The sequence below is a fragment of the Hibiscus syriacus genome, unplaced genomic scaffold, assembly GCF_006381635.1.
Source record: "Hibiscus syriacus cultivar Baekdansim isolate YM2019G1 unplaced genomic scaffold, ASM638163v2 tig00005856_pilon, whole genome shotgun sequence".
Classification (NCBI taxonomy): domain Eukaryota; kingdom Viridiplantae; phylum Streptophyta; class Magnoliopsida; order Malvales; family Malvaceae; genus Hibiscus; species Hibiscus syriacus.
In genome coordinates, this window is record NW_024062067.1 from 991596 (window position 1) to 1063684 (window position 72089).

At 33.9% G+C, this 72089-nt stretch overlaps 4 protein-coding genes and 3 pseudogenes across 4 annotated transcripts; 4 read left to right on the plus strand and 3 right to left on the minus strand.

Moving 5' to 3' along the window:
• Nucleotides 1-3206: 3206 nt before the first annotated feature.
• On the minus strand, nt 3207-7765 carry LOC120199984 (annotated as a pseudogene).
• Nucleotides 7766-9689: 1924 nt separating this feature from the next.
• On the plus strand, nt 9690-13031 carry LOC120199988 (outer envelope protein 39, chloroplastic-like). Its single transcript, XM_039200941.1, has 11 exons — nt 9690-9924; nt 10073-10139; nt 10228-10263; nt 10504-10648; nt 10769-10927; nt 11028-11098; nt 11173-11251; nt 11347-11462; nt 11627-11774; nt 11934-12003; nt 12682-13031. Exons 1-11 carry the CDS (start codon nt 9891-9893, stop codon nt 12837-12839), a joined length of 1083 nt encoding a protein of 360 aa, XP_039056872.1. The 5' UTR covers nt 9690-9890; the 3' UTR covers nt 12840-13031.
• Nucleotides 12140-20968, minus strand: LOC120199987 (annotated as a pseudogene).
• A 2858-nt stretch (nt 20969-23826) lies between these two features.
• Nucleotides 23827-25828, plus strand: LOC120199989 (dnaJ protein homolog). Its single transcript, XM_039200943.1, has 6 exons — nt 23827-24102; nt 24223-24388; nt 24614-24752; nt 24839-25115; nt 25207-25405; nt 25493-25828. Exons 1-6 carry the CDS (start codon nt 23953-23955, stop codon nt 25813-25815), a joined length of 1254 nt encoding a protein of 417 aa, XP_039056874.1. The 5' UTR covers nt 23827-23952; the 3' UTR covers nt 25816-25828.
• A 12635-nt stretch (nt 25829-38463) lies between these two features.
• Nucleotides 38464-42197, plus strand: LOC120199964. The gene is made up of 9 exons (XM_039200918.1): nt 38464-38574; nt 38631-38865; nt 38963-39015; nt 40713-40856; nt 40976-41041; nt 41137-41199; nt 41281-41432; nt 41879-41962; nt 42080-42197. The coding sequence occupies exons 1-9, from the start codon at nt 38464-38466 to the stop codon at nt 42195-42197; spliced, it is 1026 nt and encodes a 341-aa protein (XP_039056849.1).
• Nucleotides 42198-43670: 1473 nt separating this feature from the next.
• Nucleotides 43671-44459, minus strand: LOC120199950 (annotated as a pseudogene).
• Nucleotides 44460-49259: 4800 nt separating this feature from the next.
• LOC120199991 (putative axial regulator YABBY 2) lies at nt 49260-53157 on the plus strand. Its single transcript, XM_039200948.1, has 6 exons — nt 49260-49418; nt 51002-51121; nt 51425-51554; nt 52061-52109; nt 52366-52441; nt 53008-53157. The coding sequence occupies exons 1-6, from the start codon at nt 49350-49352 to the stop codon at nt 53107-53109; spliced, it is 546 nt and encodes a 181-aa protein (XP_039056879.1). The 5' UTR covers nt 49260-49349; the 3' UTR covers nt 53110-53157.
• Nucleotides 53158-72089: the final 18932 nt, after the last annotated feature.

Genomic DNA, 72089 nt, shown 5'->3' on the forward strand with positions numbered 1-72089 from the left:
AAGTAGATTTCCACACTGAAAATAATTTCAGGAGTATTTATTGTTTTGAATTTTAGTACTCCTATAGATTAGATTCTCAATGCTATGACTTTGCAACAAGGGTTAAGTGCATACATGGTCTATGAATACATGAGGTTATTTTATTAAATTTTGACTATTAAAATTTATAAAATGATAATTTTGATTATAAAATTTTGTTTTATTGAGTTTCAACTATTAAAAGTGATAAAATAGTCATTTAACTATTTATATGTTTCATATTTGTCTTCTTTTGTTAGAAAATTTACGATAGATTAAGTTAAACATTAATTTGCTGACTGAGATATAATAAATTCTGATTTCATAATCTTAAACGACTATCGTATCTCAATCAGCATGCTAATGTTTAACTCAGACGATCGTTATTTTTTAATGGAAAAAGACGAGTTTGAAATATAATGAATAGTCTAATCGTTTTATAATTTTTAATAATCGAGTAACTCAATAATGTAACTCCTATAATCATAAGACCATTTCATTATTTTTAATAAACAGAAGATTCAACAAAATGATAATTTATAATCTAGAGATAATTTATATACTTTAGCCTTGTTTATAAGTAATAAATAAACTAATTTTACGATATTAGAAAGGAAGTCATTCTCTTTAAATGTAGATCCCTCTAACATTTTCTCAAAAGGATTTCGTCTCACTACTTACATGCTTGACACGTGGACCTAGCCCGTTCACTTTTTGCATGAAAAGCACGTGATGCATTATCAAGTCCAATATTAACTCTACTTAGAGGACAATGCCCTCCATAATGACAACAGTTATGGGTGATTTATCCACCTCTATATATACGTCCTACATATAATTGTTTAAATTTAAAATTTTAAAGATAAATAATATTTTTAATTATTAAAATCACGATACTCATATACATACATTTTACATATATAATTGTTCGAATTCAAAACTTTAAAAATAAATAATATTTTTAAATTATTAAAATCACTCACTAGGTTAATGGTAACTCATTTTTGTATAATTTCAAATTTTATTTCCTTTCAACTTTTTTCTATAGATGACGGTCTATCTTTAATCTTTTATTTTCGAATAATTATCTTAAATTGAGATGTTTTTGTAATTAAAGATGAATTGTAATTTACAGAAAAAAGTTTGGAAGATGAGAGCTTTAGGATTACAGGGAAATGAATTGTAAAATTATTAACTAAATAAAATATTTTTTGTTTTTATTTAATAAAAATAAGTCTGAATATGAGTTATTAATTTTAAAGGATAAATGACTTCATTGATTAGCTGGAGGTAATATAATAATAAAAAAGTAATAGAGTTAAATTTTAAAGGGTATTTTTAAAGCATGCGGTGTCTAATGATTAGCTAAAAGTAATAAATCATAATTTTCAATAAAATTAAAATTTGAAATTAATATATAATAATTTCTAAATTTAAAGTATCAAATATTTCTGAAAAAAATACCTCCTACATAATTAAAACTAAATTCAAGGTAAAATATGCATTAAGTTCTTTTTTTATTAGTCTGGTTGATTACAATACAATATATGTTCATAGACTCTCGATTATTTGACATTAAATGTTCATATACCCTTATATATGTGGTGTTCTAACTTAAAACCTTAAAAAATAATAACAATTCATTAATCAATGATATCGTTTAGTTCGTGCAAATAAAGAAACTTGTTCCTAGTTTAATTTAAACTCATCCGTAAAATAATAGAGTAAAAAGACTAAGCAATCCCTGCTCGACGCTAACTCTCAAGGATCATAGAGTAATTTCCTATATGTCCAAAGTGGGGCTGACAAAAGGCGCGTGGGAAAAGCATCCGCTTGGCCTGACAGAAACATATGGAAATGCTGGCTTTCGCAAAGATATTAGTATATTTTTTTTCACAGTATTATATTATATTATATTATTTTACTAATTATTAATTTAATGTGTTCTTATTGTATTAGTACATTATATGAATTTCAAATAAAACGAAATAATTAATGAAAATTTAAAATGAAAGGATTCATGCGTTTTAATTAGGGGTATCCAAATTTCGATTTTAAGCAAAATAACTAATGAAACTGAAGTTTTTTTTTATTTAATCAGTCGATTGATTTTAAGTTTGATCAGTTAACAATTAATTTTTTTTTCAAATTTCGATTATCTGTTAATTCAATTTGAAATCGATTAACCAAAAATATTAAAACTTTTAATGTATTATATATATTATTTGTATACTACTTAGTTTTAAGAGTATTCAAACTTCGATTTTAACTGAATCAATCGATCAAATCAATCGAAAATATTAAATACATATATAATTTATAAATTTCAATTAATTAAAAAAGCAACCGAATTAATCAAACTCTGTTTGGTTTAGTTAAAAAATTTCAAAAAAAATCGATTCGATTAATTATTAAAAGAAATAAAATTTTAATTAATAAACTTTAGTTAATTTGATCCGATCGTTAATCATATCGCCTGATTGAGCAGCCCTAATTTTAATTAGATAATTATAGTTTTCTCTCTCTTTATTTATTTTAGCTATTAATATGAAAGTTGATAGTGTCCAGGCGAAGTGGAACGAAAAGTCGACAATGCCACGTGACAAATGCATGTCAACCAGATAATACTTGCTGGGATTAGGGATGGCAACTAAATCCGAATCCGACGGGTTCCGATTCGATCCGACCCGATCGGGTCGGATTTTTTTAAAAAAATTTCGAGGTCGGGTCGGTTTTTTTTTTAAATGTATTGTTCGGGTCGGGTCAGGTCGGGTTTAGGGTAAAAAAATCCGACCCGACCCGACCTAAAATATATATATAATTTTATCTTATATATTTAGGGATAATTACAATAATATCCCTCCATATATAATTTTTTTCAATTAAGTCACTGTTTTCATTGAATTAAATTTTTTTTTTATTTCGGGTCGGGTTTCTAAGTCAAATATTCGGGTCGGGTGAAACATTAATTTTGTCGGGTCGGATCGGGTCACGGGTGGAGAACCCTTTCTTCTCGGGTCGGGTCGAGTGGCCCAAAAACCCGACCCGACCCGACCCATTGCCATCCCTAGCTGGGATAAATATATACATACATATCATTGCTACTCTTTTTTTCAGAACAGAATTTTAATTATTATGCACTTAGCATTCTGAAAAGAAAATAAATAAAATATATTTTCTTTTTAGTCTGACTAAAGAAAAGAATTGAAAAACTAAAAATGTATTCGGATTTTCATAACAAGACATTAATTAACAGCCAAATGTCAAAACAAAAGGACAGCTTTATAATATCCATGGGAGAAGCAGCATACGGCTTTATATTTCTCGTACTTCATCTAATGATGCCTCATTGACCATCAAGAGGACCCGAATTCACCGGCTTCTGGAAGACCCGGACTACCGGCATTCCATCGTCATTATCATTCCCAACTCTCCATGACCGATCCTTCTTCCGTTGAGGCTTTTTGTGGTGCTTATGGGATGCATTTGATTTTTTAACCGTCGCCTTCTTGGAAGCAAGTCCATTAGCCAAGTCAAATGAGCTAAGATCATCTAGCACATGCTCCGACACAGGTGTAGTTTCGATTCCATTTTCCAATGATTCTTCAACATCAGATGGATCTGATTCGTGAACTTCAGTCGAGCTCGGCTTCCCGTCATCTTCCCCTCCATCTTCATCAGACATATCTGGTGGTGTTTCATAGTGAGGCAGTTTTCCATCAATGTAATCTTTTAAAATTTGGCGGGCCGCCCTGGTTTCATCAGGTAATCCACTAGAGGCAACATACCCACGTGAAGCACAGTAAGCTCTCAAAAACTCCGAGGCCAGAGGCGGCCGAGACTGCGATTCATATGGTTTGGGTTTTGGTAACTTAATCTTGTATACATCCTCGATAATGTGCCTTTTGACCCTATTAGCAACAACTTGCACAGCCTCCCTGTGCTGTGTCATCCTGTCAATTGGCAACACCCCTGAAGCAATCATCTCATATCTCGAGCTTGAGAAGGATGGAAAGACCAAACCAGGACAATCGCATAGAGTCAGTTCATCGGAAATTATTAATGTCTGGAAATGCTTCGTCTTCCCAGGAGTGGAGGTGACGCCTGTACGTTTCTGGCCAACCAAAGCATTTATAGTTGAACTTTTCCCAACATTAGGATACCCCACAAATCCCACCATCACACTTTTGGTGCTGAAGTTCCTTCACCATTGCCTCTAGGAGAATGAATATCAGAAGACCTAGAGGTACTAGAGCCTGATTTCCTCATCTTGACAATTCCTTCTGCCTCGGACTGCAAACGTGCCAAGAGCTTATCTCTACCATATATTTTTGTTTCGGGATCATTACTCTTTTGCATGCTATTTTGAATCTTCCATTGGTCGGTAAGCAGTTTTCCTTCTAATTCAGCAGTAGCAGCTTTAGCAGACCAGAATACAAAGAGAATCTCATGAGAGCGGAAATTTTGCCCATTTTCCCTACATAGAACAGAAGCAATAAGAACCATAAACGGTGGAAAAATTGGAATCGAACCATAGCAGATGAGAAAATGATACAGTTGAAACTAACCTAATAGAAACTGGCAGAAGATCTGCCTTGTTTACAAGAAGCAATGTTCTCTTGTGCTTGTCGATCTCTTTAGCATATTCCTACATTGAAACAAATTTGTCAGAAACCCATGTAATCATCATCCAAGTAAGTAGTAGAAAAATTGATAAATAAAAAGAAGGAAAGTATGAAAAGGGAATACAACATGATCAACATTCTACATTTTTTTTGGATAAATGATAACTTTTCACATCTACTTTCCAAGTATAGTTAAATTGAATTAGTTAGTTATCATTTCAATTGACTCTTAACTTCTTTTATCATTCAAAATTTCAAGAGAGTTCTCATTCTAGCATCAAGGAGCCGTACCATATTAATAAATTCTCTTCCACCTCCTCTTTAACAAATAATTAAATTTATTTTATAGATTATTCATTAATTTATCACCAGACCTCAAATTTGCAAAGCTCCGTCTACCTCAAGTGGCTTTAGAATGCATATTCTGCTCAAGAGAAAAATTATATTACCTCAAGATCAGGACAGCGATAAAAAAGAGGGTCCCTTGCATCAACAACCATCACAAGCTGAAAGAATATAATGAGGTCAGCATGTCAGTAAGAGAAATATCATAGCTTGAAAAGTCACAAGGATAAGTAAGAAAGAGAGCCATGAGCAAATTAGGGTAAAAGATGGGATATCACATCATTTTGATTCTTTGCTTCAAATAAGAAAGTTAAAATAGTAATTTCAAGGAAGCATACGAGCCCCCTCCTTCCTTCACTCCATGCTATGCTAGCATTTCCCCTCTCACCCCATTCCCTTTTGTGAAGGACATACACCTAATGCCAATGCACACACTTTTTCCGAGGGACCTTGGCTTGAGTATCATTTTGCTTCTTAATTTACCATTCTAGTCATTTTATGAGTTTGAGATAAGAGAATAATGTTCCAAGGTGACTTCTAGTTGGATACAAGAACTAGGACCGACGTGATGATTGATTGATAATGCATCTTATTTTAGAAATTAGTGCTTTGATTCATTAGGTAAGGTCTTTCTTATTTTTTGCATCTAGCAGCTCTGCCCTGGTGTATGCTAAGACAACACTGATTTAAGAAAATCATCCTACTCTAGGTTACTTGGACTCAAGTGTTAGTGTTGGATATAGGCAAGTATCCAACAGGCTTACTCAAGCCTTAGACAAAATGGGTAATATTAGACATTTCTATGGTTTTCCATGTATTTGGATTTTGGAGGATCCTCAGAGGTTATATCACTACATCCACGTGTCAAACACAAGTGCTAGACACAAGTATTTCAAGAAATATGAATAGTCTGGGAAACATAGATCCTACAACTTCATAATACATGCAATAACGTGTATAATTCTACATTACAAGAGAAAAAAGTCTTACCAGATCACTGCGTTCAAGAACCCGCCAAAGCTGCCTCCAGATATCCAAGTTCTTCTCAAATGGTGTGAGAACAAGCTTCTCATTCTCCTCAAGTCTACAACAAATACAAGGGCATGAGAACATAAGTATAAAGCATGAGAAGTCTATCCTATACTAAAAATGTTTGCATATGCAAACAGGCTTACTCAAGCTACACTTCTCTTCAGACATGAGTCAATCACTATCATCTACAGAAAAGTAGTGGGGCAGGGACCTTTAAGCTATTATTGAAAAATAACCATCATAGGAACACCAACTTTTCATTGACAATATTTATCACATACTTTTCATTGACCCCTTTTCAAATGATGGGAAAGAAGACTATGTTCATATTACTCACTGCCTTACCTTGCCAAGCTCCGGCGCCAAACTAAGAAAGCTTGTTTCTCATTGGCATCTAGCTCTTCAACAGACATTGCTGCATTCCATGGGGGCCTATGTGAAAGGAAATTTATTATAGATTCTAATCACACAAATGAAACTCGGTTTTAAGTTTTGATAAACAATAGGACATGCCTGCGTGGAACTCGGAGACTGCTCGCATGCAGTGCCTCCTCTTTCTTCTGCTGTTCTCTTCTTTCTTCAGGTGTCATTTCGCTGATGCTTGATCTAGCATCCCTAGTAAAAAAAAAAGATGTCAGATAAACCACTGAGAACATGTATCGAAAGCAATAGGTTTGCAAAGCTTAAAGAAAAAGGATCAGGAATCACCCATTATAAACAAAATGCTCTAAGAAAAAAAAAGTAGTGAAACTAAACACGAGGTGAAAACTAAAGATCAACACATTCAACTTAAACATGATCTAGATACTTACCTGCAACAATCTCCTTATGCCAATACATTAAATTTAATCCTTTATTCATTTATTTATTTTCAAGAAAAAAGATAGGTGTGGGATGGAGGAACTAATAGGACTAAAGAAAACTCTCAATAGACAAAGTAACATGATTACTAAATCGAATGGAAACTGTTCGAGTGATCTTAGTGCAAAAGTTATACTAGCCTATAAAATATAGGCTTTTGAAGAACAAATTAAGTCCAGTCCGAGTCTGTTAAAATCCTTGCAACAGGCATACAATTAACCATGAATCTCAATATGCTATTACAATCAAAATCCAAACCTTAGGACCATGACCAACAAAAACAAAACATAGAAATGAGAAAAGAGTGCCAACCAAAAAAAACATGTTAGAAATGGCAAAAGGGTTAAACCCCCCCCCCCAAAAAAAACACACAACCAAACAATTAATTCAAAAAGAAATAAAAAAACACTTACATAAAAATCCAAACTTTCACCAAATTAAACAAAACAAGTTCAATTCTTTACACCTACATATCAAACCAATGAAATATGAACAAAAAAGAAAGACTTGGGAAAAGCTTACAAATTGATGAGGAGGTTAGGGGTGGGGTGCTGGATAGAGAAGAGCTGGTCAGCTTCCTCGGCCTGCTCGATGACAGCATCGATGTTGCTAACTTCGGTTACAGATTCCAGTACCTTCTTGTTCTGGCTCTTATAAAACCTACCCTTCTCTTTGGTTTGTTGTATCATCGAATTGTGATGCTTCACCAGGGCTCTCCCTAACCCTGACTTCTCATTCTTCCCCATCTTTCTTTACTTTTGAATCAGATGAAATTCTACCGTGGGAAAATAGAAAGTACCCAGCTGATTTTGGTGGGAGTAGAGAGGATTGAAGAAGTCGGGTTTTTCAATTGCAGTTGTAAGCGGCGGCTTGGAGCCTCGGAGGCTGTTAGAGCCGACGGAGACTAGACAAGCTCCATAAAAGGATTGAGATTTTTAGCCCAACGAAAATCCAACCCAACCTAAAAACTCAGTTTATATATATATATAATTGTATTTACTTTTATCATAATATATATCACAAGACTTTAAATTATTTTTTGTAATTAAAAATAATTATTTAAGTTATTCTAGAAAAATTATTTTAGAGTTTAAATTTAATTTTAGATGATAATCAAATTGTTCAATAATGATAAAAATAATATTTTATTATCAGCTACTTAATAACTCATAAGTAAGATAATTTCACAATTTCAAATTTTAATAATAATCAAATTCGAGTAAGTTTGAATAACTCATGACAATTTCATTATCATAAATTTTTAAGTCAAACTCTTCTATTAAAAGCAATGATCATATTTTTTTTAATAAAAGAAAAGAATAGCTGCACTTAGATGCTTGCTTCTAAGTTATAAGCAGTGGCCTCCTCTTGTATTAGATTAAAAACCTCCAGCGGTGGACTGTGAAAAATCAATTGAGAGTAACCTCGGCCAGCAGCGATCCTCGTCAACTTGTCAGCTACCTTATTCGCCTCCCGATTTACATAACGTAAAGTAACATTCCATTCCCGATTTAATAACTCCAAAACTCGGTCAAGAAGAGATAAGAACGAACATCTCTTGGTTTTCTCCTGTAGCATCTGAATAACCTCCACGCTATCGGCTTCTACCATGACTTGTCGTTCCCCACGGTTCCATGCATGAGAAATACCTTCATAAATACCCTATAGTTCCGCCTCAACGATAGAACATATACCTATTACCTTCGAGAAGCCAACAAGTCAATCACCATTCGAGGATCGAAGAACACCCCCACAGGTCGCAAATTCGTTTCCAGCTTTACGGGACCTATCTGTATTCATCTTACACCAGTTCGGAGGCGATGGAGACCAAAGAACAGTCCTATTAACCTGCCGATAAGTTTGACTCCCCAACATAGAAGAAGCAAGTGCACAGTTAGCTTCGAAACAAACACGCTTGCCTTGTTCCAAAACAGATTCATGTTTAATATAATCCGGTTCAAAAATCCTTTTATTGCGATTCTTCCATAACAACCAAAGGATCGAACAAATAATAAGTCCCAATCCTATTCATCTCGTGCATAAAATCGCGGAGAGACAATATTAATTTGCAACCAACTCCTTATGTCCCGTAAAAGAAAATAATGTAATTTATCATCTTTAACTAGCGATGACCAGATTTTATAATTTAAAATTTAAATTAATATGAAATAAAATTGATAAAAACTTTTGATAAAAAATACTATAAATGGTAATTATTTTTTCATCATTCTAAATCAAATAAAAATATGCTTATAAAAAAATTATTTCTTCAATAATAAGATTTTACCTCATGAGCTGAAGTTGTGAAACATTATAATCTGGCAAACATTCAAAGTTACCTCATGAGCTATTTATTTATTTATTTATTGTGGTAATAATTTCACCTAAAAGACTAAGGTTTGTTTACTTCAGAATAATTAAACGCTTAATGATTTAAATATTGAATGATTCAGAGGTCCTTTATGAATTAGTTCTGAATGTGACATGTTGTTTGATAATGATGTTGAATCATTCAGAATGTACTTCTGTGCTGAATCATTCAAAATTACAAAACAAACACGCTAAATATTGAACGATTCAACATTCAATATTAAATAATTTCATTAAGAGACAAACAAACCGCTCTTAACTTAAATTGAACATATTTAAAAACAAAAACAAAGAATCCTGAGAAAAATACTGTGAAAAAGAAAGGACAAAATCCAATACACAGAGCCCACGTGCAAGTAATACCAAAGAAGAAGCAAAGGAGATAACAAACTTCAAGCTTTGGCCTTTGGGTTGAGAAAATCGGATAAAATACAAACGAATTCTTTCCCCTTAACCAAAGGAAACTTCACACACAACACAAGACTCTTGTTTTTCTTCTTCTTCTTCGTTACGTCTTTGATGTTTTCCATAAATTCGTTTCCTTTCACTCAAAATGCAATCTTTGTCTAACTGATAGTCATACCCATTTATCCAAAAAACCATTTTCCTTTGCTTAATGTTTTTTTCATCTCCAACTATATGGGGGCTCAGAAGAGCATCCATGCAGGCAAAGGTCAGTTCTTTTTCTCCTTTGATTTTTTTTTGGGATTAAAGTGGCAGTCACATTTACTTCTTCATTCTTATTAAAAATGACAACTTTTGGGTTTTTTTTTTATATATTTCTGTAAATCTTTTGTTTTTTGTTTGTTTGTAAATGACAGCCAAGATTGATGTCAATGTTGATTTCACCCACAAGATATGTGCTTCTATGATGCTTCCTTCTTTAAGGTTCTTACTTCATGCATAATTTTTTATGAGATTTTAATTAATGGGGTTTCAGTGATTGATTAAGTTATTTAGCTTTATTTTGTTACAGGAACACCGGCAGTCCTCTTTCCCTTGTAATGGGCAGGTATTGTCTTTTTTAGTTTTTGATTTCATACTTGCTTTTCTCTTGTTTCATTGCTGTTAACAAAGATAACATCTTTGGTTGGTGCTAAAATGTGGATGAAGAAGATATGGCTAGAATTTATGAGTTTCTTTATGGTGAATTTGATATTCGTTGTTTCTATCTTTACCTTATGTGGGATAGTGAATTGGGGCTCAAATTGAATCTGTACAGATAGTAACCGGTTCAATGTGTATGTTGCAGTCTTTGCATCAAACACCCAAATTTATTTGGTGGAAGCGAGAAGCTTGATGTATCCTGGGATAAGGGGTTATATGATTCAAATATCTTGGTAGCTTACCGGAGGCCTCGACCGCAATGGGTTGCTCAACAATGTTTTGTCATGCAGGTATGTGGTTGATGTTGTTTAGTTGTTTATCTCATTGATTGCTGTTGAATTCTATTTAACAAAACCGAATTGTGAGGTTGGAGTTCGGATATATTTCTTATTTATAATTATTTGTTCCAGCACTCACTTTCACCTGAGATTGGAGTCCATGGTATACCTGTGGACAATTTCTCTCGTTCCGGGAGTGGAGGCGTGAATTTGTCTCGATTGTCAGTTGGACTGGATGTAAATGAACCCGCAAGTTCTAAATGGAGCAGCACAACAAGCATAAAATTTGAGGTTTGAGCAAAGCTTGCTACAGTCATACTCATTAGTACCTCATAATGTTCAGTTCTCTTTCGAGGAAAATTTTGTTACTTATAAGATTTTCACCCTACAGAATGTTCACCTATTGAGTGATGATGGCCGCTCCATTACCAGAGATATTGACGGGTTTCCCGTCACTTGCAGGTAAAGATGACTATTTTTCCAATTCTCAACAATATGATGAAATGACTGTTGACAATAATTTAATTCTTGTGCAGTGGCAATGCTCATGACAGTATGGTAGTCTTAAAGCAAGAATCTCAATATGCGAAGGCAACCGATCACAGTTTTTCTCGTGTAATTTATTCATTTCTACTGCAACTTGATTACTGAAATGTGTCTTTCATGTATCGTGAATAAGGGCACTAACTGGAACATTTTACTTATTTCAGTTTACCATGCAAATAGAGCAAGGGATTCCAGTTCTATCCAAGTGGTTAATCTTCAACCGTTTCAAGTTTGTTGCGTCAAAGGGCATCAAACTTGGACCAGCTTTTCTCTTGACAAGGCAAGTAATGTTGCAGTTGTTTTTTTCCTTTTCCCTCAGCCATCGGTGAAGAGAAAATTGATTGGAGTTCCTGGCTTGACTTCAAACAGTGCAGGAATCGCGCCCTCTAGTGTACTTGTTACATAATTTTTAAATTTTCTTAATTCTTACCATTTCTCTGACAGCTTGACAGGTGGTTCGATTGTAGGAGATATGGCACCATATCAAGCGTTTGCAATTGGCGGTCTAGGTAGTGTGCGAGGGTATGGTGAAGGTGCTGTTGGATCTGGAAGATCGTGTTTGATTGCTAATACCGAACTTACAATTCCTTTTGTATGTAATTACTATTTACTTTATTATTATAGAGAGAGCATTGCATTCTAATGTTTATATGTAACTTATGTTGAAGTACATTCTATTCTGAAATCTGTGAGTATAAAAGTGTTGGTTATGTCATTGCATGTGTCTTGACATTTTTTTTACTGCATTCAGAACAAGATGTTGGAAGGTTCTGTTTTCCTGGATTGTGGAACTGATTTGGGCTCGGGTCGGCTTGTACCTGGTGAGTCTTATTCATCTACATACAAAGTTGTATCTTAATGATTGTCAAATCTTGTGCTTCCAACCTTTTGTTAATTCTCAACTAGTTGCATTTTGTGTAACATGTTTAAAATAGCATGATTTGGCTTTCTAAGCTCATGAAGCATCTGCTTCGTTTTTGTATTTATCATACGACTGTGACCACCCTGAAACTCCTACTGGGAAGCTGGGCCGTTGGTGCCTGCTGACCTCTTCTTATTCTTCTCTTGAATAGTTCTTTCGATGCATTGAAAGCATCCCAGTCTATTTCTCTGATCTGTTTTGCTTGCACTTCGAGACGCGCATCATGAACAATTATCATCTAGCATTGAATTGCTTATCATATGTCTTAGGTGTGTGAACTTAGCTTATATCTTCTAATTGTTACTCTTTTTAACATTCTTGCAATTCTAGGAGCAACCATACCATTGCCATTGTTTATTTTATGAGAAAAGTGGAGTGTAGATAGTCTTGAAAATGCCATGCAATGGAAAATGTCGAAGAATTGAGTTGGTTAGTTGTAATTATAGGAAATAAGAGTGTGAAAGGAATGATACCTTAATCTTTTTTGTAGTATTTTATGTTACGGAAGCTGCCATATCACTAATTCACCAGTGAAGCAGAACAGCTACTTATTTATCGTTTGATAAACGAGTTTCAGGAAATCCAGCATTGAGACAAGGGAAACCAGGATCTGGAGTTGGCGTCGGGTACGGTCTTCGCTTCAAGTCTCCACTTGGTCATTTTCAGGTTGATTATGCTATCAATGCATTTCAACAGAAGACCCTATACTTCGGCGTCACAAATCTTGCTTCTTGAATTGCTTAAAACCATACAAGCTGCCAAATTCTTGCTCTTCTTTTTACATTGTTGCGAGAAAAGATAATTTCAAGAAGAAAATGAGAAGAATGTGAAAGGGTTGGGTTACGCACTGAGGCTGGTGCTGGGGGTGTGTCCGACACCGTTGACTCTAGCATATTGATCATCTTCGATCACCGATACAGTTTGCCATTTCATAAAGAAACAACGTTTAAAGCCTTATCCTTTCACATTTTGCGAGTACTGTACTTGCAATACCATAGAGGAGAGCCATGTCTTGCAATTTCGCAGGGAGAAGATTATATAACGCCATTGATTGTTAAAGTAGAGGATTTACACGTAGGAACTAAAGGATGTAGAGGTAGAAATTCTTTGCACAAAAAGAAACTGGTCATATATCCTTATCTGATACTATTTTACTCAGTAATTTATTTTTAATCGTTTATGTTTGAAATTATCTTTTCCAAATCTGAATTTTACCATATACATTTCTGTTAAATTCCATTTATCACAATATGCAATCAGCTCATGACAAGGCAGACAGAGTGCCATGCAATTCTTGTAAAACTGGAAAATTTTTCAACCCAAACTTAAACTCGGTTTTAGTTGATTCAAGCAAATTAAAAATGCCCTTAGACCTGACCTGAACGTTATGCTCAAATCTAGCTGGTTACATATCTTTTTCAGAAATTTTTTTCATATTTAAAATAACGTTTAAATCCATATACAATATAATATGAAATTAGTCATAAGAAAAGTTCATACGATAAACATACATATATCAATATATACATGTATCAGAAAAACCATATAAAACATATACATAGCAAAATACCGGTAATATAGATATATCGAGACGGAAGCAAAAACAAGTGTCACCAAAGTATAACAAAATGGTATATAGAGATATACAGTGGTACAAAAACAGGAGTAGTCGGACCTCCTAATGTCAAGTCTGCTAGCCTACAGACTGCTACTATCTGAAAAGGTTAAAATTTACAGAATGAGTTAAAAAGCTCAGTGTGCTCCTTACGGTATATAAAAACATACAGATAAAATACTTCAGTCAAAACAGTTTATCAAACATGTTTTAAAAATATGAACACTACCCCTATCTTATCACCAGAATGTGTAGGTTCCCCAAAAGCATACATCCACATATACTTCAGTAAAATCAATTTATTAAACATATTTTAAAAATATGAACACTACTCCAATAATACCTAAGCACTAAGCTGATGAGTTTGCAGTACGGACTTACCCTAAACACAAAATCGAGGAGTCTGCGGTAAGGACTTATCTTGAGCACAAAGCTGAGGAGCTTGCGGTAAGGACTTACAAGTCATAGACTAGGGATAAAACAAAGTGGACACTGATGACTCGGGATAACACAAGGAACACAATGATACAAAAGGTGTCGAAAATAAAACAACGGTAGGTGATAAAACAACTTGAAGTTTCTTGTTAAAAAAAGAAAGTTTGAAGATAGAGAAAATAAGATTTTCAAATGAGGAAACTTTTTAGATTTGGGTTCATATATTCCTAAAAAATAAATGATAGAATTACACTCTAAGTCCTCCAATATTTAATATTTTCTAAATTTAGATATGAATTTAATTAAAATTTCACTTTGACCTCCGAATTTAATTAAAATTTCAATTTAATCTTCGGAAGAATTTTAAGAAATTTTTAGACCTAAGTTGGGGTGTGACAACAAATGATTTTGTTACCTTTAATCATAGCTCATTACAACACTAACAAATAAAATCTACAGATCATTTTGCTTATTCCCGTAATAGACCAAGCAAACCCAAGGCATGACAAACCAGTCTCAACTCGGCACCTCGCCACAGCGGAGCCACTCAATTTTATGACAGGAAAATAAAGCCATTGCATCTCGTGCTGTAATTTGATACACATATACATGCTAACACCTGGGTGGATGACAACCCAACAGGTTTGTATTCACAGATGCTTCCTTAAATATCAAAAGCCTGTGCCGTATTTTACGCAGGATTCAAGTCCCCTTGTCCGTTGGACTTGAACCTGTCCTTTATCGGCTTGTGAGAGCCTGGCGTCGTTTTTGCAGCAGTTCTGCTAGGCTTGTTGGTTTCAGTTCCAGTGCCTCCCCCTGCTCAAATCAAACCATTGAAACAAGAAATTAGCAAAATGAACAAGTGCAAGAAGGATAGTATAATTGTGCATTATAGAACCTGGTCAAACCGAACATTAGCAGTAAACATACAACTGTGAACAACAATGATAACCATTGGGATTCATGGAATAATGTTCCAGAGCAACATTCTAACATCATACACTTCTTTTGACAACAATCGGCATAAACCAGAAAAACCAGAGAGCAGACCGTTGAAAATTATCATGCATTCACCATAGGCAACAGAATAGCATGACTAATTACCAACTCCACTATATTCTCCGGTAGAGGGTTACATCAAGGAGAATATACCTATTTCTTTTGGAACTTACCACTGTTAGGTAGAGACAATCTCTTCTTTGGCTGTCTATCTGATTTTATAGACCTCTCTTTAGGATTGCTGCGTGATCTTGAAGTAGTAACAGGTTTTGTGCCAGCTTCTTCAACCAAATCTTCAAGGACTGGTTTGGATTTTGGCTTGGAAGACAATGCATTGACTGCTTCTAGCACATTTGCTGACTTACCAGATGGAGAATCACTCCCTCCAGAATACGATGGACCTGTCTTTAGACTTGACAGGTTAGCATGAAGATTTGATGCAGCTGGCTTCTTGATAGCAGGTTTTATCTGAGAATTGGCGCCATTGTTTCCCTCTGCAGAATCATCCTTGCATATCATCACTCCATCTCGAAGATTAATGTCAAGAAAGCTATTCTCCCATGAACGTACAGCCATCCACCTTTCCAGCCAGTTCCAACCCCAGCTGCTTTTATCTGGTTCAAACCCAGCAGGCATAGACTGCTGTCTTGATCCTGCTTGCCACTGCACAAACAGGTCTCAACTCTTAACACTAGCTAAAATGAGATTAGTCATTGGCATGATTCTAAGAGAACAATACAATCTTACAATCAAAGAATCAGGTGATTAGTAGGAGTTGAGCGGTTTTATACAAGGTTTTGGCATCCAACATAAATTTATCTGAGGTTGATGCTAATAACAAAGGCTTGAGAGATGACATATCGACCAGGTAACAAATTTAACCTAGAGCAAAACTTAATTTTTGAACAGCAGATGTTCAACCCTCAAGAACATTAACAAAAACAGAAAATCCAGGATAACTTAAACATGAAAATGATGCTCAGATAGAACAAGTTTTCCCACTTTAGCATGGGACTGGGGAGCAAGAATCAAATGTGATTATAAAGAAGAATCAAACAATAATGTTGATGAAGTAAATATATATTTAATATTTATAGGTAAAAATGCGTGATTTTACAACATATGGATTCTTTTCAATTGCAAATTGCTTTTTTAGTCATCTGTGCATATTGAATTAAATAGAATGTTCCTATTTATTATTTGCTTTTACTTTATAGCAAATTATCAAGTTTCTGTCAGTAAACAACAAAACCGAAGTTGCAAAAGTAGCAAAAAAAATAAGACAGCCCAAGTGTCCCCAACCTTTACCTCTTTCTCTCTCTTTCTATATCTTCTCCTTCGGTAAAAAGAACAGTAATTACACTGAGCTCTCTCTTATCATTCCAATGAACCTATTCTTAGGGACGAGTTCTTGAATAAATACACAAAATTGAAGAGAATCATAAGCAAATATTGAATAAAAAACCATAGTTATATCAGATATGGTGGTAATAGGGGACAATAAATTTTTTAGCATAAAAATATATTGATATCAATTTTTTACAACGTGGTCACATAAAAAAAGTAGAAAAGATAGTTGAGAATTTTTTTGAAGGGTTCCAAGATTAATCGAAAGCTCCAACTACAATAAAAGCATGCTTGAGCACGTTATACCTACCCATTTTACCATTTCCAACTCATCTGCTATGGTAAAATTCAATTTAATAGAGATGTATTGTAAAATTGAAAACTCTTTCTGCCTGGTGCAATCTAAGCACTGCTTTGAGGGGTAAGCCATTCATTCCAAAAATAATAAAAGTGTCATTGGAATGCAAAATTTGCTGCTTAATGAATAACAGTATTGTTACAATATCTTACCTGATGAGCCAGAGCATATGCCATGGCTCTCTCACGTTTAGCTGCAGCCTCCTGCCTCTTTAGTAACTTGGCTTGGATTTCTTCAACAGATCCTATACTATCGCACCACCCTTCCTGCATTTAATCAGAAGTCATATGAAGCATTCAGCAAACTACCAACATCTATGCCTCAATTTATGAGAAGGATGGATAACCTCATTGTAAAGTCTCAACTAGGTATGAATTTTAGAATTGAAATTTTATCATCAATCTTGTACCAATTTACAAGCTGCAAATTGTTGTCTGTAGTCACTTGCATTCTAAAGGAGATTTGACTCACACAAGTGAAGTAATTCATCAGGTTGACACACTAGAAGAATATGATGCCACATCAAGATCCTAAAATTTAAATCTCGAAGATAATGAATGAATACAGACACATGTACACACCACAACAAGAAGAAGCAAGCCTGCATGCATGCATGAATTCAACTCTATTTCTTGTGAGCCAGTCAATAAATAGTTGTAGTTTGAGATGAATAATGAACTAAGATTCAATGTTCCTCACCTCTACTTCTTTAACACGAGCTCCATTTGCAAGTTGTTGCTGAAATTTCTGTTGGGCAGTTTCACTTTCTAATGCCAGTCGAACACGCCTTGCTCTTACACGAGCCTGAACTCTTACCAAAGCTTGCATGCAGCGAAGAGTCGTTGCAGCTTGTTTCTTACAGTGTGACCCCTAACAAGGGCCTGCAGCCTTACTAATCCTTTTAAAGCTCGCAAAGCTCTTCTAGCCTGACATTCAAGTAAAATACATTTCAATTCCATCAGCCAGAAGAATAATGAAGTTAAATTACTTATTTAATTACAGTTTAGGTAACGGGTAAATCATTACAAGCTGGGCCTTTCTTGTTAATAATAAACTTTTATTCTACGCAGTTAGAAGAAATGCAATAAATTTTATTTTTATTAAAAAAATAGCCTTCAAACTATATAAGAATTTATGGTTTGATCAAAATGAAGTATAACACGAACAGCATTAGACTATGCATCAGTGATTAGATTTACTGTACCACCTTATTCATATAAGCATAAACAAACTCCTATCAAAAAAATATAAGCATAAACAAACCACATCCACAAACATATGCACATACATGATGCATAATACATGTGTAAAAATGAGTGCTTGCTAAAATGCACTCACTATAGATCCCGAAGAAAGCAACACCATCCAGCTCATTGTTTTTGTCCCTAACTTCATTTTTGAAAGTCCTATGTTACCCATTACTGAAAACAAAAGATATTTTCAACATTTTAAGGACATTCTTTTAATGTATAACCAAGAAATAGTGCAGCCATTTGTTTAAAATAAAGGTTAAATCAAAATTACAACTATCATCTTGAACTTTACGAAAGTTAAACCATCCCAAACAACATGGGACATAAAGAGTATTTTAATTCTCATTCGACATGGCTAAGAGATGAAAAGTGGAATCAATACCAGAAACCCACGAAAAGCTGTTTGTATCCTTGTGGCAGCCCATTCTTCCAAAGCAAGTCCATTAACAGCTGCATCAACCACTTGAAGTGAACCAGAGGGGGAGCCAGCAGCATCAGCAGTTGCATGAGTATTAACATCTCTGGCTATTGGCACAGCATTCTGATCCAACTCTTCTTGAAGTTTATCTGTGTCAAACTCGACAGAATGCTTTCTTCGGTGAGAAAATTTGCTAGTAGCTGACCCCTGTAACAACCAAAGACCAAAAATATTAGCTAAAAACATGCTTAAAATGCTGTTATATTTTAGATCAATCTCGTTTAAGTGCTAACTTCTTAATGTGCCCGAATAACATATATGTATACGTATACAAACACACAAAAGGCATAAAGAATATTCTAAAACGCGCAACTTTGATGACTTCACTACCATGGACAAATGAGAACTGCTATTTTCATGAGACCAAAATCACAAATAGCAACCTTTATTATGCAATGGCCCAGGTAATTTTTTCTCAATTGTCGATAAACATTTTGGCAGTTGATCTTTGATATTGAATTTGTACAATCAAAGAAAAGTAAACTCACACTTCTGTCCCTAACAATGAAACTCTGAAGCTTTACAGTAAGATTTTAAGGAAGAAGTCCTGCTATAAGTCGGGTATCAATTATCAAATCATGTTTACTTACTACAAGCCACAATAAGACCAGATAAATGGAAATAAGCAGCATCAAATGCTCAATCATTCTGATAATGACATATAGCATCATAAACCAGGATGGATGAAGAGAACAGAAATCACGTATCGATGTTAGCTAACGAGGATAACTGTTGCATGTAAGTTACCACAAAACACCCTTTTTCCTTTATACCAGATTAGTCAAATGTGCCCACGTCCAGGAAAAAGGAATTCATCCACAGCATGGACTCTTACTTAATGTGCACAGGATATGTAGAAATTTCGCGAAAACATATCATCACTTCATCATTTTGAAGATGTGCACATGAGATGACACATAAACATACCCAAATCTAAATTTGCAAATGGAGATTTTTTTAATAATAAAAAAAAGAGCATCCAAACTAACATTTTCTTCCTTCTCCGAAGATTGTGACTTCTCTGTTTTTTCAAGCCAACCAATGCTTTGATCCATTTTCCTGAGACACCCATGGTACCAACTATGACAGCTCAACTAGACAAGGAAGACCTGCGAGAAAAATTGCTTGAAAAATAAATCCTTTAGTTGCAATCAATGAAACGATACATCACAAACTATAGAGGAAAAGAAACCATAAAGAAATCTGAGCATTAAGACAAACAATTCTCCAGATAGTAATTCCTATCTATCTGATCAAAGGTGTAAGCATCTGGCATATATAATGCACATCCAAGAATCAATGTAACAATTGTTGAGATATTACAAAAAAAAAACCCATTTCATTATATGATCAATGTGACCTATAAGAGACAGACTGATCAAAATTGGTATTAATTTCAAGGAAACTTCCTTATTACCACAAAAGAAAGGATATCACAGAACAAAATTAGACCATAAGCAGAAGTAGAAGAAAGGGGCAATCCTTTTTCATGAGCTACTAAAGGTGAAATTCCACACACAATGAAAGAACCAGACTGTCAATAAACAACAAATTATTGAATAAATAAATCACAAAAGCATCAAAGCCAACACCGGTAATCCCATGTTTTCAGGGCGTTAGGTACAGTTGAATTGTCAATTTGACTTATTAGATAACTAAAACTCCATAATGCACTGAAATAAGAAAGGGAGAAACAGCCATTTTCAGCTCATTAAAAATATCCAAGGACACTGTCAACCAAGATCTGAAGTTTCGATCTTGGGTTACAAAAAAAAAAAAAAAAGACATCGGCTAATTCAAAAGGCTCGTCACTTAGTTAATGTCAAGTGAAGCAACCATAAACTGCCCATCAACCTTCCCACTTCTCACACTCCCTTGCAACTCATCGATAAGATAGATAAAAAAAAAAAAACAGAATCCATACTTTCCATGTAAAAATTAAATAAAAAGGGGAAACCTATAATTTATTTCCATTTCTGTTCTTAACGGATAACCCTTTTCAAGTCCTTCCATTAAGAACAATCCACATTAAAGTCAAAATTGTTGTAATTTACAATAATTACTCTCAACTTAGCTCGAAAAGCAATAGATCTCTCAGATTTGCACCGCCGAGCTAGAAACTCAAAAGCCGGTAAACTTTTTCAGCATTTTTCCACTGTAAAAGTAAAAAAACTGAAAAAGAAGTGACATTACCTTTTTAAGGCGTTGAATTGACGGTGATCTACCACTCAATCAATCAGTCAACAGAGTAAAACTCCTAGTTAATTTTTTTCTTCTCTCCACCAATTTCTCTTTTTCAATTTCAACGAAGGAATCAGCATACAGAAGAAATGGGATTCTCAGATTTTATTTTTTTTAGTTTTTCGTCGATTGAATTTGTGAGGACTATAATCGGCTAAAGCAATCCGAGGAAGGGGGCGTGGGAGTGAGGGAGTGCGTGTTTGGGGCAAAAGTTAAAAACAATTAAAACTGTCGGAGGACGGCGCCGTTTACAATTATTGCTTTTCTGTGTCGTTGTCAAGCGTGGCAACGAAGAGAGGTCATCACGTGAGGGGATCACTTCTCTGAAATTCTAAAATTAACAACGGTAAAGGATATTATTTTATTAAGTTTTTTAATTATTAAAAATTATAAAATAATCTTTTAGTTATAGGATATTATTTTGTGAGTCTTCTATTATTAAAAATTACATAATAATCACCAAACTATTCATATATTCTAAAATTATTCATTTTCGTTAAAAAATTGATGACTGTCTGAGTTAAACGTTAAATTGTTGGTTGAGATATGATAAAATCTTATATCAAAACTGTTTGAGTTATATTTTGTTACCAAATCTCCGTTTATATTATGTCATCGAGCTAGTACTTGAGACATTATGTCATCGAGCCAGTGCTTGAAAGCAACGACGGTGCTAATAGACATCATTAAAATTTAATTCTATCATATCTCAGTCAGCAAGTTAACATTCAGCTCAGACGATCGTCAATTGTTTAACAGAAAATGATGAGTTTGAAACATAAGAATAGTAGGGTGATCACTTTTTCACTTTTAAGAATCGGTGACTCAACAAAACAAAGACATATAGTTGATAGATCATTTTGTAAGTTTTAATAATTTGAGGCCTCAACAAAATAATACCATAAAGTTAGAGGACTATTTGTATACTTTACCCTTTACATTAATTAAGTGATCTCATTGGTTAAAGAAATTATTGTTATTTCTTAAAGTTTCGAGTTTGAGTACGTTGTCTAGTATTTGAGAATTTATTATTAAATGGTTGAAAAGCTTTTGAACACGTAATACATTATAATCACTCCAAATTAATAAAAAAATCTAAAATTTATAACGATGTTACTACCCTACATCGTACCATTATATTAATTCTTTTGTTCGTCGGTTTAGATAAACAATTAAAATTGAATTTGTATAAATCAAGTGACATCAGTGGTTAAAGGATTTATTGTTATCTTTTGAGGTCCCGAATTTGAGAACCGCGTACGCCATGAATATTAAAGTTTATTGTCAAATGATTAAAAATAATTTTCGAATAAATATTATATTGTATTCACGCCATATTAATATATAAAAAAAACTAAATTGAGTGTAATTGGACAGTTTCATTCATTTCTAAGAAAGGAGGTCGAAATTGAGGTAATATGTATGGTTGATTATATAATTTAATTTTATAATTGATGTTATTTTAAAGTTTTTACTTATATAATTGAATAATTACAATTTGTACCACTAAACGTGGTATATAAGTTACGATATAATTACACTCACTCAATCAAACATGTCTAAAAAATTAGATACTGTAATATAATCACTAGGATATTTTTATACAATTACATTGTGATATACATACACACTTGAATGAATGTTAAAAATAACTTCTTCTCTCAAGAATCACCTTGATCCATGGAATCATGATCGCTCTTTATGGTTTAAGTTTAGGAATTTTGTGAGCAAGTATATTTAGTCGATTGTCCAAACTATTTATCTTTGTTTCTTCATATTCATTTATGTTATGTGTTTTAGACATATTAGGGGCACTCTCCTTTATTATCTTAAAATCTCTTTTTTCTTTCTTCTCTAGATAAGTTACGATTAAATTTAGAATTTATCAAAAAAATTTAAGGAAATACGTTAAAAATGACAAATTCCAAAGAAATTACGAAAGAAAATTAAAAACGTTGTAATCAAATGTAATCTTGTGAAGTCGGGTTTTTGGAATGTTTGGGAGAGAATTTTAGAGAACAAAAATGAAAATGTTTGGTGGAAATTTGATGAACCAAATAAAGGCTAAATTAGGGGAAAAGGATGAAAAATTAATTAAAATTAATATTATTTATTGAAATAGGGTGATTTGTAAAGTATTCGACAAAGTTATCAGAAATTACGGACTTTTTTATTTGGTTATTTCAATTTTAGGACAAAATCAAATGAAAATGAAAGTATAAGGATCAAAAAAGAAATTTACAAAAACTGACCCATTTAGGTGAAGCAATGCGTACAAGGAAGCAAGTTAAATTATGTTGCTATTTGAAACAAAACTTTGAAAATAAAATAAAAATTATGTGGAAAGAATTCAGAAAGTTAAAAAATTAAAACCATGTCTTTAATTCTGAATATTTGAAACAAGAGAAAGCTTAACTTAAACCTGGGTGAAATTGCTTCATAAAACGTTCCTACTTAATCTCTTGTTTAATCCATTCCTTTCCTTCTATCTCTAATTTTGAAATTAATTTAATTTTAATATTTTAAAAACATAATTAAGGAGGTACTTATTTCTCAACTATTTTTATACTTGCTTTTGTTGTATTCTGTATTTATTTTGTATATTTTGAGGAACAAGTTAAATGATAGAAATAATTATTGAGCTTCATTTTATAGCAGAAAAAGTCGAAACTAAGCTTTAATTTTATGGATTTTTAACTTAATTTCATTTTTTTTTCAAAAACGGTTTTTATTTATCGAGGGAAAAAATTCAATCACTTAATTTTTATATTTTATAATAAAACATTTGTGAAAATTTTAATGAAATAAAAATGGGAAAAAAGTGAAAGTGTCGCAGTTGGAGGGAAAAAAGAACCATCTAGAATTAATTAATTATTTTATTTTTCTCCCCCTTCTTCGCAAAGGCAGAGAAAGAAAGACGGAGAAAGAATCAGAGAGGGTAGATAATTCTAGAGCCTTCTTTACCAATTATCAATCCCTCTCTTATAAATTGTCCCCAAGCCCCTGGACCTTTCTTTCAAGCCATTTCGTCGATTCTTTTCTCTTCTTGCTGTTTCCGGACCTTCCCTCTCTCCCAAGAAAAAGAAATTCCGAATTAGAGGCTAAAACTAGAAAGATCAAAGATGTTTGGAAGAGCACCTAAGAAGAGTAATAATACCAGGTACTATGAGATTCTGGGTGTTTCGAAGGACGCATCCCAGGACGATTTGAAGAAGGCATATAAGAAAGCCGCCATCAAAAACCATCCAGACAAAGGCGGTGATCCTGAAAAAGTATAGTATTTGTTTTCTTTTTGAGGATTTTCTGGGTTTCTTTTGATTGATTATGGGTGAAATGATTTTATTGCTGATCTTTCTTTTTTGTTTTCTGGGTTTTTTTGTTTGATTTGTTAGTTTAAAGAGTTGGCTCAAGCTTATGAGGTACTGAGCGATCCTGAGAAACGTGAGATTTATGATCAGTACGGCGAGGATGCACTTAAGGAAGGAATGGGCGGTGGAGCCGGGGTCCATGACCCGTTTGACATCTTCTCCTCCTTCTTTGGTGGTAGCCCGTTTGGTGGTAAGCGATTTAGTTGAATTCAAAATCATTGTTAACTTGTTTAATGATTTTCGATTCATTATCCCTTGCAATCAAAATTTGGTATGTGATCATGTTGAGTGCTTAATGGAACCGGATGAGGGAGGATTTTGCCGTTACTGGTTAAGGAATTTGAGAATCGTTGTTGAAACTAATTTTAGGGGAATTGGCATAAGGTTGAATTATGGTGTTATTGTTGATGATTAGGTGCTAGCAGTCGAGGAAGAAGACAGAGAAGGGGAGAGGATGTAGTTCATCCTCTTAAGGTGTCTCTCGAGGACCTTTACCTTGGGACTTCAAAGAAACTTTCTCTTTCCCGCAATGTGATATGCTCGAAATGCAATGGGTGAGTTCGTGTTTTGGTTGTTTATATCGTGTTCCGAATTTCTTGTTGTATTTGCTTACATGTAATGTGTTATTTATTAATGGCAGAAAGGGCTCGAAATCGGGTGCTTCGATGCAATGCCCTGGTTGTCAGGGTTCTGGTATGAAGGTTTCGATTAAGCACCTTGGTCCTTCCATGATTCAGCAAATGCAACATCCTTGCAACGAGTGTAAGGGTACCGGTGAAACTATCAATGAGAAGGACCGCTGCCCTCAGTGCAAGGGTGATAAGGTTGTCCAGGAGAAGAAAGTTTTGGAAGTCATTGTAGAGAAGGGTATGCAGAATGGACAAAAGATTACATTCCCAGGCGAAGCTGACGAGGCTGTATGTATTGTGATGTATAATTTTAGAAATGCAATCTAGTGTATGCACTCTGTTTCTCGATTAATGTGTTTGTGTTTGGTGTGTTTTGCAGCCTGATACCGTTACTGGGGACATAGTCTTTGTTCTTCAGCAGAAAGACCATCCAAAGTTCAAGAGAAAGGGCGAAGACCTTTTTGTGGAGCACACATTATCTCTTACCGAGGCTTTGTGTGGCTTCCAGTTTGTGATCACCCATCTCGATGGACGACAGCTTCTAATCAAGTCAAACCCTGGAGAAGTTGTGAAACCTGGTAAGTGCTATGGAATGTGTAGATTCATTGTCAACTCTTTCTTCTACCTATTGCTTGATTAGTAACTTGTGAAACTTGTTGTTCCAGATTCCTTCAAGGCAATCAATGATGAGGGAATGCCATTATACCAGAGGCCATTCATGAAGGGCAAAATGTACATTCACTTCGCAGTCGAATTCCCCGATTCTCTAAGTCCTGATCATGTTAAGGCACTTGAGGCTATTCTGCCACCGAAACCAACATGTCAGCTGACTGATATGGAGTTAGATGAGTGTGAGGAGACCACACTGTATGATGTGAACTTTGAAGAGGAGATGAGGAGGAAGCAGCAGCAGCATGCGCAGGAAGCTTATGATGAAGATGAGGAAATGCCTGGTGGTGCCCAGAGGGTGCAATGTGCTCAGCAGTGATGATGGAGAAAAAGTTGGAAGATTTCATTAGTATTCTTGTTGCAAAGAATATTGAAAGCCGGTTTCTATAGTATTGTAGAAAGTAGATTTTGAGTACTGTATGAACTACGTTTTCGATGTCTTCTTGGCACAAGATGCTTTTCATGCAGTGTTCCTTGCTGTTAGCTTGCTTTCTCTAATAAGCACCCCTTTTTTTATTAAGAGTAAAATATGCAAATAATCTCTTGATATCTCATCATATGATTTATCAGCGGGTTGATTGATCAAGAATATGCAAATACTCCGTTACAACCAAGGATAAAGCTGTGAGGTAGGAAGCCCAATGTCGCTGAACTCTCTTAACTTCCCTGCAATCAAGGAATATGCCTGAGCTCCACTCTAACGGAGAATTCATAGGAAATTTTGATAAACTTTGTAGTTTGGATATAAAATTCATTTACATAAAAATAAAAAGCTTAATTTAAATATATAAGTAAGTGTTTAAATTATATTACTTTTTATAAATATGTGTTCAAAATCTTTTTGTTAATTTAAGTGTTTAACATTATAAATATTATTAATTTAGGTGTCTGATTTATAATTATTGTTAAAAATTTTATTAAGTGTTATGCGTTATGTCTCGATAATTTTGAATTTTTTAAAAATTAGGATACATTTTCTATTAGAAAAATGTCCAAATTTTAAGAAATATTAGAAAAATTTAAAATTCTAATTTCAGTTCTATACTCACTTTGGTTACCGTTTTAGTCGTCATCGTTGATTGAGTTTATTTTTGAACACGCCTTGATCCAATAATCATTTATCTCCGAATAATCATTTGAAAACGATGATATCAACGGTGAACCTAATAAAACAACAAACTTGATTCAGCTCTCATTGACTTTAGGTGTGGTGATTCTTTGTTGGAAAAATAGTCGTCGGTGGAGGCACGATCAGTAACGATGGCAAGACCAATGACCCGTGTAAATATAAAGAACAGATTTAGGATTTTTCAAAGTGTGGGTTTTTAAAAAAAAGATTTTCAAGAAAAAAATTTTAAAAGAATTTTTGAGTTTTTTTTTTTAATTTCAAAATTATCAGAATATGATAACGGTGAAATTTAGACACCTAAAATAATAAGATTTATAATTTTAGACATTTGAATTAATCAAAAAATTTAGACATCACTTTAAGAACAAAAGAAATAATTTTAGTAATTTTTTTATATTAAGCCAAATTAAAATGAATATAAATAAATCCAAACAATAAACAAAGAATTCCGGCTAGAATGACAAGTTATATAAGACGAGTTCAACAATCGTGGCAAACTTATACCCCAAAATTATGATTACATAGGTGCATGCCAACCCTACTTAAATGCTCGACTACACATACGTGGCTTCTTTGCGACGTAGTCGTGGGAGGACAGTTCGGATGATATTGATTTTTTGGTCGTCTCTTATTTTCACTCCTTATTCCAATCCAACGGCTATGTTCCATATTGAATACGGTCACTCCAGTTATCACACCGTTTAGATAAATTCACCCACACAAGGTCCTCGATATTAGTAGTTTACACTGTCGTTTTTCTGGTGTTTTCTGGCGACTGTTAGGATGATGTTATGTCTCTGTCTCAATCTCCTTGTTGGCTGTGTACCCATGTGTCGTAATCGTCTTTCGGTTGGTTTTCGGAATTGAGTTTCGACTTGAAAAATGTGATTGGAGTCGCCACCGATTATTTATTTAAAAAAATAAATAGGTTAATCGGATACCTTATATCTTACCTGATCTGTGTCTTACCAAAGATATGTCGGATTCGGGAGTCGGTTACGGTCAAGGAAGGATTAACACCCTTGAAACGCCCTTTCGATACTACATAATTTCCAGTTGTTTTTAATTAAGAAAATCGAAAGTTAAAATTTAAAGGTAACATATGATCCAAAATTACTTACCTCCGATTAATTTGAAAGAGTACCCTTAAAAAGTCGAGAAACGCGTTAAAGGAAAAAGGAAATAAGAGTAAATGAAATAAAGAAAATAGAAGGAAAAAAATAAAAAAATAAAAAAATGATGAAAAACTAAACGAGGAATAAAAACATATAATTATTAAGTACAAAATAATAATAATGATAATAAGTAGTAAAATAAAAAACGCAATCACACCAAAAAAAGTAAAAAAAAAAAAAGTCAAGGTTTGGTGAAGTATAACTGTCGGGAAGGAAAAAGACGATAAGGGGTGGAACTGTAGTTAATAAATGAGTGTGATGTATCCCTATAATATAGTAAGAATGAATAAACAAAAAACATAATGATATAATATATATATATATATATATATATATAATAAATATAATAACGAAAAAATAATAATTTAATAAAGTAAAATAATAATGTAATATAATAAATACATGAAAACAAAAAAAAATAAAGTATAAAATATAAAAATATAATTAAATGTATATATGCATATGTTTAAAAAAAGTAAAAATAAAAATAAAAAACAATAAAAATATACATATAATGATAATAATAGTAGCAAAAGAGAAAAATATATTTATATACGTTAATAGTAAAATAATAATAAATATAATAGTTATAAATAAATATATATATATATATATATAATAACTTTAAAAAACATTAAAATAATATTAGAATAAAAATAATTAATATATATATATATACTTAATAATACGATTTATCAAAAAGAAATAAATAAAAATATGAAAATAATACATAAGGGACCGTTCATCGGCGACAAACATTTCATTCGTTTTAAATATCCTAGTATTTTTCCAAAGCGGCCTCGGGGTTGTGTAGATCTAAAAGAAAAAGTTTCGAACGACAACCCATTTTCCTCGGCTAAAACTGTTTTTTTTCCAAGCACAAAGACGAATAACAACACATGCAAGTGAAGAAAAGAATGCGAAAGGTAAAAGCTTTCACCTTTTATTGCTCCTGAATTGTTTACAATAGCTTCAAAACAATCTATTTGCTCATATTTTTTCTGGTAATTTCGTATGCCAATCGTGTGTTACAATAGTGAGCTACAATGGCTATTTATAGTGCTTGTGGATCCTATCTTTAGGAGTTTAAAACATAGCAAAATTCTATCCTATTTTAGGAGTTGAATCCTAGCAGAATTCTATCCTATTTTTGAGAGTTTGAATCCTAGTAGGACGAAAAATGTGTGTTGACAGCTGTCCCTCTTTGCCCATAGTCGTGTAACGGGGATAGGGCAAAGATTGAAAAATACACTTTTCGTTCGGTGGAGTTGAAAATTTACTCTGATGTTTCAATAACTCCCTGTCGAGTTGAGTTACGGATGACTCCTCCGTCCTGAAGTCGAGTTCATCTGGAAGCTTCTGAGCACTATATCCTTCGTCGTGAAGTTGGAATCGAACTCAAAGCTTTTGGCGAGTGGCCTTTGAATCGTCTTCTGGATCAAGATACTTCGTCGTGAAGGTGAAACTTGACCTGAAGACTTCGGTGTTGATGCGTTACAGATGACTCATTCGTCGTGAAGTTGGGTCAATCTGTTTGTGAAATTGGAATCGTACAGGGCCCCTTCGTCGTGAAGTTGAGCCTGAGAATTAGATATCCTTCGCCATGAAGTTGAAATCCAAATATTGTTCCGAGTCCAATATCCTCCGCTGTGAAGTTGAAATTGGTTCTGGAACCGGGAAATTGTTTGTTGACAGTCAGCCGCCCCTTCGCTGTGAAGTTGAGCTTGTGCTGTCTCGAGTCTAATATCCTTCGTTGTGAAGTTGAAATTGACTCTGAACGAAATCTTGTTGACAATCAGCCGTCCATTCGTTATGAAGTTGAACTTGTGTTGTCTCGAGTCCAATATCCTTCGCTGCGAAGTTGAAATTGGCTCTGAAATTTGAAAAATGTTTGTTGACAACCAGCCATCCCTTCGTTGTGAAGTTGAACTTGTGTTGTCTCGAGTGGCACGATATCCTCCGTCGTGGAGTTGAAATCGCGGATGAAACTGAAAAGTTGTTCGTTGACAACCAGCCGTCCCTTCGTTGTGAAGTTGAACTTGTGTTGTCTCAGGTAGCACGATATCCTCCGTCGTGGAGTTGAAATCGGCTCTGGAATTGGGAAATTGTTTGTTGACAACCAGCCGTCCCTTCGTTGTGAAGTTGAACTTGTGTTGTCTCGAATCCAATATCCTTCGCTGTGAAGTTGAGATTGGCTCCGAAATTGCTTGTCGACAGTCAGCCGCCCCTTCGCTGTGAAGTTGAGCTTGTGATGTCTTGGGTCCAATATCCTTCGCTGTGAAGTTGAGATTGGCTCCGAAATTGTTTGTCGACAGTCAGCCGCCCCTTCGCTGTGAAGTTGAGCTTGTGATGTCTTGGGTCCAATATCCTTCGCCGTGAAGTTGAAATTGGCCCTAAAACTGGGAAATTATTGTTGACAACCAGCCGTCCCTTCGTTGTGAAGTTGAACTTGTGTTGTCTCGAGTGCAATATCCTTCGCTGTGAAGTCGAAATTGACTCTAGCTAAAACCTGAAAAAGTTATGCATATATGTGATGAGATGGATGCAATGCTCTTAGGTATGCCTAAAATGCATATGCAACATATGTTATTTTGGGACTCAGGAGAGAAATCTCGATCTCTGGTTGTTTTTCTGGAATCTTGGTTCTGGAATCTTCAAGTTCTGATCCATGGTCTCAAATTCTTCAAATGTTCAAATCTGATGTGCACATTCTATTTTTTGATTTGAGAAATGCTATCCCAAGTATGTGCCTGAGCTGAGTGTAACGGCTCAGATGATGCTTCAAGAGAAATTGTCTCAAAAGAGACAGAACTCGTTTCAAGGGAAACGATCTCAAAGATATTTGTTGTTTCAAGGGAAACGGTCTTAAGGGAGACAAAATTTTGTTTTAAGAAAAACTGTCTCAAGAGAGACAAAACTTAGTTCCAAAAGAAATTGTCTCATGGGGAGATGAAATTAGTTCAAAGGAAAACATATTCAAAGATGATGCTTCAAGAGAAAACTGTCTCAAGGGAGACAAAATTTTGTTTCAAGAGAAACTGTCTCAAGAGAGACGAAATTCATTTCAAGGGAAATGTTTTCAATGTTTATGTTTCAAGAGAAACTATCTTAAGAGAGACGAAATTCATTTCAAGGGAAATGTTTTCAATGTTTATGTTTCAAGAGAAATTGTCTCAATGGAGACAAAATTTTGTTTCGAGGGAAACTATCTCAAGAGAGACAAAATTCATTTCAAGGGAAATGTTTTCAATGTTTATGTTTCAAGAGAAACTGTCTCAAGGGAGACAAAATTTTGTTTCAAGGGAAACTATCTCAAGAGAGACAAAATTCATTTCAAGGGAAATATTTCCAATGTTTATGTTTCAAGAGAAACTGTCTCAATGGAGACGGAATTTTGTTTCAAGGGAAACTATCTCAAGAGAGACAAAACTCATTTCAAGGGAAATGTTTTCAATGTTTATGTTTCATGAGAAACTGTCTCAAGGGAGAAATTTTTTTTTAAAGGGAAACTGTCTCAAGAGAGACAAAGTTTGTTTCAAGGAAAACTGTCTCAAGAGAGACAATGGTGAGCACGATTCCCTTCGTCGTGAAGTTGAAATCGTGGGTAGCCCCTTCGTCGTGAAGTTGAGCCAGGAATTGGATATCCTTCGTCGTGAAGTTGAAATCCAACTTGAAAATGCGAACTGGATCGGTTCTGAATTATCTCTCGAACTCGTCTGAAGTTGATTCTAAGATCTGTCGATCTTTCAATATGTCAAATTGGTTGAAGTGTAGCTTCTTGCTACTGAGTTAAGCAACCAACATCAATCTTTAAAGGTGCTTTTGAATCGAGTATCCTTCGTTTTGAAGTCAAAACTTGACTCTAAAAGCTGCAAAAATTATGTATGTGGGAAAAAAATGATGCTCTAAAATGTATGCATAAGATGCATATAACATGAATTGGTTATATTTTATCTCTTGAAAAGGCCTGATAATTCGCATTAGGATGTTGAATCCCCAAAGATGCCCAAAAAATGCCCCAATATTTCATGTTGAATCTTCAAAGATGCCCCAAATGTTCCTCATTTCTTGCTTCAGTATTGATTCTGAGCATGAGTTTTGTGTCTAAGAGTCACATGTCATTTACCAAGATTCACTCTAGAGAGACTGTCTTGTTTGAAAAAAATGTTTTTCTTTCTCTTTTAATATCAATTAAAAGAGTTTCAAAAAATGTTTAATCCCAAGTTTTAAAAATATTGCCCCTTTCACGGTTTTACAATTGAGACGAATCATAAAACTAGAGTTCATTGGATATCAAAGAATTAATTACAATGTTAATCCTTCAATAAATTATAGCTATTTGACAAGTGTCAAGATCAAAGCTATCTTTGAGAGATGGTCAAGTAAGGAAAGGATAAAAAGTCTCAGGTCATTGTGTTTGGTCAAAGGTTTGGCATTTGATGCTCAAAGGTTTGGTATTTGATGCTCAAAGGATTGATGGGGTAGCTTGCATGCTTCTTTACTGGAAGTGTTCTCTGACTCCCAACCTTCGTTGTCACACTCGGATTGTGCGATGCCTTATCAAGGAATTTGTGTGATCGCCTCAGTTGCACAATTTTTATATTCGAGCCGCCTTTTCAGGTTTTCAACTCGAATCCTCCTTTGGTTTCAAGACGTTATTCAGGATTTACGTCTTGAATTCTCTACCATACATTAATTACATTGTTTTTTTGCAAACAAAGATTAATCCTGATGGGCGGGATGAAATCTGAAGATAGTCTCTTCTGTTTAGAAATCCATTTATGATTAGAAGGGACTTTTAAGGCACGTAATGTAGGCCAAGGTTCGTGGTTATGAAAGAAAATGATAAATAGGCCCAAACAAGTGTTTCAGGGTATTGAACCAAGGATCAATTCATTCTGATGCCATCAATCTTGTCTTGCTCAAAATGTCTCTTTCTCTTGATGCTCTATGATCTTTGAGTGAAGGGATTCAGTGATTCGGGAATGATTATGCTTGATCAATCTCATTGAAGCTTGATGCACCATTTGTCTTTAGGGAATTTTGCATGTGTTTTTTGTCCCATTTTTTTATTTTTGTTCTTTCTTTTTTGTTCTTGTTTTTTCCTTTTTGCTTCTTTTCTTTTTTCTTTTTGCCCTTTTTGTTCTGATTGAATCATCGCACTTGGCATTTGGTTCACCTTTCGGTATCTCATCTGAATCAATGTCTTTACTCATGTGAGCAGATTTTCTCCACCTTGCCCCCCAGTGTGGAGGGTGATCATTGGTTAGGGTTGAATCAGAAGAAAAAAATACTATAGGTTCAAAAGGGGACGCAAGGGATATATATTTTCTCCTGTTGTGAAGAGATAAAGAAAGAAAGTCGTTCATCATTTCATACATGTAAGTCTTCACAGAAGAGGTATCCCCAGGGGGATATATTTTCAGGATTAATTCTATTCACATGAAAATAGTGCAATTAATGCATGATAGAATTATTTCAAATGAATTGTTTTTTCTGCTCCTTGCTCCCATTATGTCTCAATGTTCAGGCTCCCGGTGAGATGCCCCAAATTGTATCTTCGAAGAATACTCATGTTCAAATGAACAACTCAATGCCTTGGGTTTTAATGGTAAAAAAGGTTAATTTTGAGTCTAAAAAGACAGTTGTGTGATCTTATTGACTCAAAGAAAGGTATGGGTGTATCAAAAAGATAAAGGTAATGTTCAAGAATTTTAAATAGAGGTAATGTCAAATTTTTGTTTTTTGGTAATGACCATGAGTTATTTTGGGTAAAGAATCAAGTTATTTTATTCTAGGGTTTGAGACAGGGTAAGAAAGGTCTAATCTTGTCATATGTCAAAAATCTATAATTCTTGAAGAATTAAAAGAATCCTTAATTCATTTAATATTCAAAGAACTAACGATTAAAATTTGTTCAATTGCTCCACCTTAGAAAGTAACATGAATTCAATCGTTTAAAAGATGTGTTCAAACAAAACAATCCTATAAGTACAAATGGTATATGCCATGCCCCCTTCTTCTGCAAGCGCCTTACAGTTTTCAGAAGAATTTTTGGGAATCCTTATGTGGCAATAACTTCAACATCGTAGCCCTTAGGAGATGGGTACTCTTTTCTAAGATCATCCTGGCAGGCTTAGTCCTACAATCAGCTGATCCAGCTCCCCCTGTACTGATTTCAGTTTTTCTTTAATTGTTAAAATCTTACTTTCATGTGGTGTAATGTGGTTAAGACCACTTCATCGAATCCTCCGTGACTTAATTTCATGTTTATGAAAATGCTTAAAAATGTAGATGAAGATGCAAAAATGCAAGAATGCATGAAATGTTCGAGGCATTGATCCAAGAAATGTGCCTGTTATTATGAATAATCTTTATTTAGACAAAAATGTTTTATCTTGTAAGAGACATAAAAACAATCAAAGGTACACTCGGACTAAATCCTCTAGACCTCGAACAACCTCTATTAGGTTGACAAGTCTTCTGCCTTCATCTGTCACCGGTTGTATACCTTATCGGACCACTCCCGCTTCCCTTGCCAGGCCGTGTAGATGGCGAGCTGCCTTCTGTACTTGATCCAGGAAATCTCGGATGACTGCGTCTCTGGCTTTCACCCTTTGTTGTGCTTGCTCCCATCGGAAACGCCACTACAAACCCCTGTCAAAGGGCACTATCTGAAGCTCGCTTGCTTGTTTTTTGAATCCTTCTACAATGGCTTCTAACTCAGCTATTGTTTTACCATCTTTCTCATGTTGTTTCTCCAGATCAGCCATCTGGACTCTCAAGCGTTGGTTTTGATATTGACAGTCTGCTAAGCGCCTCTGGGCAGTCTTTATCTGTTCCTTCCAGGCTCTCTCATCATGTCCCTCGAACTTTCTCTTCAAGCTGTGAGCTTCATCTTTCCAGTACTCATAAGATACCTTCAACTTGGAGTTATCCTTGACCGTATCCTGATACCCCTTTCTCAAGTCTTCGAGCTCAAAACGGACTCTTTTCTGTTCTTTTTCAAGTTTGTCTGCTCGATCTTTCTGAGAGTCGGCATCTAGCTTCCACTGATAGCGCTCAGCTTCAAGCTCCTTTATCCTCTGCTTCAGCTTATTATTCACAGCTTCAAACTCTGTCTTGGCTATCTCGGCTTCAGAAGGGGCAGGCCTGAGATGTTCTTCCAAGGTACGGGTGTCCTCACAGTCTGGTACCGGAATATTGTCATTTTTCCTCACTCTTCGCCACTCCACATAATCCAGAGTAAGCATGTCCCTGGCTGCTACAACATCTATGCGGGATACTTTCTTCCATGACTCGGCTACTTCCTTAATCATCTTCTTATAACTGTCATCCTGATACATAAATTCTGATGTAGATAATCCATATGTTGCTGGGACAAACTGACGTGCTCCATACTGTCTAAGTGCCAACAACGGAGCATACCCAACTGTACCCCAAAGTCCAAGTAGGGTCATAGTGTCAGAATCCCTACACTTGAAAAGAACATCACTGTGGAACAACCAGGGGTCTCTCCAGGTAATATCATGATCCTGAAGATGCATGAAGACCTTTATCCATTTTTCCTTCGAAGCTCCTTCATGCCATTTCATAGTGATGAACTCTCCTAATGGTGAATAGGTAGTGCTGAATCGGCGGTAGGTAACCCCGCTAGTCTTTCAGAAGTGGTTGTGAATCCAGACTTGAAGGAGTTGAACACACCCAATGAACCTTCCTCCACCAGTTCTTCTGTAATGATTAAGGGACCGAAAGGTCTCGGCTAAGATGGTCGGTGCTGGGTTGACTCGCCTTGGAAGTTGTTCAAATAATTCTACTACGGCTGCGTCAATGCATCCCAAAACCTTCGGAAAGATGATCAAGCCATACAGACCTAGTGCAAAAAGGTCTATAGTCTTTCATTCATCAGGGTGGTCCTTCATTAGTTGCCTTATGTGGATCCACTTAATTCCTTGCCCGTTACCTTTGTGCCGGAGTCGATCAGTCACCCACTTTTCATCAACCCCTGCAATCTTGGCCAGTCCGTTCTTGAAAGGCTGACTCTTGATATGTTTAATATATGCCCTCTCTAGTTTGATGCTTTCGTAGTGCAGTAGAGTAGTATACTCTTCGATAGTAGGCACCATGTCTTCCCGGTTAAAGGTGAAGCAACTATATCCCGGGTTCCAGAATTGAATTAATGCTCGGAGTAAGGGCTCATCAGTCTTGACATGGAGGAAGAGGGCGATATCACCATATCGTTGGCTGAACTTCTGCTTTCTGTCATTCTTCCAACTGTCCCAAATGTTTCGCAGCTCTTGGAGATTATTCTGTTTCAGGCTGACAGCGGCGTAACTAACCAGTTCTGACACATAGTTCCCCTGAAGACTGTCTCCCTTCTCTTTTTGAGCCTTCTCGGACCATAGTCGTGCCTCAGCGTTTTCAATCTCTTGTATTACAACATCTTTGTCCATTAATTCGAATTATTTTGTGTATAACAAATGCTTTTTAGGGATCAATAACCTCTTGTAATGATGCAAATGCTAGAAAAAAAACACAAAGGCAAAAACGTTAGTAAAAAATAAAAACAAACGAAAAAAATGACGGAAGAAAAAAAACACAAAAAGACATGGTTAAGGTAAAAAAACAATCCTAGGTTTTGGAACGTGGTTTCGGGGTAGGCTCTATTTCTCCATGGTCTCCCGGTTTAGGTTTTAAAAAACGGTACCCGAGTTCTCCTTGCCGGTGCCCCCTTGGGCTTGCCAGACCCTTAGTCCTAAACCCATCACAGGTTTGTGTGGACTAAGTTAAACTCGAGAGGAAACATTCTCTTATGCCCACACGGAGAATAAATTCACACGAAGGCATAAGGTATATGTATCCCGAAGGCTACTTGCTAGGCCCACACGGTGAATAAATTCACACGAAGGCGTCGCTTTCACCCCCACTTAAAAGGAATTGGAGCTCGGGTATAGAGCCTTAGATGAAAAAAAAACTTTGAAGGCTGAAATCATGAGAAAACGATTAGTCCAACTATTTACTCGAAAATATAATCAAAAGTAAGTAAAAAGGATCGAAATATTACCTTAAAATTTAAACTTACCCTTTTCGTTAAAAAGACAACTGGAAATTACCTTAGCCTGACTCACTTACCTGTGTCCCCAGCGGAGTCGCTAAGCTGTCGTAACCGTCTTTCGGTTGGTTCCCGGAATTGGGCTTCGACTTGAAAAATGTGATTGGAGTCGCCACCGATTATTTATTTAAAAAAAATAAATAGGTTAATCGGATACCTTATATCTTACCTGATCTGCGTCTTACCAAAGATATGTCGGATTCGGGAGTCGGTTACGGTCAAGGAAGGATTAGCACCCTTGAACCGTCCTTTCGGTACTACGTAATTTCCAGTTGTTTTTAATTAAGAAAATCGAAAGTTAAAATTTAAAGGTAACATATGATCCAAAATTACTTACCTCCGATCAATTTGAAAGAGTACCCTTAAAAAGTAGAGAAACGCGTTAAAAGAAAAAAGGAAATAAGAGTAAATGAAATAAAGAAAATAGAAGGAAAAAAATAAAAAAAAATGATGAAAAACTAAAAGAGGAATAAAAACATATAATTATTAAGTGCAAAATAATAATAATGATAATAAGTAGTAAAATAAAAAACGCAATCACACCAAAAAAAGTAAAAAAAGAAAGTCAATGTTTGGTGAAGTATAATTGTCGAGAAGGAAAAAGACGATAAGGGGTGGAACTGTAGTTAATAAATGAGTGTGATGTATCCCTATAATATAGTAAGAATGAATAAACAAAAAACATTATGATATAATATATATATATATAATAAATATAATAACGAAAAAAAATAATTTAATAAAGTAAAATAATAATAATGTAATATAATATAAATACATGAAAACAAAAAAAAATAAATAAGTATAAAATATAAAAATATAATTAAATGTATATATATGCATATGTTTAAAAAAAGTAAAAATAAAAATAAAATACAATAAAAAATATACATATAATGATAATAATAGTAGCAAAAGAGAAAAATATATTTATATACGTTAATAGTAAAATAATAATAAATATAATAGTTATAAATATATATATATATAATAACTTTAAAAAAATATTAAAATAATATTAGAATAAAAATTAATATATATATATATACTTAATAATAAGATTTATCAAAAAGAAATAAATAAAAATATGAAAATAATACATAAGGGACCGTTTATCGGCGACAAACCTTTCTTTCGTTTTAAATATCCTAGTATTTTTCCAAAGCGGCCTCGGGGTTGTGTAGATCTAAAAGAAAAAGTTTCGAACGACAACCCCTTTTCCTCGGCCAAAATTGTTTTTTTTTTCAAGCACAAAGACGAATAACAACACATGCAAGTGAAGAAAAGAATGAGAAAGGTAAAAGCTTTCACCTTTTATTGCTCCTGAATTGTTTACAATAGCTTCAAAACAATCTATTTGCTCGTATTTTTTCTGGTAATTTCGTATGCCAATCGTGTGTTACAATAGTGAGCTACAATGGCTATTTATAGTGTTTGTGGATCCTATCTTTAGGAGTTTAAAACATATCAAAATTCTATCTTATTTTAGGAGTTGAATCCTAGCAGAATTCTATCTTATTTTTAAGAGTTTGAATCCTAGTAGGACGAAAAATGTGTGTTGACACCATCGAGAGTGTAAATCTGACTGTTCTTGTCATGATTCTTGAGGTTGCCGATCCGAAGTCGATGCAGCACTTTCAGCCAATTGCTCTTCGTACGATTGTTTATAAAATTGTTTCCAAAGTGCACTCATGGAGCGATGTATTGACGATGCTTAGACAGTCTCTGTTTTGCGCCGTCAAATTTTCGACATCATCTTGGTAGCACATGAACTTCTTCATTACTTGTATTCCGTCAATCCTGGATCTTCCTACGATGCAGCATTGAAGTTAGATATGGAGAAAGCTTACGACCATGTCGAGTGGCCTTTTCTTCGATCAATGATGCTCTGCCTTGATTTTGATTCTTCATGGGTTGCTCTCATCATGCCCTGCATGACTTCTGTCTCCTTTTGTATTCAAATCAATTGCCCACTTTTCAAAGAACTCAGCCATGAATGTGGTTTTTGACAGGGTGATCTGCTGTAACCTCCCTGCTTGTTGTGATGTAGCGCTTGGAGTTGCTCATGCCCTCACGTACGAAATTCGGTTAGCATCCGAATTGGTTTGTGATATTGTTATCGTCGAGAGTAATGCCCCTAACATGGTCGCGTAATTGCTCTCACATTCCGCTGGTAAACACCCACCTCGACGAGGCTTGTCGACTGCTAGAGAGAGTTCGAGGGGAAGCAACTAGGGACATCCGACCCTCTCTAAAAATTTAAAATTATAATATATTTTAGATCTTTTATTTATAATTTATTTCTCCTAATATAAATTTTTGCATATACCCTTTTATTGCTTCAAGCACATCATGTTCTAGTTCGAAGTTATATTTAAAAGATAAAGATATTATTTGTAATAAGATTCGAGATTAATTTGTCCATATTAATTGATCTAGATTCAAAATTTGTATTCAAGAACAAAGAAAACAAGATGAAGAGGATAATCGCACTAAACAAGAAGGTTTTTGAATTGTAGAAATTATTTTATTGAGACAAAATAAAGCTGATGAAACGAGTACATGTGGTTAAAAGAAAGAGCATTAGAATGATTGGCAAACAATATAACACTGGCATATATGTTGGTTAGACGGTAATGGTTGACAAGAACACCTCTGTGTCATTGCCCTTGCCCCGTACTTTCCATTAATGGCTTCAAAACAGTCAAACTTTGCAGTAGGACCACATGGCCCTGCTAATGTCATTGTGGTAGGACAAAACTTGATCTCCCCTATTTCATCAACAATACAATAGATTTCTTCGTGCTTTTATTTTGTGTATTTCTACTTCTTTGAATGTGTGCAAATTTCTAAGAGTTCGATATCAAATTTATAGTTGATTTGTGAATGAAGAGAGTAACGTAAAATTTACAGAAACGGACAGTATTAATTGTTTTATCGTTTAAGTCCATATTTATTTGGAATATGTATTTGGCCAGTTGTTTCCTAAAATAAATTTATAATAAAAGGTTTAGAATTTTTAATTTTTTTTTTATTTTTTTAATTTTCTAAATGATGAATTTAACATTTTTATTTGAAAAAAAAATAAAAGGTTTAGAATTTAATTTTGTAATTTAGATTTCGATGAAATGATTTTTGTTCTTCTTATACCTAATTTTACTATATTTTAAGTTGAATATTTATTAATTAAATTATTAAAAACCAAGAAAAGTAATACGTTCATAACATGAATAAGTAAATAAGGAAAGTGAGGTAAATTTTTCAAAAATGATTAATATTAATTACTTATCATAAAGTACGTTATTAATCCATATTAAGCAGTCAAACCTCTAAAACTTATCCTTAACCTATCGCATAAACAAATGGTACATTTATTTGTATTTATTATATAAGTAATCTAATATGATACACATAATGTTATTGAGTCATTAATCATCATTGAGATAATATATAAAAAAACATATCATATATTATTTTTATCATGTGAAACAAATTTAAAAATAAATTTAGATGTTTATTGTTCACTTAAAATTGGATTAATCGATCAAATTGAATTAATCCGGTTAAATGATTAGTAATCACATAAAACAAATTTAGATACAAATCATAATCGTATTTTTCAGTCATGTCAAAGTTATAATACAGTCTTGTTACACAACATAGATACATTTATTATTAAGAATTCCTAGGATGAGGCTATGCATGGTGATCTTATGCAGGTGTTGTTTTGCAAGCTAAGGAGGTTGAAACCTGTTCTAAGGGCTCTTAATAGGGATTGCTATTATGATATTTCTTAGAAGGTTGTTGATAAGAGGGTGCAATTGGAGAGGCAGCAGATCTTGAATTTGTGTAGCACTGGCCAAAATAACACGGAGGCTGAGAAAATGTTGATGCTGCAGTTGGCTGAGTTGGAGAAAGCTGAAAGCTTATTCTATCAGCAGAAGGTGTTAAGGGTTGTGATGTAGGGGTCTTGAGGGAGCTGTTCAACTATTCTTTGCTTGTTGAGACTGATTTGACTAGAGAAGTTGCAAGTTATGAAATAAAGGATGCCTTTTTTAGTCAGGGGAAGGATAAGGCTCATGGGCTTGATGGATTCACAGCTGATTTTTTTAAGGTTGTTTGGGATCTTGTGAGGATAATGATGTTGCAGGAGTGTAGTACTTCTTCACCTCTTCCACTATACATCCTGCTTCTAATTCTACTATTGTCATTCTTGTTTCTAAGGTGCCTAATCCAAGTATGGCCAAGGACTATATGCCAATTTCCTGTTGTTCTGTGATCTATAAGGTCATTACAAAAATTTCGGTTGCAAGGCTTGCCCATCTTTTCCCTGGAATGGTCTCTATGTACTAGTCTGCCTTTGTGAAGGGCAGAAGTATTGTGGACATCACACTCTTTTCCCAGGAGCTTGTAAAAGGGTACAAGAAAAGAACTCTCTCCCCTAGGTGTTCCATTAAGGCTGACTTGCAGAAAGCTTTTGACTCCTTAAGTTGGGATTTTACTCTTGGAGTTTTGGAAGGGTTGGGGTTGATTGCTTAGGTTAAGAGGTGGATTGAAGTATGTATTACTAGATTCATATTTTCAATTTCCTTCGATGAGAGTTTGGTTGGTTATTTCAAGGGCAAAAGAGGCATAAGGCAGGGGGTCCATTATCTCCTTATTTGTTTGTTTTGTCAATGACTGTGTTATCTAGATTACTGAATGAGGCTACTACCAAAAAAGTTTTTCTTACCACTCTAAGTGTAAGAAGCTAGGGCTTATTCATCTATGTTTTGTAGATGATTTGCAAATTTTTTGCAAAGGAAACATTAACTCCATTGTGGGGATTAAGTATGTATTGGATAAGTTCTATGAGCTTTCAGGGTTAAGGCTTAATGCAGCCAAGTCTGAGCTATTTTCTTCTGGCATGACCAAAACGCAATTGGCTCTTCTATATGATTTTAAAGATTGGTTCCTTACCTGTTAGGTACCTTGGGATTCTATTAGTTCCTAGGAAATTGGCAGAGAGGGATTATGCGTGTTTGGTGGAAAAAATCAAAGCTAAATTAGGGTAATGGTCAAGTAAATAGCTTAGTTACGCTTGAAGGGTGCAATTGATTGGTGTTGTATTTTCTAGTAATGCTAACTACTGGTGCAGGTAGTTGGTATTGCCTTCTGTCGTCATCAGGCGTGTGGATAAACTTTGTGCACGTTTCTTTTGGAAGGGGGATGATGTACCTGCTAAGGGAGCTAGGGTCAAGTCGGAGTGCATCTGTGTTCCCAAGTCAGAAGGGGATTATGGGTAAAGAATTTGAAAAGCTGTTATAAAGCTTGTGTGCTTTTGCTGATGAAGAATATCCTTGCTACTGAAGGGTCCTTATGGGTGGCCTAAATTCGTGCTTATGTCTTAAAGGGTAGGAATTTTTTACAGGTGGATTATAAGCCACATTTTAGTTGGATTATATGTTTTAAAAGGCGCGAGGCGCTCCAAGGCGATTAGCTACCCGAGAGCCTCAATTTTTGAGACGCTTTGAGGCGAGGAATTCACGTACGCGATGCGCTTCTTTTGAGTTCCACAGAACCTTTCCCCCTCTCTTGGATTCCAGAAATAATTATATTGACACCATGATCCCCTTCACCCCTACTCGACCCTACAGATTGCCACTGGATCAAAACATCATCCGTTTCAGTTTGCAACTCACCATTCTGCCCCCAATAGAATTCTAACCAACCCACTTAACAGGCCCAGTATGGTTGGATTTCCTAATTGAAGTAGGTGTAACACCATAGTCAACCGAATGTGCAGAATCATCCGAGAATTTTTATTTCTCAATTCCATACTCACGTGCTTCCCACTTATTTTTGTCCTATTATCACTGCCAACTGGCAGCCCACTAACTTCTAACATACTTGTTTTAACATTGCGCCCATCTTCTTGATCTGCCTTATCTTGGCCCAAGGTGACAACCCCCATGCTTAAACTCTTTTCTCTCCCATCAATATAAACCCCCGACACAATCTGCTGCCCTATAACTCCACCTAATAATGTCTCCTCAGAATATAAATGGGTCATTGTACGTGAATCGCTAAAAGCATCGCCTCGTCGCCTCTCGCCGCCTCTGAAGACTGAATCGCCGCCTCATGTACTCGACGTCGCCTTGGTGGTCGGAGGCTTTCTTCTAAACGCCTCAAGCGCGCTTTTTAAAACACTGGTTGGATTTTGAGGAAGTTGTTAAGGCTAAGAGAGGAGGCCAGACCTTTGTTTACTGGAAGCCCAAATTGGGGAAGTATAACAACGAGATGGTTGTGTGGTGAGACTAGGGACTAGAAGGACATGATTGAATGGCAGGGACTTGTGTGGTTTTCTATGAATGTTCCTAAGCATTTTATTATAGCGTGAATAGAAGTTCTTAATAGGTTGCCTACTACTGATCGGTTGATAAAAAAGAGAATTAATGTGGAGGAGGGCTGCATGATCTATAATGTAGAGGACTCTCGAGATCATATATTTTTTGAGCGTGTGGAGTCTTTCCTGAGGCTTTGCAGTATTCGTAGGCTTGGAAGAAACTGAAGTGAAGAGCTTGGTTGGGCTATCTCTCAGTTCAAGGGTAAGTCACTCTTGGTGTACATTCTACATGTGGCTTGGTGTGCTTACATATACTGTATATGGGATAAAATGAGTTATAGACAATTTAAGGGAGTTAAGAGGAGTGTAAGTGAGATTGTAGATATCATTGAAGGCATTGCTCGAATCAAAGTGTATATGAAACGGTTGATATCGCTGGGAACTGGGATTTTGATCTTCATTGTTTCATAGCTTAATAATATGACCATGGAGAATAAGGATTAGAGTATCATGTAAACTCCTTGAGTATTTCCAGGCAAGACCTGCAGTTGATATCGCTCCGAGAGCACCGCCTGCTAAGGCACTGTTTGCTGCTTTCCTAGTAGTTCTCAACTGTAGAGAAGAAAGGAAACAATGAAATTCAAGCAATTTGAGGCGAAAAATATGTTCTAGTATTGCTTCTACTGCAGCAAAATGACAACAACTCTATCTGCATAATACATTATAGCTTACAAATTAGGCAAAACCCCATCAATTAATTCTAGCATATGAAACTACAAGCAGTCCAAACAAAACCGTTTCATTGATAAGATACTGTTTCGAGAACCAAAATCAAAAAGGAAAAAAAATGAAAGGGTGTCAGTAGAAATGATCAAATTTGCTAAAATTTGAACTAAATCAAAGGAACCCAATATCGAAAAACACCCAAAATTGAAAAAGGAAGGAGGGAGATTACTAACGGTGGGGCCATGAAGAGGGTCAGAAGCGATGAAATCCTTAACGTCGGATTCAGAACAGGAGGAAGAGACTGTTCACGGCTGTTAAATCTTGAATAGGCATCGGTGAATGGAAATCTTTCGGCCCAGAATTCTTTGTAAGCTTCCCAGTGCTTCTTCAAGAATGATTCGGATGATGACTCGCCCATTTCTTCGCTTGCTCTGAGTAAGTGTCCTCGGCCTTCTTTCTTCTATATGGGTTTGCAGGTTCCGATCTTGTACAATGATACGGATTGGGAGATGATAACGTGAGGCAGATTTAATATAATGTTATTATATTATCGGTTTTGTTATTATTTAAATAAAAAAATTAATAAAAAAATATTAGAAATATTATTATTTTTATCGATTTTGTTATTGATTTTGTTATTGTTGAGTATTTTATCGAAAATGTTAAAAATAATGATATTTTATATAGAAATAATAATATTTTAATTAATTTTTTACTAATTTTATTATTTAATTAATAAAAAAATCGATAATATTTTTTTTAGTTATACATTAGAGGTGTCACAACTTCTTTTTATTGTCTTTGTAATTATTTTCATTACTTTTACTTTTTATACGATTCTGTCATTGAAATTTATGAAGGCTTAGAACTAGGGTAGCGGAGTAGTGTTGCCTTAGTTTAGGTTTTAAACCATTTGACTTTATACCTTCTCGTAGCTAGCTATCGCTAATTACTGTGCATCATTCTCTTTATGTTTCTTCTTTTTAAATTTAGGTGGGACTTACGTTTCTGTTTATATGCAAAGATTTTTACGAAGGGATTTATTTACAGGGATTACTTCCCATTACAGATGCTCATATGAAAACTGCATATGAAGTCTGTTCAACTATGTATTTATTTATACATGCACGTATTTTTATCTATATTTTTAATTTTTTGACTGTCGAATGTATTCCACGGAAGCTGCTCCCTACTTAGCGTTGGGGACAACCTACTATCCTACCTCCCCCTTACCCCAATACATATGAGAATATGTTTTATCGTTGTTGTTATTGTTGTTGTATTAAAAGTGTCACACTGTAAAATTTTCTGTGAGGATTTTTAGGTCATTTTGGGGCACTTACCAATCAATTGTCACATGTCAAACAATATTTATTGTTTTTTAATAAAAAAAAATGGTTTTCATCAAATAAAAAAAATAAGATACAACAAATATAACACAACTCTAACATAAAAATTTAAAGACCATAAATAAAAAATAAAACCAAAATTTTCTTTAAATACATATTTTATCGTCCAAAAAAAATCTAATAAGTATTAATAATTTTTTCTTCTCTATTTGAACTTGGATCCAATATTGATATAAGTAAGAAGAACAAGAGAACCAATCTAACATATTACTCCGTAAACGATTCTAAATATATCAACAAACTACTGCAAAAAAATTAACTAAATGTAAATTAATCGATCAATAGATTATATATAATTACTTAATATTACCCTAAAAATATTAACATATGTATAACTAAGTGTGAATATCTTAAAATATTAGATGTAACAATTTTCTATACGGACAGATTCTAAAATGGGCAACAATATATGATCCAGTAATAAAGATATGCTTGGGCCTTGTCTGTTGTATCTTTGCATTTACTTGAACAGGTTGTGTGGGCTATTATGGACTCTGAAAATTAAACATCAAAACAATATTTAGGTAAGCTTAGGTCAGCGTCTACCCTCAAATATAAGTAAATAAAGAGTGATTATAAAATAATATTTGTTTAGAATTTCTTTAGATTACTGATAATGTATATAGACCTTATATATATAATTGTATAAATTCGGTCATCAAGAAACAACAACATTATCTTTTACCGTTAAGATCATTTAATAAGTTCAAATGAAGAATGTTTTCGAATATATCACAATTTTAGAATTTATGGTCAACATTGGTTTCCATTCGAAGTTATAACGTATGAATGATTATTCATTATTTTGAAATTATATGGTGAAATTATAATTTTGATTACTTTCCCGTGCTAGTTTTTATAAAAAAAAAAGTATAGTTTTGTGAGAATAAATAGATGATCAAATAGGTAGTTTATAGTTAGAATTATTATAATATTTTGGTAAACTACAAATAGTTTGTAAAACACTCAAATATTCAATTTTTTTTTTTATTTTTTTTTCAAATTGCTTTCATTAAAGCTAATGATAATATCAACTTGTGCTTGAAGTTATATGGCATCTAGGTCTTGATGGATATATATAATTTATATCTTAAGCAAAAAAAAATTATTATGTTTTCAACGAAATGAATTATTTGTAAAAAAAAAGTATTTCCTGATGAAGAAGTAGCCTAGTACAAACAATAATTAATTCTTTAAAACCTTGTGGTTGAGGGTATTTGGACCATTCAATCTTAGGGTTAAAGTTTAAATTAGGTGTGGAACCATCATTTTCTCAATCTTTGGACCACTGGGAGGTCCAAGAATTAACCATAACTATCTCCAATATGTTTAAACAATTTCACATGCCAATATTTAAAAATTACTCGATATCATTGTTAATCAATTGATTTAAAATAGTCAAAATAAATTCGGATTTTTAAATAATCCGAAATAATTATAAAATACTATTTATTCAAAAAAAATTCTTAATTATTGATAATGCACACATATCTTGTAAACACGGTTGTTTGAACTCAAAACCTCTAAAGAGAATAATATTCTCTTTAACTATTGAGATATCTCAATGGGTTCAAAATAAATTCGAAATTTTAAAGGTATATAACTTTGCTTTCGAATATAATGTCTAAATTATTTGAATCTCATATTATCAATGAATCGAATAATAATATATTTTAAACGCATTCAAACTCTTATTCACTTGAATATCATAATAATATTTATATCACTTGAATTAATACTCAATCAATGAATATATAATTAAAAGTTTATAATTACATGTTCGATCCTTAAAATTTAATTAACTGGTGACATTGACACAATCAGACACAATATATATAGTGTATAGATATCAAGTAATATATACTAAATGTTTCCTGTGCATGCACTCTCGTTTGGCACATGCATAACATATTTTCTAATGATCGCTGCAATTAATTGATAAATTTGTTTTCTTTAATTCAAACATCCTGAGTGTTCGTAATTAATTTGTTGCCGACACTGCCAACAACTTGCATGAAATTAATGCAAAATAAGTGCATAAATGGGAACTGATCATATCGATTGAGATGCATTTAGGATGAGTAAACTATGTTCCTATGCTTATTTTTAACACGCATGCATATATTGAATTGCATGTATACTAATATAGTAGATATGTATCTCTAAGTTTGTAAAATTCGATATTCGAATTGATTTTTGCGCATGAATTATTAGATCTATGTGATTATGCCTGTGTCAATGGAGCACTGTCAAAGTGAGACATATAACACCCCAATTCAAAGTACAATACTTGATTTATTTTTGTGGACACATATATTCATAGGATCTTACTTTACATATTTTAATTTGTACACTCTATTATTATTTTGATTTATATTTTTTTTGGTAATCCGGGCTTCGATTTTATAAAAAACGTTTTAAATTATATTTTTGATATTCTGAAATGAAACATGACTCATGATAATTTGCAAATGAATTATATACTTGGTAGTCGTCTTCGTGATCCAATGTAGCACCAAATTTCGGTACTTAAACTATTGTTTTTGTTCTATTTTGGTATCTAATTTTTTCATTCAAAATTATATCTAACGTTTAGTTTAAATTTCAATTTGGTACTCTATCGTTAAAAGATTAACAGAACTACTGATGTGACATTTTTTTTTATTTTTTTCAATAATAATTTGATATTACCTTATGGTTACACGTCAACATTACCATTAAATTTTTAACGGTGGGGTAAGAAAATAAAACTTAAACTATTATTTTGAAAAATAATAAAACTTAAGTATTAAAATAAAGAAAAATAATAATTTAGATACTAAGTGTGTAGTTTATCTTATAAAAAATATTTTTAATATCTTATAAAGAAGTTGACGGTGGAGTTTAAGGATTAGAGGCGCGCGTGAGGTCTCACATCCCAAAAACATTCCAAAGCATAAATATCTCGCCCCTCTCTTCCGCTACAGAAACCAAGGATCGGTTACTCCCACCTCTCATATCATTCCCTTAATCATAATCCACGTAAGATTGTAAGTTGAATTCGTCTAATAATTTTCTTTAAATGGAATCTTTAATATTTAATATTTTAAATTCCAAATTCTTATTACTATATTATTCACCATTCTTTTCGATTAAAATCTTTTAATTCGTCATTTATATATTATCAATATTTCATAAAAATATAACATTAAAAAAAAGAATGAAGATCCACGTCTAATAATAATTACATGAAGAAAAAAATGAGTTGGATGGTTTTAATTGGTGGAATCATGAATTAAGTGTCGAAACTAATTTCTAAAATAATGTTTTATATGTTTGAGTTTTTATCTAAACGTTTCTGATTTATGTTTAGGTCTATTCTGATTTGATTTCTAATTCAGTTATATAATACTATTTATGTTTTAATTATGTATTGACCAAATTACTATATAATTGGATTTTATTATAATTTTAGTTATATTTATGTTAATCTCCTTCGTAGAGAGATATATTATTAATATAAAAAATTAAATCCAAATATTCGCATAATTTTTTTATTATTTGGGTATAAAAAATATTTTATTATTTTATTTGTGATTTATTCGACAAAAAGATATATTATTAATATAAAAAAATTAAATCCAAATATTCGCATAATTTTTTTTAAAATACTAGTAATAATGATAATAATGAGGAAAACAATACCCACTTTCCATCCCCACACTCTCTTCCTCCACTACAGTGTTTATCTCTCCCTCACCCGACCAGACTAGTCCTATCAGATTTTTTTTATACATTTGTCTCTCACAATTCATCATAATTCCATATATATATATATATATATATATCCAAAAAAGAAGAAAATAAATCCAACTATTTTTCTCTCTCTTCATCCCTTTGATCCTCGCTACTTTTTCCATTTCCTTAGCCTTTTGTTCTAGCCTTATAGTGGGGTATATAGTGTTTAAAAAGGAGAGAGAGAACAAGTCGGAACAAAAATGTCACTGGATTCGGCATCTGAACGTGTTTGTTATGTTCACTGCAACTTCTGCAACACCATTTTAGCGGTACAACCCTCAATTCTCTCCTTATCTTCTTCCTTCCTTCTTCTTCTTCTTTTGTTGCAAAAAAAGAGCTGATTTGGCCATGTCTGGTTTGCTGAAATCCATTTGGCTTCTTTCTCTTGAAGAACAAAGTGGGAATTCTCATGGTCTTTCACCAGAATTAAAAAGATGCCTACCATAGTTCATGGATCATGAGATTTTCTTGATTTAACTTGTAAAGTAGCTCAAAGTTCTCATTCTTATGTCATATTTTATGATAATTTTTAGCCTGGTTTTGTCTAAAACAAGCACGAAATACTATACACATACATACACACACACACACACACACATATATATAAAACTGGGGATTTTCTGATTTAGAATTCCTTCAAAAGATTGATCCCTCATAAACAAGCAAGAAGAAGCTTGGCCAAGTGAGTTTCAACACCCAAAGCTTTTTTTTTCAGATGTAGCTATGAGTGACTAGGCTACAGTTAAGTTTTATTTAGGGTTCTTCCAGGTCAAGCTCCAAGTCAACAATGGCGGAGATTCTTTCCTTTTCCCTACCTTTCAAAGTCATATAGTCATGGTATTCCAAAGGCAAGCCTGCCACTCGTTTTAGTTTCTTCCAATGGAAAAATATCGATTGTTATACTACCAGTAAGTCAGTAACCTGATCTTCTTCTACTAGAGCTATAGCATCAAGAAACCCTTACTTAACAGCTTAATTCCTCCACTGAAATTTTGGTTTTAAGATATTTGCGTTCGGTGATCGGTATGTATTCGATGTAATATCAAAAAGTTGTGAGGAGAGGAATCATGGGTAATAAAACCCAAGTGCTGCTTTTCGTCTCTTTCTTTTCTAACCCTCCTTTCATAACAACATTCTCCCTGGAAAAAACAAAATCACATTCACAGGAACACTGCACACAAAGATCAGTAAATCAATCCACCATTCATGATAATTTTTTTCCTCTTTTCTTCTTCCTTTAATCAATGGCCATCTTTGATAGCTCATGACTTTTATGGTTTCCGTTCCGGTCACGTCGTTTTCATCTCTCTCTTACTCTCTTCCACTCTGGGTTTTCTTTTCTTTTTCCTGTTATCATCTAGCTTGAAGTGTCAGGCAGAAAAAGCCAGGCGCACCGAAAGGAAAATACATAATATTTGGGGTTGAGAAAAGTAACAACTAACAAGTCCTTTGTACCTATAGTTATTGCCCCATGTGCGCTGAACAAATGATTGAGTACTTGGAACCTAAATTTCTGGTCTTATTATATATTTTGGCATCTGATGCTATCACTTCTTTATCTTCCCCATCTACAATTAGTGTTGCAGGCAATGGGGATTACTTTATCATGTTCCTTGAGTTTGGATATTTTTCTAAGGTTTTGATATTATGAAATCTCGAAGGATATTAATCTTGGGGCCTTGATTTCTTCTTAGTGTTTGATCATATTGTACTATGAAGTAAAACATTCTCCAATGTTTATCTATACATATATACATATTCATAGCTGCCTCTGATCAGTTCTCAGTCTCTCTACTTTATTAAGCTTGCAGGTGATTTATTATAACATTTCCAGAATGGTAACATTTTGCAGGTTAGTGTTCCATACATAAGTTTGTTCAATATTGTGACTGTTCGATGTGGGCATTGTGCCAATCTGCTGTCTGTAAATATGGGAACTTCACTTCAAACAGTTCCCATTCAAGATACTCAGGCATTCAAAGACAAAGAGTGATCAAAGTTTGAAAAAAAAAAACATTGTTTTTGTGGATACCTAGCCCTTTTCAGCTGATATTATACACTGCTGTGCTAAAAAACAATTACAATGAAACAATAATGTTGTTTCAGTTGATTTGACATCTTTCCTCTTCTTGTTTCTCCCCAAAGTCAAGTTTCAATGCTATTGCAGTGTTTTTTTTTAAATGGTATCAACAAAAGCTTTGTGGGCCAAATTAAATTAGACAGGGATTGTTTGGATGATTTACTTGTTTTTGCTTTGTTTTGAGTGGAGTTGAAGAAACAGCAGACCATAAACATTGATCAAGATCATCCAAATAAGGACTGTGGATCGTCTTCAAAATGCAGCAAGCAGTTTTCTGCATTTGAGTCTGCAGAACAAGAAGCACCAAGAATGTCTCCTATTCGCCGTCAGTCTCCCTCTCTCCCTCTCTCTCTTATACATACATACAAGAACAACACACATGCATACATACATATATATATGTATATTATATGTATGTATATCTCAACAGCTTAAGCAACTTATATGATATCTCCTTTCCAATCATGGCCCCTACAAGATGGTGACATTACATGGCAAGTTTTAACTCCTCATTAAGTAGTAACAGTTTCCTACACCGCACCCTAAAAGCATATCAAAAGTTGCCCCTACAGCATACGTTAAATTATATCTTTATCACGAAGACTTCATATGCTTACATTTGCATGAAAATGGACCACTATTGAGAAACCAGGGCTACTACTAGCCTTTACTGTCAAGTTTCACATGCCACAAATGCTGATGTTGCCTATTATTTTGGATTATAAACAATCCCTGGAGTTTGATAAAAGAACCCTGAACCCAGAGTTCTGTTTAATTAAGCTTTAATTATGATTATATTTGATGATCTCTATATGTGATGAAATAATGCAGCCCCTGAGAAGAGGCAACGTGTTCCTTCTGCGTATAACAGGTTCATTAAGTAAGTTAAACCAAACTTTCATGGCTACTTGATTATATAGGAATAACCAGTGACGATGGAATCTTAAAATTTCAAATTCACATATATTTTAAATATATATTTTTTAATATTTTTTATTGATAATATGTTTTTATTATCTAAAATTTTATAATTTCTCCCTCTAACATAAAATTTTGTCTCTGTCCATGAGGATAATGGATCACAGACCATCTTTCTCACACTCATTTTCTTTTGTTGGATCATATATTATATTTAGGGAGGAAATCCAAAGGATTAAAGCTAATAATCCAGATATCAGCCATAGGGAAGCTTTCAGCACTGCAGCAAAAAATGTAAGTTATTCTTTCGCTTCTGCATATTATATTTTATTCTTCTTCGTATAATTTTTCACTTTCTAATTTTACTCTAGGTCTATATTCTATGTTAATATTTACATATTCACAATTCACTATTTTTGCTCAAAATTAATTCTCATTTCTGTTATTTTTTCTTCACATTTTATATTTACTATTATTATTGGCTATTAATATATGAGTTTCGCTCAAAATTATATAATACTTTTAAAAGTTAATATATTATTATTATTTTTAAAAAAATAATATATATTATTTATAGCAATAATATTATATTAAAAGCAATAGTTGATAATTTCCTTGTTCAGCTTTGTGCTTCATTTCCTATGCATTGATGACATTATCAGTATTGATAGTTAAGACCAAGAGAAGAAAAACTTCAATCTTCGAATTATTTGGATTTGGTTGAGTTTCGCATATGGATAATGGTTATGTTCATGGTTTGGCTATATATATATATATATATATATAAGGAAAACTTGCAGTAATGGTTTTGACAGTCATAATGGTAAATGGTGTAACTAAGAAGACGAATGCATTTGCAGTGGGCACATTTTCCACACATTCACTATGGGCTAAACAAGCAAGCAAAACTGGAGCAGTCATTTGTAGATCAGGCTGCTCAAAAGTCTAACCGCTACTACTGAACACACAATGACAACTTTACCAGCAGAAGCTGGTCCTCTTCTTCATCAATATATATATATATATATTACAAAAGGAAGTGAAGTTTGGATGAAACTCTCCTAAACTATATTGCTAGGAAAGGCCTCACCTTGCTATTGTGTGTTTAGCAGTTTTCATTTTTCCTGTGATTGCATTTATATATGTTGAACTCAGATACCATGACATTATTTGTAGTGAATAATATGTTGCAATTTCTTTAGGTGACAAATTCTGGCGAAAATTTTTGATCATCTTTTGCCATGAGTGTCTTTCCCCTTATAATTATGGTAGAAGGTAAAGTAAAGATAGTGATCTTGTTAAGAGAGAAATTCTTGAAGCTTTTAGAATATATTATGAATTGAATGTACTTTCACATGGTGCAATCCCTACTGCATATGCATATGATATGATTTTATAAGTGTAAAAATAATTAAAGTGATATCAACGTAAAATATGTCATACACAAGAGACAAGATTTAACATGGTTTAACATTGTCTATCTCCCAAGATGGGAGAAACAAAAATCTAGTATGAACACACAGATCAAGAAGAGTATAGATATATGATATTTCATGTATCTTAAAACCTCGATATATATATATATATATATATATATACAAAATTCGATATATCTCAAACTACTCTCTCAACTTTCCCACTTAACTCATTTTTGTAATGTAAACCCTAAAAATTTACAGATACTACAAAATGATTAAATCCATCTAAAATAATTTTCTCTCATAATTTTGAAAGCTAAAATATATTCGCTATTTATATAGCTAAATACTTGATCACCAAGAATCCTTATTTCATAAGAATTATTAACTAAATAAATTTAATCATCAAATCATCTTCAATAAGTAGAATTACGATAAAATTAAACTTAATTTTTAATTTATTTGAGTCAATATCTAACCAGATACACGAGTATAGTTTTATTTGAAACATTAATCTCTCTCATCCCATTCACCAAATGCATTACAAAATGGGGTTATTCAAATAATTAAATTATAGTTTCCAACACGTAATTTAAAGGTAAAATGATAAAATTAGCCCCTAACGTTTATACAAATAACCATTAATCAACTAATGATTTTCATCCAACATGAGTTATTTTGACAAAATAAATTAAAACGTTTGGAGCTAAAATACTTCAATAAAAAAATTAAAAACCAAAATGATCATTTATGTAAACGCTGAATGTTAATTTTGTCATCATACCTAAATTAAAAACATGGAATAAACATTATGAGGATTAATTTGGCAAATGGTATGTGAATGTTGTACACTAGAATTGTGCTACTGCAACTTCATATAGTTTGGCAAAAGGGAAAACAAAAGATTGGTCTGTCTGTACAGAATCTGTAATGTCAAATCACCCACCTTGGAAGTATATGTTGGCTTTTCTTTATATATTTTAAGTTTTATAAAAGGTATAATTCACAAATTGCTCCATAAATTATATCCCTTTTTCCATTTTGACACTTAATTTTTATTATTATAGATTCTCCGTTACAGTTTATCTAAACTTTTAAATCAAAGATAAATTTAAGTGTACTTAAACTTATGACCTTCAAGAGATATCAACGAAATTTAGAAAATACAATTATACAATATTTATATTCAAAGATAAATATATAATTTTATGCCATTAATACATAAAATTAAATAATAAAAAAAATTGAAAATAAGATCGTCTTCTTTTTCCTTCCTATCCGTATCTGATTTTACTAATGATGGTATTATTATATGAAGTATAAAATATAAGGGAAAAGTATGTGGATTGGGTTGTCATGTACATGTAAATGAGAGCTAATGAGGTTTGGGAATTAGGAACACGAAAATCAAATGGAAAAAGAAAAGGGTTTGTTGCTGCTGCTTTCCATGCAAAGCATGAAGAATGAGAAAAGAGAATCTGATGATGAGTCTGTCAGTTTTCATTTACTTTTCTTTTTCATTTTCTTGGTTGCCAAACACAATCCATATATATTGGTTCAATCCAAACCTCATAAATTATTATGCATGCATCGTCTCCATTTCTCATATCATTTCATAAACCCTCCCCTCCTGTCAACCCATACTAAACCAGTATATATAAATACTCTCCCTAAAATTTTACATAATTTATTTTAATGATTATTAAGTTTTATAAAAGCTTTTATAATTGATCCTAATAAAATTTTGGATAAATTACATGTTTAGTACTTAAACTATCACTTTTAATTCGTTTTAGTACTTAAATTTTATTTATTTTTTTAAAACCATATCTAACGTTTAATTTAAGTTTCAATTTGATACACCAATGTTAAAAAATTAGTGGCAGCGATGACACGAAATTATTTTTCCTTTTTCAATATTACACGTGTCTTGTAATGTAAATTTCACGTTATTAGTGCAGGTAATTTTTTATCGATTGGTATTGTAGACATTGATTTTTTCATTTTATTTTTAAAATTATTATTATTATTATTATTATTATTATTAAATATATTATTACAAGCCCAAGACCCAGAGGCCCGTTTTACAAATCTTGGAGGCCCAGACCAATCCAGGCCCAAACAGATAACCCAAACCCTTTAGGGTTTGTATCATTCATGCTAGGGTTTCAAACCCTAGCCCCCAGCCGCCTCCAACATTCCAGAATGCCAACCGCCGCCTCTGCTCAGCCACCACCTCCACGTTGACGCTTCAGCTGATGCCACGCCGCCGTCAGTGCCACGCCACCCCATCGAAGCCTCCAGAAACGCCTCGTCATCACCCCACGTCGAGCTCTATGGTGAGTCACCACCATAGCTATGGTGACTCACTGAGAAATCCTTCTGTGACCGGTCCGAGGAGCATTTCGTCGAGGCTATAAAAGCCTCGACTCACCTGCAAAATAAAAGACAACGAACAGAGAGGAAGAATCGGAGACAGCCACGGAGACCAACAGCAAACCCAAAACAGAGCACGAACCAGAAACGACAGGGAACAAAAAGAAAAGAGAAGAGAGTGGAGTGGATTACCTTCAACGGAACTTCAAAACCGCCGTCGAAACATCGAAAACTTGAAGGTATAAAACCTAGATCTAAGAAATTCTTGGGGTTTTTAGGAGAAGAGAAAGCCAGATTCGACTTTGGGGTTGTTAGATCTTGAAAGTGAGGTAATTTTGTACATTCCGGCCACCATGGGTGGTGGCCAGCGCCAGAGCAAGGCGGCCGGCCGACGATCGATCTCTCTCCGGCGACAGAAGCCTAGAGAGAGGGCAGAGAGTTTCTAATCTCTCTCAGTTAGAGAGAAAAGAGAAAAGAGAGAAATGAGAAGATGGCCCTTCGGGCCAGCCATAATAGGGTATTTATGCCCTTTCTTAAACGGCGTCGTTTAAGGGAGGACCTGTGTGTAATTTGACAAGGGTAAAACCCTTTCCGCATCCATTATAATTTTATAACTTTATATTTTAGTCACTGAATCCAATTTTAGATCTTTATAATTTAATTCTTTAATTTTAATTTTATTTATTTTAGTCCTTTATATTAAATAATATATTTAGGATAAATATCACATTTAGTCCCTCATAATTTTATAAATTTTATTTTAGCCCTGAATAAATAATTAAGGTTAAATTAAACTATTAGGATATATATTTCTTAATATTTCGAATTTGATCTTTTATTTTCAATACTTTATATTTGATCATATAATTTTAATTTTATTTGTTTTTTTACATTGCAATTTTATTTTATTGTTATATTTAAATTAGTAATTATTATCATTATTTTAATCATATTAATATATATTATTTGATTAATTTTATAAAAAAATTTATAATAGTATTTTTTTTAATATCAAAGAAAGGGGCAGTCTTAAAGCAACTAGATGTCCGTTTTCTGATATTTTTAAATAAATAAATATTTTACTTTTATAAAATTGTATATATTAATCTATTTTTTATAATTATTATAAAAATGTTTTAATTATTTATTTATTTTTAATATCGAAGAAAAGAGCTGTCTTAAGGTACCTAGAAGTCCTTTTCTGATATTTCTAAATAAATAAATATAAATTAATAAATTTTATTAAAATTATAGTATTATTTTTGAAATAACAAGATTATAAATTAAATATATCTTTGAATTTTTAAATTTCTAATAATAGAGACAATTTATAATTAAAAAGAATGAATTTTTGGTTAAAACGCAGATCAGTTTATCTTTTAATCGATGTTTTCTTAAAAACTCTTTTAAAGGATGATTTTTAGGTATTCGACGTACCTGGCCCAAAAGGCCGATGGCGACTCCCAAAATATTTTTAAATCAAAAATCATTTTTATTCACATTATTTTCCTGCCGAGTAAAAAAAATTCGTGCCCGGACGAAAACCGGTTACGACAGCTTGGCGACTCTGCTGGGGAACGGTCAAACTTTAAAACCAATTATTAATTGTCTCTATCAATTAGAAAATTAAAAATTATATATTAATTTTTAATTCTTTTTTTCAAAATTTATATATATATATATATTTTCATAATATTTATATATTTATTAATGTTTATTTTATTTTTCAGGTATTAAATTTATTATTTATTGTCTGTCAGAGGTTTGAATATTTCTCCTCGCACACAACACTTGCATTGCATAAACATAATCTCTATAACTGAGATTTATCCCTTTTAAGTGGGAGTGAAAGCGACGTCTTCGTGAGAATTTATTCTCCGTGTCAGACCTAGCAAGTAGCTTTCGGGGTTCATATGCTCTATATCTTCGTGAGAATTTATTCTCCGTGTCAGGCATAGAGAAATATGTCCCCTCGAATTGAACTCGATCCGCTTAAGTCTGTAATGGACTAGGATTGAGGGTTTGACAACCCAAGGGGGGCATCAACAAGGACAATTCGAGTACCTTTACTCCTAGAACTGAAACTCCGCATATAATAAACCCTAGAAATTCACCTGATCTAAGACAGTACTGAATCTCTGTTCATAGGTGTACACAAAGGAGAAATAAGTTCTAACTTTTTGTCTTTTAATTTATTTAATTTTTTACTTTTTCTGAATAAATGCCTGCGAACTAGAAATCATGTTGTTAGGTTAATTTTTTCCAAACAAAGCATGGAACTAGAAAGCATGAGGTTAGGATATATTATATACCATGATAGGTAGAATATTTTCTTTTCATTAATTGGTACTTACCAATTTATTTCCTTTCTCATTTTTATTTTTCATACATTTTGTTTTGTTTTAACTTGTTTATATTGATTTCTTTTGTTTTGTGCCTGCATTACATGATCATGGCATAACCAAAAGGTGTTGACTTGAAAGACTGTTCATCAAATTGGAAAGAAATCGTAAATGGACAAAAAGTTTTATGATCAAACAAAATATAATGCGGCCAAGGAAAGACATCCTGAGGAAACTCCGAGGATAGAAGCAAGCAATGCACACAGAGATCCTGTTATATTAATACCAAAAGTACTCCACAAAGATCCTGCCAGATTGATACCAAAAGCAGTCTATGGTAAGAGCATCAGTCAGGGCATTCAGAGTAGTGGAGGTTTTTATGAAGCTCAAGCATGTTATTTGAAGGACTTGAACGACCAAAACAAGAAATTGAGCACAAAAATGAAAACCATGCATGAAGATTTTCAGAAGATCAGTCAAGCCTTTCAAAATGCTGGCCTAGGAAGTACCCCAAAAGAGTGGATCACAAGGGTCACCAAGCTGAAAAAGAACTGTAACATATATGAAGATCTTGTTCAAGAACTTCTTGGACAGAAAGGATCTCTTACAAGGGAAAATGAGCAACTCCGAGAAGTGATACAGAAGATGAAAGAGAATGTCATAGAAGAAGTTGCAGTCCAGACAAGCAATATGGTTCTTAAATGATAGATTTAGCTGACTTTACAAGGAGATGAAGCAGACTGAAGACTCAACTTTTGAGCATGAATGGAAACTAACTGGGCTTTGGAGAAGTTAGAAGTGAAAGATATCCCTATATGTAAAAGTTTTGTTTGATGTACCGGAACTTTTGTGTTCAATGAAATCTGTTCTAAGATGATTACTCTTGAGTAAACACCTTTTCATACATACATTTGCATTTTGCATCATTGCATTTTTCATTTTTCATTTTTCATTTATACTTTTATGTTTCCTTTTGTATTGCACAATTTACATTTTTATGGTTACATTCACATTTTTATATTTGCATTTTTACGTTCGTATTCATATTTTCATTTTTTACGTTTGCCTCTTTACATATTTACATTTTGTTTAAAAATATTTTGCATATATTTAAACATGTGGAATAATTCGTGGAAGATTCCATGACAGAATTTCTGAAATCAAAGTGGAGCTAACTTGGTCTTCCTAAACAAGGATAAGAACCATGAATGAGATTTTAGCAAGGGTTGGTAGAATTGAGAAACTACAAGAGCAATTTATCAAGACTCAACAAAAGATGACTGATCAAGTAAGAAAGTTCCAGGAGGATTCAAAGGAACAACTGGCCAAATTGATGGACCTGGTGAATATTATAATCCATGGAGAGAAACCCTTAGAGGATCCTGTTGTGAAAGATTTGAATGGGATTATGAATAATGTAGATGATACAATGGAAACAAATGACCAGAACTTTGCCAGGGAATGTGGAAATTCGATAAATCTCCAAAAATCGGGTATGACCCCAGAAGATGAGACAAAGATCAAGTTGAAGAGAAACATAGAAGAAATTTCAGTACCATTGAAGAAAGCTAAACAAGGCAAACATCTAGATCGTAAGTCACAAGGTCTTCAAGAAAGCAAAGAAAATAATTGTAATGTTACAGTGATGTCAGGGGAAATTCTACCCAAGTTTCCTTCAGTTTTATGCAGCAAGTTATATCATGAGTTACTCAAAGCCCATCTTATTGGCCCATGTCAGGCTAAGCCTTTGTTGCCTCCTTACCCGAGATGGTATAATGAGAAAGTCTTTTGTGAATATCATGCTGGAATCCGATGACACTCCATCGAAAATTGCGGTAACTTTAAAAGACAAGTTCAAGACCTTTTGGTTCATAAAATCATAAGAGTGGATGTTAACAGTCAATCCATTTTGATCAAACAACCGGGATTCAAACCCCAAAATGAAATTAACACGGTCAAGGCAAATGAAGATCATACAGCAGAAGATATTGAAAAGAAAAAAGGCAAAATTGAAGAATATGAAGTATGTATTTCAACTCCTGATACTTCTCTGATACTAAAGAATGAGAAAGAAATGAAAAGAGAGGTAATTCGAGATTGTCCCACCAGTTTAAGAATGAATGGGAAAAATGTAACTCTGAAGAAACCTCAAACATCTGTATCAGATGTTCTGAGAACAAGTGAAGCAATGGGAAATATAAAGAGTATAGTGAATACTACTCCAATCACAGCTGCAAGATGCATTCAGAATCAGAATAAAACTTTCATCACCAAAGGAAGCTGTTCTGAATATAAAATTGAGCCCAATTTCCACTCGGGGAAGAAGAAGATGATGATAGAGACTGATCAGGAAGAAGTAAAGATTTGTGCATTTGAGGGTTTATCCAAAGAATTTGACACAAAATATGATCAAGAAATGGGGGGCAAATGAGGACAAAAACCTTAGTCCTATTACACACCTAACATTATAATGAGGCATGATAGATAAACAAGTGGAAGTTGATATCTACCACTGTAGTACCTTTCTGCTTTCAGCATATTGTTTGAACTTGTTTTTTGTTCCTTTCTCCGCTTTTTGTACAATAAATAAACATGTGTTGCTTTTATGGTTATGAGCAAGTAATTAAGTTTTAATCTTGAAATTTTTGAGTATCATGTAGATTAAATATTCTTTTAATTTTTCAAGAGTTATAGATCTTTGGCATGTGGTAAAATTATATCTTCCATATCCCATCCAATGCCAATTACTTGATCCTTACAAAACCAAATCCTGACACTACAATTATCTGAGACTCTGAAGTAATGTCTCCACCTGTTTTTGAGACACCAACTCTAGATGTTTACTTTTTCGGGTAGAGTTGATCGATTCATTATGTTACCTTCCACCATATATACGACTTCAAAAGTCACACATTTGTCCTTCCAAATACAAAACCATCATAAACCAAAACACCTCAAAAGAACAAAACTTTCAATTATCCGTGAATCTTACTACAAGAAGAGACGATATGAGGCATCATGAATCAACTTATTGAAGATGATTTCGAGTGATTAGAGCATACTCAAGAAGAAGGAAAAAGTGATTAATTGAAATAAATATATCATGCATTAATTACATTTTTTCATGTAAGTAAAGTTAATCTTGAATATTCATCCCCCTAGAGATACCTCTTTTTACAAGGACTTCTATGTATGAGATGACTAAACTTCGCGCTCAGTTTAAGCATGCAAACTCAGTAACATATCGCCCAAAGATAAATGGGGAATTTGCAGGAGCAAATAAGAACCTTAAGAGGATCATCACAAAGACCACTGAAGTTTACAAAGATTGGCACGAGAAGCTACCTTTTGCCTTATATGCATATTGAATTACTGTGCGAACATTTACTGGGGCAACACCTTATTGTTTAGTCTATGGGATGGAAGCAGTATTACCAATTGAAGTTGAGATCCCATTATTTTGTATCCTAAAGGAAAGAAAAATTGGAGAAGACTGAATGTATCCAATTTCGATTTGATCAATTAAACCTTATTGATGAGAACCAATTGAAAGCTATTTGCCATGGGCAGATGTATCAGAAATGGATGATGAAAGGTCACGAACAGAAAGTACATCCGAGAGAGTTCTGAGAGTGTGATTTAATATTGCCTATACATAAAGATTTCTGTAGGAAACGAATGCCTAATTAAGAAGGGACCTATGTTGTAAAAAAGGCCTTTTCCCGAGAAGCGTTGATCTTGGCAAAAACGGATGGGAAAGTTCTGAGAAATCAAATAAACTCAGATTCTGTCAAGAAATATTATACTTGAAGAAGAAAAAAGGACAAAAAGGAAAATGAGGTGTTCAAAGCAATTGAAGTCTTATACTCATCCAGCAAAGAAAGAAGAAGGAAAAAGAAAAAAAGAAAGAAAAGAAAAGAAAAGAAAAAGAAAGAAAAATGAAAAAAAAATGAGAAATTGAATCAAGATAGGTGACTCATGGAGCCTCAAGTTACAAAGTTGATCAAGTACAATGAGTTCAAATATTCATATTCAGCAAGAAGAGCAAGAAATGATGAAGATATGAGAAAATGGAAATGAACCCAAAATTTGGCAGTTTAGAGGGATCCAGATGATAGAAAAATCCCCAGCAAGGTAGATCCAAGTCAAGCAAAGCAAGATTGAAGGCATCTAAAGAGAATATCTTCATAATTCATTCCGCCTCTCAAGATTGATTTTTATTTGGAAAAATTGGTTTTTAAAATCTTTAATGCATGATATGAAAAATGATAAATGGGGGTTCAAGATGTAAATTTTTAAATAATATCTTGAAACCAAAGGAGGATTCGAGTTGAAAACCTAAAAACACGGCTCGAATATTGAATGGTGCAACAAACGACATAAGAGATGATCTTAAGCTCTTAAATGAAGCACCGCACATCCCAAAAGACGTTCCTGAGATTCTGGAATCAAGAAGTATTTATACAAAGATGAGCATAAGAACCATTTCTTCAAGTTAATGGAAGCCCAAAGCAACATATTGAACCAACTTGAAAGAACCTACTTTCCCAAAACTAACCTACACCTTAAATCAGTTAATATTTTTGACACTTGCTATAGGACTATGATTTTTGAATGATTTAAAAGTGTAGTTGATTTATTTGATATTCATTAAACTCATTATTTATGATTTGATTCTATTGTGAACTTGAGAAGTGCATTACTTTGCAAAATTCTTTCATTCTTCGATAAAGAAAGGAAAAAAACATTTTAAAACAGGACAGTCTCAAATGAGGAAGGTCCTTGAAGCAATTGTTGCTTATTCTACCTCTGTTGTAGAAAAAGAATGAACGAGGCCAAAATGATGAAGCACTTCACATTTTTGAAGGCAAGTGGTCCAATAAGCCAGAAAGTCTGGAGAATTGAACTTGTGACACTCTCCTATGACATTATTAGCAGCTCATCAAGAAAGATTATCGTTTATCTCATGCTGAGGTCGATAAGCACCACCAGACAAATTATTTTCCCCAACCATCAATCCATGTTCTCTAGAAGATTACATCATAGAGCCATGAACAAGTCACTACCTGCACTCTGGTTATACTGTGATGCTAGCTCAAGTCTTGATACATCATTGCTTCCTCTTCCATGCTGATCAATTTCATTGACAAGATTATATCCATTATGTCTTTTAGAAGATTGTTGAACTTGAAATTGAGAATATATGGCACAGAATAGGACATTGGAATAGAATCTACCCTTATAGGCCTTTTATATAGGGTAACATTGGTTACAGTATTCCAAAAGTTGAAGATAATCAATTTTACCGTCAATTAAACCGTTCCATGATTCGAAAAGAGTGGGATATATTGGAGCAGCAGAAGAGACAGTTGTCATAGCAATCATTGCAAGAAAATGCACCTACAAAAATCTTCTAATTCATCCTGATGATGTTTATTTCTTCTAGTAAGGTTGTTACGTTGGATGCCACCGACAACAAGGTCGAATTCGCCAAATATACTCATCAATTGCTCCAACCGATCATCATTCAGTTCTTGCACATCTGTTTTCAAAGATATGCCAAGACAGTAGAAGGCGACCTCTGCATCACTGATCCAAAAAAATAAAAAGACAGGACATTGATATCACCGGAGAACTTATCTCTAGCAGCTCCTCATGTATGGTTTTTAGGGAAACCTAGAAGCATTTCTACCTCATCAGGTTCAAGTGGAGTAACTTTATTCCTTCCAACCCATACCAGATTCCATTTTCAGCACTCATCAAGAACATACTTCTGGACACTCGAAGGTGGCTCATCGTCATAAGCTTCAAGAGCCTTACAGATCATTTCTGTCAATTTGGCACTTCTTGTACATGTTTGTAAACAGTTCAACTTTGTTCTTGGATCCCAGGAAGGTCACCAGTTTGTTGTTAATGGAAAAAGCATCATGTATGGTGCAATCAGTAAGCAGAATAAGAGGAAATTTATTCTAGATTGGCAGATTATGAATATAACCCCATTTTCGGAAAGTAGCACAAAAATGCTTCGAATCTACAAATTTTGGCTCTACATCGAATAAGTACTGTGATATTCCAGTCCAAACATTAACTGGAGCAAGTGACACGTTCTCGTAGTAGAAATAAGGAGACCTTGTAGCATCTTCTGGAAGTGTTCTTTGAGTTATCTGATCTGGTTTGGTATAAACCCCAAAACCAAACATTAGATTTGAAAGATGAATTTGCTCATAGTAGAAAGAAGGAGACCAAATAGCATCTTCTGGAAATGTTCTTTGAGTTATCTGATCTGGTTCGGTAAGAACCCCAGAACCAATCATTGGAATTGAAAGATGAACTGCATGATCGTTTTCATTAAGAAGCTTCTCCTGCTTCTTCCTTTTCAAAAATCATAGCCCAAGTTTCGCCTTTGCTTGTAATTAGGGTCATTGCATAATGAATTCATATCTTCTACTGAAAGAAGTGCGTCAGATGCCTTAGCCATTTGAGCAACACATATAAAATCTGTCAACTTTGCAATTAATGAATCCGGACCACATCTCTCCATGGCTATTGAAGCCTCAGCATATGAGTATCCCATTTTCGTCAAGTATAACAGTTTATTCTCCTCATCAGAATCAGAATTCAGGATTTCCTCGGTATCAGAAGAACTATCAATATTTATGAAATCATCCTGAAAGATCACTTCATAATCAGATGAGTAGTTATCAGAATCAACATGTTGCATGGGTGTGGATTTTCAAGAGCCTATATATGTAGTCTTGCTATTGCATCAGATTACTGTTCGCATAAATTGGTTTCTCTCCCACAGAAAAGTATATTTCAGAGATGGCCTTCACTGAAAGATGATAAGCCACTCTGTCAGTCTAGAACGGATTACCAAGCTATTTATACTGCTCTGTCTGACTAAATCCCTCCAGATACAGAAAATGGTTACCTCATTCAGAAGACACATATCTCAGACGTTTCTGTCAGAATGATTGAGTACTTCTTAAGTTTGTGACAACATGAAGAGAATTCTTCCAGTTACCTGAAAACACTGCTGTTTAGTGACACCAGAATAAGAGTATTCAAGATAAACAGATTTGGAGCACGAATAAAGCCACAAGTATCCACCACAATGCATTGTCAAAATTGAACCTTGTAGGGATCATGATATTCAAGTCAAACAGACGTCAAGAGTAAACCAGAAATAGAAAATTGAGGCATCTCGAAAGCCCAATTCAGACAGATCTAGAGGGACATCTTGAGGGCCCATTTCAACCAGAAATAGAATATTGGGGCATTTTGAAGGCTCACAGCAATATGAATATTTGGGCATTCTTGGAGGTTCATCTCAACAAGAAATAATGTGAACACACTTTTAACATCTGTATCAACAAATGTTAGGGCATTTTGAAAGCTCAGATCAGTAAGAAGCAAATGATAGGGCAGGCTGAAAGCCCATTTCAATCAAAATTAGGATTTTTGATGCATTTTTGAATATTTGTATTAGAAAATGCTGGGGCATGCTGAAGGCCCACATCATCATGTGTTAAAAATCATTACCTTGAACAAATATTTCCAATAAGACAGAAATAATGAAGAATGAAAATGTTGAAACAGTGACAGTGGAGCTGACTATACATTATTGTTTCGTTCATCAGATAGTTACATCAGGATCATATTGTTAAACAAATATCTACTCAGCAAGTATGGTTTCAAATACCCAATCTTCTTAATCATGTGTCACATGACAGCATGCTCTTTAAATTTGGTCCTCATGCAGACCGTTCGATCCAGGGTTCAGTTCCTCAATATCTCGACTTTGAATTTTTTATTATGTATGATGATTGAACATATTTCTTTGAGATTCCTAGCAGTTAGTTTTAATTATGTTGTTGAGGCTACAAAATTGTTTTTCACATCAGTTTTGCCTACTTGATGACATTGAAGAAAGAGGCTTGACTTATGTATGTTACCCTTATTCTCGTTGTTACTGGAGTTATCATTGACAGCTAGGGTGAATTGAGTTTTCATCTATTTTGGGTTTTATCATGTGCGTTTCATCCCCAGCGGCAAGAATTCCACAGATATCTTTCTGTACATGGATCCTATAGCCGAAGTGTTTCTACTCTCTACAAGGCTCATTATAGAAGAAAACGTGATCAGTATTACACTTGCCCTTGCCCGAGATGATATCGAGATCAATTAGTGTCTCCTATTCAATTCGACACCAGCACATTTTGTGAATTTGACCAACTTTTTGGTCATACCAGTATTTCACTTGTATTCCCATTGAGTTTTGTTCTCAAGTGGTCTTGTGACATCATACAAAGACTTTGAACACCATGCAAAGAGCTTCATTGACCAGTAATTCGAGCAGAAGCCACAGAGATGAAGAATGTGTTGTCAAATGTTTTATGAACCAGTGATTATGGTGTTGAACCAATGTTGTTATCATATGGTTTTCCTTTATTGATCCAAGATAAATTCTGTCTTCTTCAACCCCAAGATTAAAAGTGAGATATAATGAAGATTTCTTTCCACAGAAGGAGAGCTGAAATTTTAACAACAAGAAACTAGTGGCGCCAACTAAGGTTGAACGACAGGTTGTTGTTAAGCATCTCGACATGATATGGTCTAAGTTGCCTTATTCAAGATCTGATTATATGTGGAGACATGAAAGGAATTGAAATAAATCTTCCTTGTGATGTGCTTCAAGAGTTAAATTAGAACAGACTCTACTCCCCTAATTAATCCCCGCTGAGTCAGACATATCTACATCTACACTCTTCAAAGATGATAGATTCTCTTTTTAAGATGATAGATTCTCTTTTCAAAGATGAAAGCTTTATGGGATTTATACACAAGTCCAAGCAAATAAAGTTGGTTTTATCCAAGACAAAATGGGGCATCAGGGTCATAGTTCTGACTACGGCAAGAGTTCCACAAATGAAACACTTCTTCTGAGACTTAAATGAAGCAAAGAAGACATCAAAATACAGATTGATCAGATGATTCTGCAGAAATGCAAGCTTGATAGCATGAGTTTTTACACTGATATCCAGAGGTGACCCTGGAAATAAATGATGAAGTGAAGGAAGACCTAGTTCACCACTTTGAAGTCAAATGAAGATTGCATCAACATTCATGCATTCATAAGAATATCATTTACACAATAGACAATACATTACATTGATACATATGATTGCATTCAAACATAAGGTTTTGCAGATCTTCATATGAAAAAGAAGATTCGTGATGAATAATACCTTGCAAGAAGAAGGTAGAATTCAGAACCTCGAATACAGGAATCATGCCAACATCTGAAGAATAGATGGACGCAATCCACAAGAATGAACATTATCTTGAGATTGGATCATGTTACCCAATCAACATGTTATTTTGAAAAAATAATAAGAAAACGATTTCCATAGTTTCTCATTCAATCTTTTCTAAAAATGAAATTGTTGAAAAGTAAGAAAACGATTTTCATAGTTTCTTACTTAGTAAACTATTTCCCACATCTGTAAGTCCTACAGTGCATGATGTTTCCAAAAAGCCTTCGGGAGCTTTTGATGTTTTCAAAGCCTAGGGTCATCTGTAAGTCCTACAGTGCATGATGTTTCCAAAAAGCCTTCGGGAGCTTTTTGATGTTTTCAAAGCCTTAGGGTCATCTGTAATTCCTACAGTGCATGATGTTTCCAAAAAGCCTTCGGGAGCTTTTTGATATTTTTAAAGCCTTAGGGTCATCTGTAAGTCCTACAGTGCATGATGTTTCCAAAAAGCCTTCGGGAGCTTTTTGATGTTTTCAAAGCCTTAGGGTCATCTGTAAGTCCTACAGTGCATGATGTTTCCAAAAAGCCTTCGGGAGCTTTTTGATGTTGTTATTTTGAAAAATAATGAGAAAACGATTTACATAGTTTCTCATTTTATCTTTTCTAAAATGAAATTGTTAAAAAGTAAGAAAACAATTTCCTTAGTTTTTTTACTTAGTAAACTATTTCCCACATCTGTAAGTCCTACAGTGCATGATGTTTCCAAAAAGCCTTCGGGAGTTTTTTAATGTTTTTAAAGCCTTAGGGTCATCTGTAAGTCCTACAGTGCATGATGTTTCCAAAAAGCCTTCGGGAGCTTTTTGATGTTTTCAAAGCCTTAGGGTCATCTGTAAGTCTTACAGTGCATGACGTTTCCAAAAAGCCTTCGAGAGCTTTTTGATGTTTTCAAAGCCTTAGGGTCATCTGTAAGTCCTACAGTGCATGATGTTTCCAAAAAGTCTTCGGGAGCTTTTTGATGTTTTCAAAGCCTTAGGGTCATCTGTAAGTCCTATAGTGCATGATGTTTCCAAAAAGCCTTCGGGAGCTTTTTGATGTTATTTTGAAAAATAATGAGAAAATGATTTCCATAGTTTCTCATTTTATCTTTTCTAAAATGAAATTGTTAAAAAGTAAGAAAACGATTTCCTTAGGTTTTTTTACTTAGTAAACTATTTCCCACATCTGTAAGTCCTACAGTGCATGATGTTTCCAAAAAGCCTTCGGGGAGTTTTTTGATGTTTTCAAAGCCTTAGGGTCATCTGTAAGTCCTACAGTGCATGATGTTTCCAAATAGCCTTCGGGAGCTTTTTGATGTTTTCAAAACCTTAGGGTCATCTGTAAGTCCTACAGTGCATGATGTTTCCAAAAAGCCTTCGGGAGCTTTTTGATGTTTTCAAAGCCTTAGGGTCATATGTAAGCCCTTCAGTGCATGATGATTTCAATATTTCATCCTACTCAAAAGAAATCAAATGAAAAAATTATTGTCTTTTTCGTCTTTGCTCTATTCTTGTTAACACAAGAATGAGCAAAGAGGGGCAGCTGTAGACATTGATTTTTTTCATTTATTTTTAAAATTATTATTATTATTATTATTATTATTATTATTATTATTATTAATATTATTATTACAAGCCCAAGACCCGGAGGCCCATTTTACAAATCTTGGAGGCCCAGACCAATCCAGGCCCAAACAGATAACCCAAACCCTTTAGGGTTTGTATCATTCATGCTAGGGTTTCAAACCCTAGCCCCCAACCGCCTCCAAGATTCCAGAAGGCCAGCCGCCGCCTCTGCTCAGCCGCCACCTCCACGTTGACGCTTCAGCTGCTGCCACGCCGCCGTCAGTGCCACGCCACCCCATCGAAGCCTCCAGAAACGCCTCGTCATCACCCCACGTCGAGCTCTATGGTGAGTCACAACCATAGCTATGGTGACTCACTGAGAAATCCTTCTGTGACCGGTCCGATGAGCGTTTCGTCGAGGCTATAAAAGCCTCGACTCACCTGCAAATAAAAGATAACGAACAGAGAGGAAGAATTGGAGACAGCCACGGAGACCAATAGCAAACCCAAAACAGAGCACGAACCAGAAACGACAGGGAACAAAAAGAAAAGAGAAGAGAGTGGAGTGGATTACCTTCAACGGAACTTCAAAACCGTCGTCGAAACATCGAAAACCCGAAGGTATAAAACCTATATCTAAGAAATTCTTGGGGTTTTTAGGAGAAGAGAAAACCAGATTCGGCTTTGGGGTTGTTAGATCTTGAAAGTGAGGTAATTTTGTACATTCCGGAGCAAGGCGGCCGGCCGACGATCGATCTCTCTCCGGCGACAGAAGCCTAGAGAGAGGGCAGAGAGTTTCTAATCTCTCTCAGTTAGAGAGAGAAGAGAAAAGAGAAAATGAGAAGATGGCCCTTTGGGCCAGCCATAATAGGGTATTTATGCCCTTTCTTAAACGGGTCGTTTAAGGGAGGACATGTGTGTAATTTGACAAGGGTAAAACCCTTTCCGCAGCATTATAATTTTAGAACTTTATATTTTAGTCACTTAATCCAATTTTAGATCTTTATAATTTGGTTCTTTAATTTTAATTTTATTTATTTTAGTCTTTATATTAAATAATATATTTAGGATAAATATCGCATTTAGTCCCTCATAATTTTATAAATTTTATTTTAGCCCTGAATAAATAATTAAGGTTAAATTAAACTATTAGGATATAGATTTCTTAATATTTCGAATTTGATCTTTTATTTTCAATACTTTATATTTTGATCATATAATTTTAATTTTATTTGTTTTTATTACATTGCAATTTTATTTTATTGTTATATATTTAAATTAGTAATTATTATCATTATTTTAATCATATTAATATATTATTTGATTAATTTTATAAAAAATTTATAATAGTATTTATTTATTTTTTTAATATCAAGAAAGGGGCAGTCTTAAAGCAACTAGATGTCCGTTTTCTGATATTTTAAATAAATAAATATTTTACTTTTATAAAATTGTATATATTAATATTTTTATAATTATTATAAAAATGTTTTAATTAATTATTATTTTTTAATATCGAAGAAAATAGATGTCTTAAGGTACCTAGAAGTCATTTTCTGACATTTCTAAATAAATAAATATAAATTAATAAATTTTATTAAAATTATAGTATTATTTTTGAAATAACAAGATTATAAATTAAATATATCTTTGAATTTTTAAATTTCTAATAATAGAGACAATTTATAATTAAAAAGTACCAATTCTGGGCGTTGTAGGGGTGCTAATCCTTCCCTAAACGTAACCGACCACAAATCCCTTTTTATTATTAAAAAGAACGAATTTTTGGTTAAAACGCAGATCAGTTTATCTTTTAATCGATGTTTTCTTAAAAACTCTTTTAAAGGATGATTTTTAGGTATTCGACCTACCTGACCTAAAAGGCCGATGGCGACTCCCAAAATATTTTTAAATCAAAAAATTTTTTATTCACATTATTTTCCTGCCAAGTAAAAAAAATTCGTGCCGGACGAAAACCGGTTACGACAGTATCAAATTGAAATATAAACTAAATATTAAATATGATTTAAAAAAATAAAATTTAGGTACTAAAATAGAACAAAAACAACCGTTTACAAGTATGGATCTGAGAATTCAGACATTGTTGGACAGCACTTTGTCACACCTCACTTTCTTTAGTGCTAAAAAGACATGTCATAAAAGAAAAAGAAATTCAAAAAATATATATTAAATTGATGGAATTTCAATATATTTTGTGCAATATCAAATTATCTATAATTCTTAAAATATTACAGCAACAATAATATAATTCAAATTAATATTTAAAAAAGAAAATTTAAACGGGAATGTTAAATGATGCGCCTGAGTCTTAATTTTGGTTCAACTCTTTAATGATGATTACTATCTGTAACCGAAACGTTCATATCGATTTTAAGGTAAAATGAAAACAATATGGGCACCATATCGGCTTTAAAGTCGATTGAAATCCATATTGTTTTGATTTATATCGAATTTTCTAATGATAGAAGCTGATGTTATCAATTGAAATCCATGTAAAGGGAATGGAGAGATCAAAGATAGAAAAGGACTTAAATGTCAATGGAAAATTGCAATTGGGCTAAAGTGGGTGAGAAAATGAGAACCACAGGTGCAGGGACAGGGACCTGACCTGGCTTCATAAGGGATAGTGGTCCTGGACTCATCTAGTGCCATGGGTGGGTACCATGGTACTATAACTATCAAGGAAGTCAAGTCACATCTTACACAACTATAGAAATGGTCCACCTTTTACATGTAAAACTCCGAGTTTAACCCGACTGATTTGCGTATACATCTAATAAATGATTCTCTCTAGATGACTCAAGTTGAAATAGTTGTGTCTGCAGAACGTATATGTTATCAATAAGATAAGAAAAATTATGAATATATATTACCTTATATTTACTACAGAGTATTCAAAAAAGAAAACGAATACATCAAAATTCAAGGCT

Excerpts from the sequence above, each read along its gene's own strand:
- LOC120199988 (XM_039200941.1), top strand. The coding sequence starts at position 9,891 with ATGGGGGCTCAGAAGAGCATCCATGCAGGCAAAG. Across the intron at positions 9,925-10,072 it reads GAGCATCCATGCAGGCAAAG|CCAAGATTGATGTCAATGTT; the intron begins GTCAGTTCTTTT and ends TGTAAATGACAG. Across the intron at positions 10,928-11,027 it reads CAACAAGCATAAAATTTGAG|AATGTTCACCTATTGAGTGA; the intron begins GTTTGAGCAAAG and ends TTCACCCTACAG.
- LOC120199989 (XM_039200943.1), top strand. The coding sequence starts at position 23,953 with ATGTTTGGAAGAGCACCTAAGAAGAGTAATAATACCAGGTACTATGAG. Across the intron at positions 24,103-24,222 it reads AAGGCGGTGATCCTGAAAAA|TTTAAAGAGTTGGCTCAAGC; the intron begins GTATAGTATTTG and ends TTGATTTGTTAG. Across the intron at positions 24,753-24,838 it reads ATATGCTCGAAATGCAATGG|AAAGGGCTCGAAATCGGGTG; the intron begins GTGAGTTCGTGT and ends TATTAATGGCAG.
- LOC120199964 (XM_039200918.1), top strand. The coding sequence starts at position 38,464 with ATGTGTGTTGACACCATCGAGAGTGTAAATCTGACTGTTCTTGTCATG. Across the intron at positions 39,016-40,712 it reads TTCGGTTAGCATCCGAATTG|GTTGTTGATAAGAGGGTGCA; the intron begins GTTTGTGATATT and ends ATTTCTTAGAAG. Across the intron at positions 41,433-41,878 it reads ACTCTTGGAGTTTTGGAAGG|GTACCTTGGGATTCTATTAG; the intron begins GTTGGGGTTGAT and ends CTTACCTGTTAG.
- LOC120199991 (XM_039200948.1), top strand. The coding sequence starts at position 49,350 with ATGTCACTGGATTCGGCATCTGAACGTGTTTGTTATGTTCACTGCAAC. Across the intron at positions 51,555-52,060 it reads AAGAATGTCTCCTATTCGCC|CCCCTGAGAAGAGGCAACGT; the intron begins GTCAGTCTCCCT and ends GAAATAATGCAG. Across the intron at positions 52,110-52,365 it reads GCGTATAACAGGTTCATTAA|GGAGGAAATCCAAAGGATTA; the intron begins GTAAGTTAAACC and ends TATTATATTTAG.